At 42.6% G+C, this 72,089-nt stretch overlaps 1 long non-coding RNA gene across 1 annotated transcript; it reads right to left on the reverse strand.

Annotated features, from left to right (window-relative positions):
* Positions 1 to 16,638: 16,638 nt before the first annotated feature.
* On the reverse strand, positions 16,639 to 51,336 carry LOC138746355 (uncharacterized). Its single transcript, XR_011346896.1, has 4 exons — positions 51,037 to 51,336; positions 48,624 to 48,723; positions 25,430 to 25,570; positions 16,639 to 16,877 (listed from the first exon to the last, which is right to left on the reverse strand). It is a non-coding gene; the product is annotated as an uncharacterized lncRNA (long non-coding RNA).
* Positions 51,337 to 72,089: the final 20,753 nt, after the last annotated feature.

Raw genomic sequence — 72,089 nt, forward strand, 5'->3', positions numbered from 1 at the left:
ACTCTGCATAATTCCTGTCTGATGCTTTACAGCAACTAGACCATCCAATGATGCAGCCAGACAGGAGACTCAACTGCACTCCTGTAAAATCTCAAGATAAGAGCTGTTGGCCTTAACCTCCTCAACCTCCTTGGGAAGTGTAGGTACTTCTGACAAATAAGGAGGTGTGATTGTTTTGTGTATTAATACATGTGCGGTATGGATGGGAATTTTACGTGATTGTATTGTCTATTCTTGCTGTTTAACAATCTTTAGTGGATAGAAGTAGTCATTGTACTTTAGGATGTACAATCATGTACAGATTGTCATAAAATAGCCATTTGGCCCAGATGTCTATTCAGTCGAAGAATACTTTCGACCACAGGCAGATTTTGAACAATAACCCCATTCATTCTGCAACAACTGCCACTTAATTTTGCCAGTTGTTCAAAGTTAAGCTCTATGGGGAAAACACCACTGTCAACTCTTCTACCTTAAAGGAGTAAATATATTGAAATGGGCAGTAGATCAAGAGATGGAAACAGTGAAATCAGACAGAGGTGAGTGGCTGCTTAAATTAGAAACATTCGTGTTCATACTGTAGAGTTTAAGGCTGCCCAGGAGGAATATAATGTGTTTTCTATAAGTTTGTTTGCCCTCACCCTGGCGAAGGATGGGGCCAACAGATATGTTGCTGGAAGGGTTCGGGAATTAATATTTTAGGCCACAGGAAGCTCAAGGTTCGATCCACAGAGCACAGGTGTTTAGCAAAATGGCCACCCAGACTGTATTTGGTCTTGCGGATATCGAGGTCAACTAAGTCTACCAAATATAGTAGATTAGGTTCGATGGGATGCATGTGAAACATTGCCTCACCTCGAAGGTCTGATTGTGACTTTGGATGGAGGTGAAAGGAGATGTAGGGACAAGTTTGGTAATTTCTGCAGTTCCAATGGGGAGTGCGTCAGGTGGTGGTGGGAGGAGAGGGTAGTGCTGTCGAGGGAGTCACAGAAAGACATAACCCTGTGAAAAGAGGATATGAGTGGAGCAGGTTAGATGTAGCAGGTTATAGGATGGTGCTGAAGTTGGAAATGTCCAAGGATAACATGTCAAATGTGGCAGCTGATGGGTGGTAAGTGAGAAACCTAAGGGATTTTGTCATTGTTCTGCCAGAGCGGAGGTGGGGTAAGGGCAGAAAAAGAATTTGAGATAAGGGTGTAGGCTTTATCAAAGACAGTATGGGGGAATCAGCATTTATTGAAGAAATAACATATTTTGGGTATCCTGAAGTAGAAGTCCTCATCTTGGGATTTTTACAGGCCCAGAGGACCCCAAAACCTAGCAGCAATAGAAAATCACCAAGACAAATGGATACTTAAACAAACATCATTTTTAATTATCTTTGAACACAAAACAGGATCAAACTTTAATTTAACACTATTAACTTAATAGCCTCACATTACCCCCTTCTAATTCTAAGTGCCGGTGTATTTAATGTGTATAAAGTTCTTTGAAACAACTCCAAGTTCACCGGTGTCTATCAATTCTTAAACTGTGCACAGAATTCAACATTTATGAATTTTCACCAAGCTCTGGTACTTAAAAGTAAATGTTTACCCCTCCAGGAAGGCTCTTGTTGGTTTCAGAGAGGACTTACTTGGTCATTGGACACACAAAGACTGATTCCCTCTGATCAGCCACTTTGGAGTCTTGCCAATGAAACCCATCAGGGTTTTCCAAATGATAACCTCTTCTGCAGGTCAACATAGAGTTCCCTTTGTTTCCCTTATTTCAGGTGAAACACTCGAGCCAGCTATTTCCTCTTGTATGGATGACAAAGTTTTGCAACAGGCTGAACTGAGAACTCACAACCCGTGTTCAAAATGGGTTTCAACAAGATGCCAGCTTGCCATCTCACTCTCTCTCTCTCTCTCTCTCTCTCTCTCTCTCTCTCTCTCTCTCTCTCTCTCTCTCTCTTAGAAAAAGTCTATTTGGTGTCATCTCTCTGCTTGCAAAACCACATGAACTTCTTAGAACAGCAAACTGGAACATGCTTTTGAAATTCTTTAGCAAAACAGTCTCCTTGTTTTGTCTTTGCAAATGCTCTCAGTACCTGCATGACTCACTCTCAGCAAAGCCTTTGCAATTTAAATAAGAGCTGTTTTGTGGAGTGTTTGTGTTTGTTTGTGACCTAAATGACTCCTACAATCCATCTCTTTCAAAAACATATCTTTGTACAATGTAAAATGTATAATCTGTCACAGGACAAATGCAGTAGAGGAGTTGTGATAAAACCAATGGTGTCCTTGCAAACAAAAAGTGGGAAGAGGTATACAGTTAGTTCTGGTGAGTGGAGTTTGTAATAGTTGAAACGTGAAACTCTCTCTAGTTCAGGAGACAATTTCACATAAAATTGCTTTTTTCCTGCTGTAAGGTAGACAGATTCGCCATTGGCAGAAATTGCTGAAATGACTCTTGCAGTCTGAGAAAGAAGCAAAAGAGAGTAATGCTCTCCCCCCCCCCCCCACCCAACCATCCCAAACCCTGGGCCAAGTCACTGAGGGTCTGTGGATTCTCTTTCAATGCTCACAGACCAATCCAAGTCATTTGCAATGTGAGCTCCACTTTTTAACCTCTGACACGATTAGGAACCATTTAGCACCCACTCGTATCCCAAGTCTGATACCTGATACACTTTTAGCCAGTTTTGAACCAGTCTCTAGCAATCCATAGCCTAGTGTGAGTTCCTTGACTACTTTGTCCAGAAGCCCATAGCCTGCATGGGTTCCTCTCCTCAAGTCACCAACAGCCTGCCACCTTTGTGGGTCCTTCAGCTGCAAAACCCCTCACTGGTCTGCTTCCATAGTCACTGACTCATGGAATGAATCCTCTGCTTCTGAGATGTTGATGGGGTGTGGTCTTTCTGTTTTCTGGTGCCCTGGACTAGTCGTCCGCTTCCCCAGATTTCACAGTGGCGAAGAAATCTAACAAATCTAAATAAAAAAAATTTAACTAAGAGGAGAATCTCACATGTGTGGAGGGATGGAAAGGGCATTATTACAAATTGAAGCCTGATATTTGAATATTCAGGTGCCAAATTTGCAAAAGCATCGAGTATATATTTCTCAACCTATATGTAATTTTTCCTAAAGGAATACAATTTTGAATTTTTGCATGTCATCTTAGCATCTCTAAAAATATATCTGATTTCCAAGTAAGTGCAATACATTTCCTCATCACTGCAAATGCTAATTTAACAAATTTCAATTGATATATGAATAGTTTTAATTTGGGCCTTGTTCCTTCAATATTTCCTAATAAAAAATAAAGTTGAATTTTGCGGAGAAACAACTCCTGTAACTTGTTCCACAAAATTTGTAATTTTCCCCAAAAAGATTTCCATTTGGACAAAGCTAAGTTGAATGCAAAAAAGTTGTGACATCTTCACCACACCTCAAACATTGATCTGATCATTCTGATTTTAGTTTATTCATTTTCTCTGGTGTAAGAAGTAACTGTAGAAGAAAAACTAGTTGTGAATTCCTTCCTCACTGCTGCAGTGTGGAACGATGGTCAATAGTTCCAGACTGCTGAGTTGAAGTGAATTAATACAACTCCCCTGGATCACATGATCTCTGTTTCCAAATCAGCTTCCTGTAGAGCTTTTCAAATCCAAGTGCCTGAGTTACTTGACTCCAGTTGCAGCTTTCAGATAAAATCCTTGCTGACATCTGCTACATGACTGATGTAAAAACAATTATACTGAACTAATTTATATCTTATATTGAGATCCTTATACGGATCTACCCATATTTGCCAATCAATTACAATATTCAGATCCATTTCTCACCTTTGTCTGGACTTATGGACACATCAAAGTAATTTTTTAACAATTCCTCTTTATAAGGAATTTCTATTTCAGTACAACATGGTTGGTCCTAACTTATCCTTCAAATATGCTCTTGGGTGGAAATAACAAAAGAAATTGCTATGAGTTATACGATATTTATTTCTCAGTTGCTCAAATGACATTAATTGACCCCTTTCATAACAATCTTCAACATTTATAATCCCCTTACGAAACCAGCTATTCAGAAATTGATGATGCTTTGAAAAAGGCGAGGATTTTGAATCATAGCCATTCTGGGTGATGTACATCCACTTAAACCAATTTCATCATTTATTTTATTCCATATATTAATCAAATGTTTCAACAATTGTGTATCTTTATCACCAACCATTAATTTCTATTCCCACTTGTCTATAAATTCTTCTGCTTTTCCTCTCTTCTATTTTATTTGATACAATTTTAACCCATGGCAATTATTCCCTTTCAAACAAAGAAGCAAGAAATCTCATTTGAGCAACTGGACACTAATTTTTAAAATGAGGAAGCTGTCGTCGTGTCAATGTAGAATTTGCATTGAGAGAAACGCAGCTGTCTTTAGTTACCTTATTGAATTGGCTAAAATGGCAGAACATGAGAGCAAATGTCCTGGAGGAGTGTGGGTCACTTGTAACATGGGATTAATTCGGAAATGTGTTCACATGAAATAAACTCATGATGCAGACTGTTTTCTAAGAATGGAATACAAGAGGAAGGTTGACTAGGTCTCCAGCAGAATATAGATTACAAGATATAGGAGCAGAAGTCAGCCCACGGACCAACTTTCTCCCCTTAACCCTTGATTCTTTGATGAATCAAATACCTGTCAATCTCTGTACTAAATACACCCAATTACCTCAGTTCCTTAGATTCATGACCCACTGACACAATCAATTTTTCCACATCAGTTTTAAATTGACACCCTTATATCCTGTAATTATGCTCTCTTGTCCAAGCATCCTCCACCATGGGAAACATCTTTGCCAAATGGACTCTGTACAGGCCTTCCATTATTTTAAATGGCTCTGAGGTCCCCCTTATCCTTCTGTACTCCAACTAGTACAGTCAAAGAGTCGACAATTGTTCCTCATACACTAACCCTTTCATTCCTGATATCATTCCAGTAAATCATCTCTGGCCTTCTCCAACACCAGCACATCTTTTCTCAAATATGGCACCCAAAACTCTAAACCTGATTGAATGGAAAGGTAATTCTCTAATAACACAAACACAACAGTTAAATGATATTATGTCTTGTTGAAAATTACAAAAAATTATTAAAGAGTCAAATAAAAATTTCAAAAGATGCCGTGGCTCATTTATGGACTCTTATCATAACCTAAAGAATTCAGGTTGTTCTGCTGTGTTACGAGACCAGAAGATCCCAAAACCCACAGCAATAGATATTCACCAAGGCAAATGGTTACTTAAACAAAAGTTGATTTTAATGATCTTTTAACATGAAAACAGAATTACACTTTAACTAATTACCTAACTTATCCCCCTTCTAATTCTAAGTTCAGAAAAGTTCTTTGGTTCACAGTCCAATCTCACTTCTCATTCATCCAAGTTCACTGGTTGCAGGCCATTCTTATACTGTGCACAGAATTTAACATATATAAAGTTCACCAGGTTTGGTGCTAGAAAGGTAAATAATTACTGTTCAGAATGGTTCTTGTTGGTCTTCAAAGAGAGGTGTGTTGTTCAGGGAAGTATTAGGGTGTTTTTGACTCAACGTTACAGCATCTGAGGTCCGTTATCTCTTCAGAAAACCCCTGATAGCTTTAGCATGGAGCAGAGCTGAGCCAGGACTTTGCAGGTGTTTAAGGGAGTGTGAGGGCAGGGTTTGTTCTCACCAAATGTCTCTGCTTGAAATCAAGATTCAAACCATTTTGAGGAATATAACAGGAATTGTTCAACAAGAGCCTGGTGATCCCTGAGGAGTTTTCTTTCAATAGTGGACATTATTTTTTATTTTAAAAAGTCCATTAATCTTCCTGATGCAGATCTTTGTATTTAACTTTCAGGTTGCTATCTGTTGTTAACTTGGAGGCCTTTAATGGGGTGACGGGGTAGAATCTTAGCTTTAACCAAGCAGTTCGCTTGCAATTTTCCAGCTGTAGGATGCGGTGCAGTTGCTTGCAAGTTTAGCAAGTGGGATTATGATGTGAATCTGCAAGTCACAGTGTCATTTTTGTTTTTGAAAATGCCAAGGTGAAAATTTTAACTTTGGTCTCCTTGGTTTGCCTAAGTTTACAGAGAAGACAGAGTTGGATGCCCATTTGGCGAATCGGCTGGGCAAAGCAGAAAGCACAAAAAATAATGAAGCAGACTGAAGTGACATTGAACCCAAACCCAGGTAAAGAATTTAATTTTGTGCTGTGTACTTAAGAGATCAAATGATTTGGGCTTTTAGTGGTGACCTATTTAAATGAAAAAACTCTGATTAGAATTGAAGTTTATGGAATGTTTGGAAGTTACCAAAAAAAAATGGAGCATATAAATTAGATGTTGTAATTAAGATAAATGAACAATACAATGAGCCTGGTGTCACAGTATCTGCCTCCCTCTACCATACATCACCATTAAACCTTCTCCCCAATATGAACCTGATGTCACAGTATAGGCCAGAATTTATTGTACATCACTGTTAAACCTTCTCACTACAGTGAATCTGGTGTCAGCAGTATCTGTCAAAGTTAACTGTACATCACCTTCAGCATTCTTCCTATTCTGAACCCGGTGTCACAGTTTCTGTCCCAGTCTACTGTACATCACCATTAAACGTTCTTCGCACTGTGAACTTGTTGTCACAGAATCTGCCACAGTTTAATGTACATCTCGTTAAACATTCTCCCCACTGTGAACCTGGTGTCAAAGTATCTGCCACAGTTTATTGTACATCACATTAAACATTCTCCCCACTGTGAACCTGGTGTCACAGTATCTGATACAGTTTATCGTACATTACTGTTAAACCTTCTCACTGCTGTGAAGCCAATGTCACAGTAACTATCTCAGTCGTCCATATATCAGCATCTCTCCACTGTGAATTTGGTGTCACTTTGCCTGCCACAGTTTATTTTACATCACCGTTAAATTTAATCCCAATGTGAAAGTGGTTTTCACATTATCTGACGCAGTTTATAGAACATCACTGTTAAACTTTCTCACGACTGTGAATCCTGTCTCACAGTTTCTGCCTCAGTAAAGTGTACATCAATGTTAAACCTTCTCCCCCCTGTGAACCTGGTGTTACAGTACCTGCCTAAGTCTACTGTTCATCACCGTTAAAACCTACCCACTGTGAACCTGGTGTCACAGTATCTGACACAGTTTATCGTACATTAATGTTAAACATTTTCACTCTCGTGAACCCATTGTCCCAGTGTCTATCTCAGTCCACCGTACATCACCGATAAAAATTCTCCCCCCTGTGAAGCTGGTGTCAGAGTATCTGCGTACGTCTATCGTACGTCACCATTAAACATTCTCCCAACAGTGAAAACAGTGTCACTTTCTCTGTCACAGTTTATCATACAGAACTGTTAAACGTTCTCCCCACCGTCAATCCCGTCAGTGTCCCAGCATCTGCCACAGTTTCTCGTGCATCACCAGTAAATCTTTTCCCCACTGTGAGGCCGGTTTTACTGTACCGACCACAGTTTATTGTACATCATCATTAAACCTTCTCCTCACTGTGCACCTAGAGTCACGGTATCTACCTCAATTCACCATATATCATCATTAAATTTTCTTCCCACTGTGAACACAGTGTTACAGTATTTGCCTCAGTCTACCATACATCACTGTTAAACCTTATTCCCCACTGTGCACCTGGTATCACAATATCTATCTCAATTTACCGTACATCACCGTTAAACCTTATACACAATGTGAACCATTTGTCAAAAGTTCCTGCGAGCATTTATCATACATTAAGTTAAACCTTCTCCCCACTGTGAACACTGTGTCATAGTATCTGCCTCAGTTTCTGTACATTACCAGTAAACCTTTTCCCCACTGTGACCCCTATTTTACTCTACCTACCGTAGTTTATCGTACATCACCATCAAATCTTCTCCGCTCTGTGCACCTAGAGTCACGGTATCTTCCTCAATTCACCATACATCATCGTTAAATCTTCTCCCCACTGAGAACACAGTGTCACAGTATCTGTCTCAGTCTACCATACTTCACTGTTGATCTATCTCTCAACTGTTAATCCAGTGTCACAGTATTTGCCACATTATATCATACATCACCGTTAAACATTTTCCCCACTGTTGATCTGATGCCACAGCATCTGCTGTAGTTTATTGTACATCACTGTTAAACCAACTAACGACTGCTGTGAACCCGGTCACACAGTATTTTCCTCATTCTTCCGTATAGCAACATTAAACCTTCTCCCCTCTGTGAACCCGGTGTAACAGTATCTGGCTCAATCTGCCGTACATCACCATTAAACCTTCTCCCAACTTTGAACCTGTTGTCACAGCATTAGCCACAGTTTATCGCACATCTGTTTTAAACCTTCTCTCTTCTGTGAACTAATTTTCATGGTATCTGCCAAAGTTTACCATACATCACTGTTAAACCTTCTCACTACTGTGAATGCCGTGACACTGTATCTGCCCCAGTTTAACGTACATCACTTTTAAACCTTCTCCCCACTCTGAACCCAATCTCACAGTATCTGCCACAGTCTCCCTTGTATCAGAACTAAACCTTCTCCCCACTGTGAACCTGTGTCATGCTTTGTGCCGGAGTTCGTTGTACATTACTGTTAAAACTTCTCCCCACTCTGAACCTGGCGTCACAGTATCCACCTCAATATAACTTATATCACCCATAGACCTTCTCCCCACTGTGAACCCGGTGAAATAATATCTGCCTCAGTCTTTTGAAAATCACCATTATAATTTCTCCCCACTGTTAAATCTGTGTCTCTGTATCTGCAACATTGTTTAGCGTGTCACCTTTAAACCTCTTCCGCACTGTGAACCTGGTATCACACTACCTGCCACAGTTCATTGAACCTGAATGTTAAACCTTCTCACTAATGTGAACCCGGTTTCACAGTATCCGTCTCAGTCTCCCATCCCCTCTGTGAATTCGGTATAACAGTATATGCCAGAGTTTATTATACATCACTGATAAACCTCCCCACTGTGAACCGGGTGTCATAATATCTGTCTCCATGCACTGTACATCACCATTAAAGCTTCCCCCCACTGTGAACTGAGTGAAACATTTTCTGACACATTTTATCATACAACACTGTTAATCCTCTCATTGCTATATAACCATAAAACCATATACAGCACAAAACAGGCCAGTTTGGCCCCATTAGTTCGTGCCGGAACAAATCCCCACCCTCCAAGTTCCACTGACCAGCACCTGGTCCATACCCCTCCAATCCTCTCCCCTCCATGTAATTATCCAGTCTTCTTCTTCTTCTTTGGCTTGGCTTCGCGGACGAAGATTTATGGAGGGGGTAAAAGTTCACGTCAGCTGCAGGCTCGTTTGTGGCTGACAAGTCCGATGCGGGACAGGCAGACACGGTTGCAGCGGCTGCAAGGGAAAATTGGTTGGTTGGGGTTGGGTGTTGGGTTTTTCCTCCTTTGCCTTTTGTCAGTGAGGTGGGCTCTGCGGTCTTCTTCAAAGGAGGTTGCTGCCCGCCAAACTGTGAGGTGCCAAAATGCACGGTTTGAGGCGATATCAGCCCACTGGCGGTGGTCAATGTGGCAGTCTTACATTAAATGTAAATAACGTCCCTGCTTCAATCACCTCCGCCGGAAGCTTATTCCACATCCCAACCACCCTTTGTGTCACAAAATTTCCCCTCGTGTTCTCCTTATAATTTTCGCCCTTCAACTCAAACCATGACCTTTGAATATCCCCCACTCTTAACTGACACTGTCCCTTTTAAAATCTTGAACACCTTCATCAAATCCCCCCTTAATCTTCTACGCTCCAGAGAAAAAAGCCCCAGCCTGCTCAACTTTTCTCTGTAACTCAAACCCTGACATCCTGTCAACATTCTCGTGAACCTTCTCTGCACTCTCTCTATTTTGTTTATATCTTTCATATAATTTGGTGACCAAAACTGGACACAGTACTCCAAATTTGGCCTCACCAATGCCTTGTACAATTTCATCATAACCTCCCTGCTCTTGAATTCAATACTCCGATTTATGAAGGCCAACATTCCAAATGCCTTCTTCACCAAACCATCTACCTGAGTATCAGCCTTGAGGGTACTATTTACCATAACTCCCAAATCCCTTTGTTGCTCTGCTCTCCTCAATTGTCTACCATTCAATGTATATGACCTATTTAGATTTGCCTTTCCAAAATGCAACACTTCACACTTATCCGTATTAAATTCCATCAGCAATTTTTCAGCCCACTCCTCTAGCTTTCCTATATCTCTTTTTAAGCTATGGTAATCTTCTTCATTGTCCACAATACCACCAATCTTTGTATCATCTGCAAACTTACTTATCCACTTCACCACCCCTTCTTCCAGATCGTTAATATATAGAACAACCAATAGTGGACCCAGGACTGATCCCTGAGGAACTCCACTAGTCACTGGCCTCCAATTTGACAAACAATTTTCTACCACGACTCTCTGACACCTCCCATCCAACCATTGCTGAATCCATTTCACTACCTCCTTATTTATACCTAATGCCTCTACCTTTTTACCTAACCTCCTATGGGGAACTTTGTCAAAAGCTTGACCAAAGACTAAATAGACACATCCACAGTCTTCCTTTTATCAATCTTTTTTGTAACCCCCTAGAAAAACTCTATAAGGTTTGTTAAGCATGATCTACCCCTGACAAAACCATGCTGACTACTACCGATCAATCCCTGTTCTTCCAAATATTTGGAAATGCCATCCCTCAGAACACTTTCCATTAACTTCCCCACCACAGACATCAGACTCACATGTCTATAATTTCCAGGCTTACATTTGGACTCTTTCTTAAACAGCGGAACAACATGAGCCACCCACCCTCCAATCCTCTGGCATTACCCCCATGACCAGTGACATCCTAAATATCTCTGTTAATGGCCCCACTATCTGTACACTAGCCTCCCTGAGTGTCCTTGGGAATACTTTGTCCAGACCCAGAGATTTGTCCACCTTTATCTTTTTTAACATTGCCATCACTACCTCCTCGGTTATCCTTATATGATTCATGACCTCCCCACTATTTTTCTTTACTTCAACTGGTACAATATTTTTTTCCCTAGTGAATACCGAGGAAAAGAAATCATTTAAAATTTCCCCCTTCTCCTCTGACTTCTAACATAGCCTACCCTCCCTATCTAAAGGGGTCCAATTCTATCCCTCACTAATCTTTTACTTTTAATGTACCTATAGAAACCCTTTGGATTTATTTTTACTCTGTCTGCCAAAGCCTCTTTGTGCCTCTTTTTGGCCTTTCTAATTTCTTTCTGAAGATTTTTTCTACACTCCTTGTAGTCCTCTTTCAATTTCTCATCACCCTGCTGTTTATACCTCTTGTACACCTCCCTCTTTCTCCTAACCAAATTTCTAATATTCCTCGAAAACCAAGGGCTCCCTATGACTTCCAGCCTTTCCTTTGATCCTCACTGGGACACATCTACTCTGTACTCTCAAAATTTCTTCTTTGAATATTCTCCATTTTTCATTTACTTCCTTTCCTGAAAAAATCATGTCCCAGTCAATACTCCCCAAATCCATTCTTATTCCTTTGAAATTTGCTTTTCTCCAATCCAGAACCTCAACTTTAGGCCCTTCTTTGCTCTTCCCTAAAACTACCCTAAAATTAATAGAGTTGTGATCACTAGACTCAATTTGTTCTCTAACATTAACCTCAGACACCTGACCTATCTCGTTCCCCAACCGGAGATCCAGTATTACACCGTCCTGAGTCGGTTTCTCTACGTATTGATTAAAAAAACTATCTTGTACACATTTGACAAACTCTAGCCCTTCCAGCCTCTTACTGTATGGGTATCCCAATCAATGTGAGGGAAGTTAAAATCTCCCATGATCACTACCTTATGTTTATTACACATATATGCTATCTCCTTACAAATATGTTCCTCCAATTTTCTTGTCCCATTTGGTGGTCTATAATACACTCCTATTCGTGCCCTCATGCCTCCTCCACCCCTCAATTCCACCCAAACAGCCTCACTGGACGATCCCTCCAAACCATCCTGCCACCTCACAGCAGTAATGTCCTCCTTCACAAGTAGAGCAACTCCTCCCCCTTTTTACCCCCTGTTCTATCACATCTAAAACATTTGTATTCTGGAATATTGAGTTGCCAGTCCTGTCCCTCCCATAACCAGGTCTCACTAATTGCCACCACATCATAATTCCAAGTGCCAATCCAGGCTCTAAGCTCGTCTACCTTGTCACTCTGCTTTTTGCATTGAATGACATGCATTTCAGTATCTGTCTCAGCCCACTGTACAACAACATTAAACCTTCTCCCCACTGTGAAACTGATGTCACAGTATCTGACACAGTTTATTGGACATCAGTATTAAACATTCTCACTACTGTGAAACAGGTATCACTGTATCTGCAACATTGAATCGTGTATCACTGTTAAACCTCCATCCCACTGTGAACCTGGTGTCAAATTATCTGTCTCAGTCTACTGTACATCACCGTTGATCTATCTCTCAACTCTGAATCCATTGTCACAGTATTTGCCACATTATATCATACATCACCATGAAATCTTTTTCCCCACTGTTGACCTGATGCCACACCATCTGCTGTAGTTTATTGTACATCACTGTTAAACCTTCTAACTACTGCTGTGAACCCGGTGTAACAGTATCTTCCTCAGTCTGCCGTACAGCGCTGTTAAACATTCTCACCTCCATTAACCTTGTGTCTCAGTATTTGCCACAGTTTATCTTATATCACCGTAAAACCTTATTCCCACTGGAAACCTGTTGTCAGATTTTCTGCCCCAGTTCAACATACATCAAATATAAACCTTCTCCCCACTGAGAACCCGTTGTAACTGTGTCTGCCTCAGTCTGCCGTACATCACCATTAAACCTTCTCCCAACTGATAACCTGGTGTCACAGTATCAGCCAGAGTTAATCGTGCATCAATATTAAACCGTTTCACTTCAGTGAACTCATTTTCCTGGTATCTGCCAACATTTACCAAACATCACTGATAAACCTTCTCACTACTGTGAACCCTGTGTCATAGAATCAGTCTCAATCTACCGAAAATCACTGTTAAACCTTCTCCCTAATGTGAACCCACTGTCACAGAATCTGCCTAATTCTACCATACATTAATGTTAAACCTTCTACCTACTGTGAAACCGGTATCACTGTATCTGCAAAATTGAATCGCATATCACCATTAAACCCCCTTCCCACTGTGAACCTGGTGTCACAGTATCTGCCCCAGTTTATCTTACATCACTGATAAACCTTCTCCCGACTGTGAACCCGGTGTCACAGTATCTGCCCCAGTTTTTCTTACATCACTGATAAACCTTCTCCCCACTGTGAACCTGGTTTCACAATATCTGACACAGTTTATCGTACATTAGTGTTAAACCTTCTCACTGCTGTTAACCCAGTGTCACAGTGTTTGTGACAGTTTTTCGTACATCTCCGTGAAACATTCTCCCCACTGTGAAGCTGAGGTCAGATTACCTGCCTCAGTCTGCCAGATACAGCACCGATTGCTCTCAGCCAAAGGTGCTGTAGTTGAGTTCGGGTGGCCAGAGGTATCTGCTCAAGAAGGCCAGGGACTGCCATTGCCCTTCAATGAATTGCTCCAGTGCGCCCCCTACTGCTGTGCTGGAAGCATCTACTGTGAGAGTGGTGGGTGTCTCTGGCCTGGCGTGTACCAGAAGGGTGGTGTTGGCCAGTGAGTCCTTGGCCCTCTGGAACACCTCCTGGATGTCTCTGGATGCTCTGCTCAGTGGACCACCCCACAATATCCCATCAAGCCTAGAGTCTCTGTGTCAGCAATTCTCTGCCGACCACTGGCTGATGGCTTTGTGGTCAAATGTGTTTGTTATGAAACCATTCCCAGGAAGGTGAAGGGGCAAAGTCTTGCTGACTGGGACATTGAGTGGCACCCGGGCCAGACCAATCTTTCGCAACACCTGAGCCAGGTAGAACCTCAGCACATAGCGCCATTTGGTGCCCTTGCACTTTGGTTCCATGCACAGCCACACACAATGATGGCCATGCTGGTTACACCCTTGCCCCCATTGATTGACCATGTACATGGACCCCCACATGAATAGGAAAACTGTTTTGAGAATTGCCAGGGTGGAGGTGTGGGGATGCCCCACATGTAGCAGTACCGAGAGTTCCTTGTACCTTGCAACTGATCATCAGGTTTTATCTGATTGACAGAGTTGGGCATCTTTGTGGTTCTCCCTGTCTCCTGGAGCTGGGGGTCTCTGTACTGCTCCCCATCTCCTTGAGTTGGTGCATTGTTCTCCACCAGCCCCACAAGACAACCAAGACCCTTGGATGGAGGGCAGAGGTGCAGAGAGATCAGTGAGAACATGGGTAGTTTCAACAGTGTGGGGACCATCCAGGTGCCTGATAACAGGAGGAAACCAAGGGGAAGGCGAATGCAGGACATTTATTCGCAAGACATTGCGAGAGAGTGGATTCCTCGAACTCCTGAGGGGAGAAGGTGCTGATCGATCCATTGGTTTAGCTGGGCCAGGGTCTTGATATGGCAGCTGACTGGAATTGTCAGCGGGATACTGAGACTTGGGAGAGGAGGGGAAGGAGGGTGCAGTAGTGTTCTGACGAGAGAGTGCTGAGGGAGATGCAACATGGGTGGAAACTCAAGGCAAGGGACCCCTGATTGTTTGCAGGGATGGGATTTGTAAATAGACTCATAGATATCCAGCACAGAGCATCTTTGTCCCCCTGCCATCAGGAAGGAGATATGGAATAAAAGCAGGACAGCCAGGCAGCTTCTTACACAGGCCATGAGATTGACAAGGCAACATGAACTGGATGGGAGCAAAGAATAAAAACGGGGAGAGGAATATGGACTGAATACAACAACTCAGCCAGCAGGAGAGAGGGGCCGAAGAGCCTAATTCTGTGTTGTCTATCTGGACCAGCCTTTTGCATTCTAGCTTTAAAAAACCCAACCATTTTTAAATTTAATAATAATGGTACAGAATGAATCAAGAGACAAGATATCTGTCCAGCAGCGAACGTCTAAGGCACTTCCTGAAACGGAGGCTCTGAAACCACAGGGAGGTTCTGGCCGGAATGAGGCCCGACTTCTGCTAGAAGGAGGAGAAAAGAAGCAGGGATAATGTGGGGAAAGGGGTGGGGAGGGGAAGGGGTAGGGATGGCTTCCTCCGTTTACCTCTCCTTACCTCCACCCCGTTCCCTGTCTTGCGTAAACTTGTACTTCTCACTTTGTTCGTTTGAGATTGGTCACAGTGTTTGAGCTACCGAAATAAAATAGACACCCACACCGAGAGCAGTTCAGTTTAAACAAATGTTTATTACAAATTCAAAAGCGGATTTCAAACTACGATATGCAAGCCCTTCCCAATTATACTTATCAACGCCTGGACTGGTCCCAACTGCCGAAGCGAGGCAACGACTGCACACTTGTCGTAGGTTGTCGGTCGCCGGTAGCAGCTTCTCCACCTCCCTCGACTGGGACGTTAGCTGGACTCCAGAAATTCTTCTTCTTGCTGACGGATGTTGCCACTTCTCAGAGAGTCTCAAACTTCAGCAGCGGGACCATAGCTTATATTACCCGAAAACTGCTTACCCAAGCATCTATTCCCAGCACAGTAAGAAAGATAAGCGAGTAAGCTAGCATGTTAGGCTTCGATTGAATAACATAATTCTCAGCTTATCACTTTGAATACAATGGTTATTTTGCATCAAGGCAAGGCCTCTGACAGTCTGTGACCAAAACAAGCAGGAAGATTAAATGTTCTTGGTACACAGATGTCCTTTTGTCAGATAACTGCATCTCTGGCCCCTTGGTGGAATTTAGCTTATGTCTGCTGATTGTAAAAAACAAGCAGGTTCTCAGCCTTGCAGAAGCAAAGTCTGCAAAAGTATAAAACATGGTTTAAATCTTCCATTACATTCCCCTCCCCCTTTCCTTCCCCCGCTCGCCTCCCGGTTCCCCTCCCCCTTCCCATTCCCCTACTCCTAACCTTAACCCCTAACAAACCTTAACCTTAACACTACCGATACCCCCTATCACTACTCTTCGTCCCCTAACTCTACCCCTACTCCGTCCCCTAACTCTATCTCTACCCCTATGCCGTCCCCTAACCCCAACCCTAATCCAACCCACCTTCTCCTAACCCTCACCCTACCACTACCTCCTACTCCCTTCCCCTAAACCCAACACAAACCCACATCCCCGAACTCTAAATCTCACCCTTAACCTACACCTAATCCGAGCCCATGTCTCCTAACCCTAACCATAATGCTACCTCTATCCCAGCCCTCTCTAACTCTAACTCTACCCACCTTCCCCAACCCAAACGTAAACCCTACCCCTATCCCCTACACCTATCCCCTACACCTATCCCCTTCCCCTAACCATACCCCTCACCCATACCCACACCCCCAACACTACCCCTTACTCTTACCCTTACCCCCTTCCATTACCCCCTTTCTCCTACCCCCTTCCCCTACCCCTCCTTCCCCTAGATTAAGGTTGGAAGGGGGAAGGGGAGGTGAAGGGAGGAGGGCTGGGGTTAGGGCAGAGGTGTGAGGGAAGGGCAAGGTGAGCGGGAGGGGGTTGGGATCGAGGAGGGGTAGGGGAGAAGGGGGGGTGGGTGAAGGGACATGGAAGATGCAGGGAATGGGGTTGGCAGGGCCAGAGGGAGAAGAAGGGGGAGGAATTCAGGACATCATGATGTTATCTGACCTCTGATCAGCTGGGATATGAGGTTCTTCTGGACTTGTGTCTTGTCTCTGAGATCGCTCCTTCTCCTGGGAAGAGAAATATGGGTGATAGAGATGCTGTCTGCAAAGCCTGATCACGATGACTTTGGAGGGTCCCAACTCTTCCCCTATCACCCCCCTCCCTACCCCTGCACACTAGGGCCTTCCCCCTTCCTCTGCTTTACCTGAGGAAGTGTGTTTTGGAGAAAACCACGATCTATCTCTGCAGAGCTCAAAGCACCGTGTCTCCATCAGGCAACACCCTGGTTCACCACGACATGGCAGCAAATGCTGGACAAATCATAGATGGATTGGTTGAATCCCTTCAGCTGACCCATATGAACCTACCCCACAACGATATTACCCTTTCCTCCCTCACACCAGTACCTTCTGTTTTTCATTTATTCCTGACCCCATATTAAAATCATTTTCATGCCTTTTATGGACCAGCCTCCACTACTACCCCTGGCAATGCATTCCAGGCACCCACTATTTTCTGTGTGAATAAAATATACCCCTCACATCTTGACTAAAGTTCCCTCCCTATTTAGACGTCCTCTGGTATTCTCGCTCCAGGAATGCAAACAATATTCCAAGTGTGGTCTGCAACGTTACCTCTCAGTTCTTGAACTCAATCCCCTGACTCCTGAAGGCCAGCACACAATACACCATCTTAAACTCCCACTCAATTTTCATAGCAACATTGAGCGATTAATGGAGCAGGATCTAAATATTTCTCTGTCCTGCACACTGTTCATAATCCTGTCACTAACCAAGTGCTCTGCCCTCACGTTCTTGTAATCCGCATTCAATAAAGAAATTGGTCTATATGAAGCTACTTTTATGGGTATCCAACCTTCTTTGGAATAACTTTTATTCGTGCCCTTGAAAATGACTCTGGAAATAAACCTGGACCAGTTGCTTATTTAAGTACATCTGTATTTACAGGATTGAACTCCATCTGCCAATTATCTGAAAACTGGATGACCTATGACAACCTTCTACACTGTCTACAACATCTCTACCTCTGTGTCATCCCCTGACGTACCCACCCTTTCACTCCCATCATCATTCATAAAAATCACAAAGAGCAGGGGTCCCAGAGCAGATCCCTTTGGAGAGCCACTAGTCATTGTTCCATCTACTACTACCCTCTGTTTACTGCAGATAAGCCAATTCTGAATCCACACAGCCAAGGCTCCATGGATCCCATGCCTCCTGACATTCTAAATGAGGCCACTGTGAGGACCTTGTCAAGCACCTTACTAAAATCCACATGCAGCGCATACACACCTTTACCTTCATCTATTTCCTTTGACATCTCCTCGAAATACTCAATTTGACTCGTGATGCAGGACCTGCTCCTCAGAAAACTATCCATGAGTTTCCCCAGCATGTTTGTGCATTGCCCTCGGACCCAGCATCTGCAGACTTCCTGGCCAGTCCCTCCCTTACCCCTTCCCAGAGCTTCCGCATCCATTACAACATCAAACATTGCTGCCCAGTACAGGCCCTTTGGCCCATAAAGGCTGGACTGACCTTTGTAAACGTTCTCCACAACCAACTAACCCTTACCCGTACCACACCCATAACTATGGGTGGATAAAATATCCAATTAACTTCTTTCTGAAATAATGCATCATGAATTTTATGTTGATTCCAATTTTGAATAACTTTTCATAATTCTAGTTGAGCTCCTGTAAAGTTAGATCCATTATCAGAACATAATTATTTTACTTGACCACGTCTAGGAATAAAACGCCAAACAACATTAATAAAAAAGTCTGTATCAGACAATGACGCTACTTCAATATGAATTGCTCTCATAGTCAAACACGTGAAAATAACTCCATATCGTTTTTCAACACTTCGTCCTCACTTTACTTGCAAAGGACCAAAATAATCAACTTCCACGGATGTAAATGGGAATTCATCAGGTGAAACTCTGTCCTGTGGTAAATCTGCCATTTGTTGTTGTCTAGGTTTTCATTATCTCTGTCAGTCACAAAGAGATGAAACTTCATGATTTCATTATTAATATATTTAAGCACTGATGGGTAGACGTGTGGTTCCACCCTTCCCCAGTTAGACTATTAAATGCTTGATTTTAAAAGTTGTAAAAGTGGTTAAAAATACTGTTTATAGACTTTGGAATAGTGGAGGATCGAAATGGCTGCAAATGTGAAAAAATCGAAAACTCAGTTACAGAAGAAATTACCTTACAAAGTGTTGAAGAATCGAGGCCTAGTTCAAGTTGAAGCAACGGAGTTGTCAACTGGAGTCCCCAAGTCTCAGAGGACTCCTGCCCGGCTAAGTATCTCGTCGGTACCACTTGCGCTATCGCAGGATGGCGCCAGCTCAGTGATGTGTTCAGCGGTTTCGACTCATGCACTCGTGAGGGCGGGCCAGCAGAACACAGGCGTGAGGGCGGGCCAGCTGAGTGAGGACAGGCCCGTGAGCCTGCAGCATTGCCTGGTGGTCAGGAGAGGTACAGTGTAGCATCAGAAGACGCACCTGCGCAGTCGGTGGCCCTACCAGGCATGCACAGTGCGTCGAGGGTCCACAAACCTTTGGAGAAGGTGTGGGCTGTGGGGGAGCCTGAGCGACGGTGAACTGACGAGGTCGGCACACTGTTGTCGGGTGTCCAGACCTGCAGCAGCACCGGAAGAGGACCTATTGCTATGGAGGAAGAGGATGCTCAACTTCATTAGAACTTGAAGAACTGGGGACTGAGGCAAAAGAAGGTCGGCCTCAAATGGAGGTTATGGATCCTGGACTGGATTCTGTGTTTCCAATTCTGGAAGGGATTGCTCAGCTCATGGAAGTTATGTCAAATATGTCAATGCAGATGACTCATCAGATGACTCAAGGATTTTTGGAAATGAAAACTCAAATGAACACTGTGTGTGAAGAAATAACTTTCATGAAGCAAGATATTAATGTAGTTAAGAGTGATGTTACGAGATGGACACGATCAGTGGATACTGTGCAAGATCATTTTAAAAAGATTGTGGAGGCTTTTTTGAATGCAAGAGTCAAGTGGAGCGTAATAGAGGTAAAATGGAAATAGTGGAAGATCCTTTTGTAGATTGGGGGATTCAGAAGAAGGAATTATTGAAGTTTGACATTAGAAAACCAAAGTCGTAGAAATAATGTTAAGATAGTAGGTCTTCCGGAAGATATGGAAGGTTCGGATCCGGAGAAGATTTTGAAGAAATGGAACCCAGAAGTGTAGGGCAGGTAATTCATTCCGGATGGACTGGAATTAGATCGAGCAAACAGAGCGTTAAGGAAGAAACCGTTTCCAGGCCAATTACCACGAGCAGTTTTGATTCGCTGTTTTAAATATCAAGACAGAGAGGTGATCCTTCGATTGGTGGTGCAGAAAACACGGGAAAATCAGGATCCACTGATGGTTCAAAATAATAGGGTTTGTTTAATGCAGATCTGAGTCAAGAAATTATCAGAAGAGACCGAGAATTTAATTCAGCCTAAGAAGTATTGTGGCGAAAGGGATATAAATTTGCTTTTAGTTATGCGGCAGTATTGAAAGATTTTTATGGGAATTTTCAATCTCAGTTTTTTGAAAATGACCACGATGCTTTAATATTTGCAAATTCATTGCCAGATGTACGAGGAAATGGGCGATCTTCACCATTGTCACCGAAAGGAAGGGTCAATGGGAATGGAAATGGGAAGATTGGAAAATATGGAAAGAATGGGAAAAAAGTTGAATTGACGCAAAGTCTTCTCGATATTGATGATCCAGAACAATCATTGGGATTGGAATCACTGGGTTGAATGTTTTTGTTTCAGGACTTTGTAAAAGTCTGACTGGGGATGGGTGACACTGAGTCCTTTAGTCACCTGCCACTTGTGGACTTTACCACACCCAGATTTTTAGGGGACTGCTACTTTTGAGCAACTTGTTTTGGGATTGATTTTTCTCTATTTTTGGAATTTTTTAAATAGGTGGGATTCAATACAGTGAGACTTAGAAGGGGAGTATTATTTTATAGTGGGATTCACATTTGTGAGAAGGTTTAACAGTGATATACTATGAACTGTGTCAGATACTGTGACACCAGGTTGACAGTGGGGAGAAGGTTTAACAGTAATGTACGATAAACTGTGAGATACAGTGACACCCATTCACAGATGTGTAGAGGTTTAACGATGATGTATGGCCGACTGATAAGAGATACTGAGACAATGGGTTCACAACATTAACAAGGTTTAACAGTAATGTACGATAAACTGTGTGAGATACTGTGACACCAGGTTCACAATTTGAATAAGATTTAACGGTGAAGTAAAATAAACTGTGACAGATACTATGACACCATGTTCACAATGGGAATAAGGTTTAACGCTGATGTAAAATAAAATGTGGCAGGCAAAGTGACACCAGATTCACAGTGGAGAGAGGTTTAATGCTGATGTGTGGACGAATGAGATCGTTACTGTGACATTGGCTTCACAGCAGTGAGAAGGTTTAACAGTAATGTACAATAAACTGTGTCAGATACTGTGACACCAGGTTCACAGTGGGGAGAAAGTTTAACGAGATGTACGATAAACTGTGTCAGATACTGTGACACCCATTCACAGATGTGTAAAGGTTTAACGATGATGTATGGTCGACTGATAAGAGATACTGAGACAATGGGTTCACAACATTAACAAGTTTTAACAGTAATGTACGATAAACTGTGTGAGATACTGTGACACCAGGTTCACAATTTGAATAAGATTTAATGGTGAAGTAAAATAAACTGTGACAGATACTATGACACCATGTTCACAATGGGAATAAGGTTTAACGCTGATGTAAAATAAAATGTGGCAGGCAAAGTGACACCAGATTCACAGTGGAGAGAGGTTTAATGCTGATGTGTGGACGAATGAGATCGTTACTGTGACATTGGCTTCACAGCAGTGAGAAGGTTTAACAATAATGTACAATAAACTGTGTCAGATACTGTGACACCAGGTTCATGGTGGGGAGAAAGTTTAACGAGATGTATGATAAACTGTGTCAGATACTGTGACACCAGGTTTACAGTGGGGAGAATGTTTAACAGTAATGTACGATAAAATGTGTGAGATACTGTGACACCAGGTTCACAGTGGGGAGAATGTTTAACAGTCATGTACGATAAACTGTGTCAGATACAGTGACACCAGGTTCACAGTGGGGAGAAGGTTTAACAGTAATGTACGATAAACTGTGTCAAATACAGTGACACCAGGTTCACAGAGGGGAGAAGGTTTAACAGTCAAGTACGATAAACTGTCAGATACAGTGACACCAGGTGCACAGTGGGGAGAATGTTTAACAGTAATGTACGATAAACTGTGTCAGATACAGTGACACCTGGTTCACAGTGGGGAGAATGTTTAACAGTAATGTACGATAAACTGTGTCAGATACAGTGACACCTGGTTCACATGGGGAGAAAGTTTAACAGTAATGTACGATAAACTGTGTCAGATACAGTGACACCTGGTTCACAGTGGGGAGAATGTTTAACAGTAATGTACGATAAACTGTGTGAGATACTGTGACACCAGGTTCACAATTTGAATAAGATTTAATGGTGAAGTAAAATAAACTGTGACAGATACTATGACACCATGTTCACAATGGGAATAAGGTTTAACGCTGATGTAAAATAAAATGTGGCAGGCAAAGTGACACCAGATTCACAGTGGAGAGAGGTTTAATGCTGATGTGTGGATGAATGAGATCGTTACTGTGACATTGGCTTCACAGCAGTGAGAAGGTTTAACAATAATGTACAATAAACTGTGTCAGATACTGTGACACCAGGTTCATGGTGGGGAGAAAGTTTAACGAGATGTACGATAAACTGTGTCAGATACTGTGACACCAGGTTTACAGTGGGGAGAATGTTTAACAGTAATGTACGATAAAATGTGTGAGATACTGTGACACCAGGTTCACAGTGGGGAGAATGTTTAACAGTCATGTACGATAAACTGTGTCAGACACAGTGACACCAGGTTCACAGTGGGGAGAAGTTTAACAGTAATGTACGATAAACTGTGTCAAATACAGTGACACCAGGTTCACAGAGGGGAGAAGGTTTAACAGTCAAGTACGATAAACTGTCAGATACAGTGACACCAGGTGCACAGTGGGGAGAATGTTTAACAGTAATGTACGATAAACTGTGTCAGATACAGTGACACCTGGTTCACAGTGGGGAGAATGTTTAACAGTAATGTACGATAAACTGTGTCAGATACAGTGACACCTGGTTCACATGGGGAGAAAGTTTAACGAGATGTACGATAAACTGTGTCAGATACTGTGACACCCATTCACAGATGTGTAGAGGTTTAACGATGATGTATGGTCGACTGATAAGAAATACTGAGACAATGGGTTCACAACATTAACAAGGTTTAACAGTAATGTACGATAAACTGTGTGAGATACTGTGACACCAGGTTCACAATTTGAATAAGATTTAACGGTGAAGTAAAATAAACTGTGACAGATACTATGACACCATGTTCACAATGGGAATAAGGTTTAACGCTGATGTAAAATAAAATGTGGCAGGCAAAGTGACACCAGATTCACAGTGGAGAGAGGTTTAATGCTGATGTGTGGACGAATGAGATCGTTACTGTGACATTGGCTTCACAGCAGTGAGAAGGTTTAACAGTAATGTACAATAAACTGTGTCAGATACTGTGACACCAGGTTCACAGTGGGGAGAAAGTTTAACGAGATGTACGATAAACTGTGTCAGATACTGTGACACCCATTCACAGATGTGTAAAGGTTTAACGATGATGTATGGTCGACTGATAAGAGATACTGAGACAATGGGTTCACAACATTAACAAGTTTTAACAGTAATGTACGATAAACTGTGTGAGATACTGTGACACCAGGTTCACAATTTGAATAAGATTTAATGGTGAAGTAAAATAAACTGTGACAGATACTATGACACCATGTTCACAATGGGAATAAGGTTTAACGCTGATGTAAAATAAAATGTGGCAGGCAAAGTGACACCAGATTCACAGTGGAAAGAGGTTTAATGCTGATGTGTGGACGAATGAGATCGTTACTGTGACATTGGCTTCACAGCAGTGAGAAGGTTTAACAATAATGTACAATAAACTGTGTCAGATACTGTGACACCAGGTTCATGGTGGGGAGAAAGTTTAACGAGATGTACGATAAACTGTGTCAGATACTGTGACACCAGGTTTACAGTGGGGAGAATGTTTAACAGTAATGTACGATAAAATGTGTGAGATACTGTGACACCAGGTTCACAGTGGGGAGAATGTTTAACAGTCATGTACGATAAACTGTGTCAGATACAGTGACACCAGGTTCACAGTGGGGAGAAGGTTTAACAGTAATGTACGATAAACTGTGTCAAATACAGTGACACCAGGTTCACAGAGGGGAGAAGGTTTAACAGTCAAGTACGATAAACTGTCAGATACAGTGACACCAGGTGCACAGTGGGGAGAATGTTTAACAGTAATGTACGATAAACTGTGTCAGATACAGTGACACCTGGTTCACATGGGGAGAATGTTTAACAGTAATGTACGATAAACTGTGTCAGATACAGTGACACCAGGTTCACAGTGGGGAGAAGGTTTAACAGTCATGTACGATAAACTGTGTCAGATACAGTGACACCAGGTTCACAGTGGGGAGAATGTTTAACAGTAATGTACGATAAACTGTGTCAGATACAGTGACACCAGGTTCACAGTGGGGAGAATGTTTAACAGTAATGTACGATAAACTGTGTCAGATATTGTGACACCTGGTTCACATGGGGAGAAGGTTTAACGGTGATGTACGGTATGTTGAGGTAGATAACGTGACACCAGGTTCACAGTGGGGAGAAGGTTTAACAGTAATGTACGATAAACTGTGTCAGATACTGTGACACCAGGTTCACAGTGCGGAGAATGTTTAACAGTAATATACGATAAACTGTGTCAGATACTGTGACACCAGGTTCACATGGGGAGAAGGTTTAACGGTGATATACGGTAGACTGAGGCAGATACTGTGACACCAGGTTAACGTTGTGGAGAAGGTTTAACGGTGATATAATGTAAATTGAGATATATACCATGACACCATGTTCACAGTGGGGAGAAGGTTTAACGTTGATGGACGGTAGACTGAGGCAGATTCTATTACACCAGGTTCACAGGGGGAGAAAGTTTAACGTTGATCTACGATAGACTGAGGCAGAAACTTTGAGACAAGATTCACATTCTTGAGAAGTTTAACATTGATGTACGATTAACAGTGTCAGATACTTTGACATCAGGTTCATATTGGGGAGAAGGTTTAACGGTGATGTATGGTAGAGGGAGGCAGATACTGTGACACCAAGCTCATTGTATTGTTCATTTATCTTAATTACAACATCTAATTTATATCTCCATTTTTTTGTGACAACTTCCAAACATTCCATAAACTTCTATTCTAATCAGATTTTGTTCATTTAAATAGGTCACCACTAAAAGCCCAAATCGTTAAGTCTCTTAAGTACACAGCACAAAATTAAATTCTTTACCTGGGTTTGGTTCAACGGCACTTCAGTCTCCTTCATTAATTTTTCAGACCCTCATTTTGTGCTTTATGCTTTGCCCAGCCGATTCACCAAATGGGCATCCAACTCTATCTTCTCAGCTTGACCCAACGTCTCCTCTGTAAACTTAAGCAAACCAAGAAGACTAAAGTTAAAATTTTCACATTGGCATTTTTAAACACAAAAATGATGCTACGATTTGCAATTTCACATCAAAATCCCACTTGCTAAACTTGCAAGCAACTGAATCGCATCCTACAGCTGGAAAATTGCAAGAGAACTGCTTGGTTAAAGCAAAGATTCCACCCAGTCACCCCATTAAAGGCCTCCAAGTTAACAACAGATAGCAACCTGAAAGTTAAATTCAAAGATCTGTATCAGGAATATTAACGGGCTGTTAAAAAAAAATTATTTCTGTTATTGAAAGAAAACTCCTCAGAGAACAACAGGCTCTTGTTGAACAATTCCTATTGTATTCCTCAAAATGGTTTGAATCTTGATTTCAAGCAGAGTCATTTGGCGAAATTGTTGGTCCAGAACAAACCCTGCCCACACACTCCCTTAAATACCTGCAAAGTCGTGGCTCAGCTCTGCTCCATGCTAAATGTATCAAGCTTTTGTGAAGAGATAACGGACTTTAGATGCTGGTTCGTTGAGTCACAAAAACATTAATGATTCTCTGAACAACACACCTCTATCTGAAAATCAACAAGAACCTTCCCGAGTGGTAAATATCAACAAGACATAATATCATTTCACTGTTGTGTTTGTGTCGTTGGAGAATTCCCTTTCCATTCAATCAGAATTGGAGTTTTGGGTGCCGTATTTGAGAAAAGATGTGCTGGTGTTGGAGAAGGTCAGAGATGATTTACTGGAATGATATCAGGAATGAAAGGGTTAGTGTATGAGGAACAATTGTCGACTCTTCGACTGTACTAGTTGGAGTACAGAAGGATAAGGGGGACCTCAGAGGCATTTCAAATGCTGGAAGGCTTGCACAGAGTACATATGGCAAATATGTTTCCCATGGAAAGGGATTCTCGGACAGGAGAGCATAATTACAGGATATAAGGGTGTCAATTTAAAACAAATGTGGAAAAATTGATTTTGTCAGTGGGTCGTGAAACCGATGTGAGATCATTAAGGCAGAGATTGACAGTTATTTGATTAGTCAAGGAATCAAGGGTTATGGGGAGAAAGCTCGGGAGTGTGGGTGAGTGGAAGAATGGTGGAACAGACTCGACGGGCCTACTTCTGCTCCTATATCTTGTGATCTATATCCTGCTGGAGACCTAGACAACCCTCCTCTTGTATTGCATTCTTAGAAAAAAATTCTGCATTGTGGTTTTATGTCATGTGAACCCATTTCCGATTGAATCCCATGTTACAAATAACCCAATGGAAATTCTGCATTGAGAGGACTGCAGCTTCCTTATTTTAAAAATAGTTATGGAGCAGTTCAAATGAGATTTCTTGCTTCTTTTTTTGAAAGGGTTAAAATAGAATCAAATAAAATCGGAGAGGGAAAAGCAGAAGAATTTATATACAAGTGGGAATCAAAATTAATAGTTGGTGATAAAGATACACAATTGTTGAAACATTTGATTAATATATGGAATAAAATAAATGATGAAATTGGTGTAAGTGGATGTACATCACCCAGAATGGCTTTGATTCAAAATCCTCGTATCTTTTTCAAAGGATCATCAATTTCTGGATAGCGAATTTTGTAAGGGGATTATAAATGTTGAAGATTGTCATGAAAGGTGTCAATTAATGCCATTTGAGCAACTGAGAAATAAATATCATATAACTCATTGCATTCTTTTTTGCTATTTCCAACTAAGAGCATATTTGAAGGGTAAGTTCGGACCAACCATATTGTACTGAAATAGAACTCCTTGTAAGAGGAATTGTTAAAAAAAATTATTTGATGATGTCCTCTTTATTACAAGTAGGAACTTTCAAATGAGGAGTTCATAAGTTGAGACAAAGGTGGGAAATGGATCTGAATAATTTAATTGATAGGCAAATATGGGGAGATCCATATAAGGATCTCAATGAAAGACATAAATTAGTTCAGTGTAATTGTTTTTACATCAGTCATGTAGCAGATGTCAACAAGGATTTTATCTGAAAGCTACACCTGGAGTCAAGTGACTCAGGCAGTTGGATTTGAAAAGCTCTACAGGAAGCTGATTTGGCAATAGAGATCACGTGATCCAGGGGAGTTGTATTAATTCACTTCAACCCAGCAGTCTGGAAGTATTGACTAGAGATCCACACTGCAGCAGTGAGGAAGGAATTCACAACTAGTTTTCCTTCTGCAGTTACTTCTTACACCAGAGAAATTGAATAGAATAAAATCAGAATTATCAGATCAATGTTTTAGGTGTGGTGAAGATGTCGCAACTTTCTTGCATTCAACTTATCTTTGTCCTAATGCAAGATCTTTTTGGGGAGAATTACAATATTAATGGAACAAGTTATCGGAGATTTTTTTCCGCAGAATCTGATCTTATTTTATTAGGAAATATTGAAGGAACAAGGCCCAAATTAAATATATAAATATATCAATTGAAATTTGTTAAATTAACGTTAGTGGTGATGAGGAAATATATTGCACTTATTTGGAAATCAGATATATATATATATATTTTTACAGATGCCAAGATGACATGCAAAAATTCAAAGTTGTATTCCTATGGAAAAAATTACATATTGATTGAGAAATATATACTCTATGCTTTTGCAAATTTGGCACCTGAATATTCAAATATCAGATTTCAATTTGTAATAATGCCCTTTCCATCCCTCTGGACATGTGCGATTCTCCTGTTAGTTACAATTTTGTTAGATTTCTTCGCCACTGTGAAATCTGGGGAAGTGGACGACTAGTACAGGGCACCAGAAAACAGGAAGACCACACCCCACCAACATCTCAGAAGCAGAGGATTCAATCCATGGGTCAGTGACCAAGGAAGCAGACCAGTGAGGGGTTCTGCAGCTGAAAGACCCACATAGGTGGCAGGCTGTTGGTGTCTTGAGGAGAGGAACCCACGCAGGCTGCGGGCTTCTGAACAAAGAAGTCAAGGAACTCACACCAGGCTGTGGAATGCTAGAGACTGGGTCAAAACTGGCTAAAAGTGTTTCAGGTATCAGACTTGGGAATTGAATAAGTGCTAAATTGTTCCTAATTATGTCAGAGGTTCCAAACTGGAGCTCACATTGCCAATGACTTGGATGGTCTGTGAGCATTGAAAGAGAATCCAGAGACCATCAGTGACTTGGCCCAGCATTTAGGGTGGTGGGGGTTGGGGAGCACTCAGTCTTTCTCTGACTGCAAGAGGCATTTCAGGCAATTTCTGCCAGAGGTGAGTCTGTCTGTCTTACAGCTGGAAAAAAGCAATTTTGTGTGATATGACACTTTTTAATTACATGACAGTAAATTGTCTCCTGAAATAGAGAGAGGTTCAAGTTTCAAACTATTACAAACTCCACTCACCAGATTATACCTCTTCCCACTTTTTTTTTGCAAGGACACCATTGATTTTATCACAGCTCTTCTGCTGCATCTGTCCTGTGACAGATTATATATTTTACATTGTATATAGATATGTTTTTGAAAGAGTTGGATTGGACGAGTCGTTTAGGTCACAAACATATACATCCACTTCACAAAACAGCTCTTATTTAAAATGCAAGAGCTTTGCTGAGACTGAGCCAAGAGCCTTTGCAAAGACAAAACAAGGAGACTTTTGTGAAAGAATTTCAAAAGGAGGTGTAAATGGAATATTGTTTTTAAAGCAACAGATGAATGGACTCAGAAGTTTGGGTCTGGTGCAATCATCTGGCTGGTACCAGTTTGCTGTTCTAAGAAGGTCATGTGGTTTTGCAAGCAGAGAGGAGAGACCAAATAGGCTTTTTCTAAAATTGAGAGAGAGAGAGAGAGAGAGAGATAGAGAGAGAAATGGCAAGCTGGCATCTTGTTTTGAAGACGGTTTGTGAGTTCTCAGTTCAACCTGTTGAAAAACTTTGTTGTCCATACAAGAGGAAATGGCTGGCTAGAAATGATGTTTCACCTGAAATAAGGGAAACAAAAGGAAATCAATGGTGACCTGCAGAAGAGGTTATCATTTGGAAAACCCTGATGGGTCAAGTTTCTTTGGCAAGACACCAAAGTGGCTGATCAGAGGGAATCAGTCTTTGTGTGTCCAATGTGCATGAAATCCCTCTCTGAAACCAACAAGAGCCTTCCTGGAGGGTAAACATTTACTTCTAACCACCAGAGCTTGGTGAAAATTCATAAATGTTGAATTCTGTGCACAGTATAAGAATTGATAGATACCGGTGAACTTGGAGTCATGTCAAAGAACTTTATGCACATTAAATACACCTGCACTTAAAATTAGAAGGGGGTAATGGAAGGCTGTTAAATTAATAGAGATAAGTTAAAGTTTGATCCTGTTTGTTTTTCTGTTTAAAGAAAATTAAAACCAATGTTTGTTTAAGAACGAATGGTGTTATTGTTCAAAATCTGCCTGTGATTCTAAGTATTCTTGGACTGAATAGACATCTGGGCCAAATGGCTATTTAAAGACAATCTGTACATGATTGTACATCCTAGAGTACAATGACTACTTCTATCCACTAAAGATTGTTAAAGAGCAAGAATGGACAATACAATCACATAAAATTCCCATCCATACAGCACACGTATTAATACAAAAAACAATCACACCTCCTTATCGGTCAGGAAGTGCCTACACTTCCCAAGGAGGCTGAGGAGGTCAAGGCCAACGGCTCTCATCCTGAGATTTTACAGGAGCGCTGTTGAGTCTCCTGTCTGGCTGCACCATTTGATGATCTAGTTGCTGTAAAGCATCAGACAGGAATGATGCCGAGTTGTGAGGATCACTGGGCTCTCCCTTTTTCTGTAGATGACATTTACTAGGAGTGTTGTTCAAATTGGGCTCAAGGAATAGTGCAAAGACCATTTTGATCTAGTGAACAGCATCTTTAACCACGTCCATCATCAAAATCAGGACTTACAGGCTGGGGAATAGCTTCTTCCCACAGGCTGTTAGATGGATGAAAAGTATCCTGTAAGTGTGATAATCCTCCTAAATATTTATTTATGTAGCGGCTACTTCGATAGAGCTACTAAAGCAACACACACACACACACACACACACACACACACACACACACACACACACACACACACACACACACACACACACACACACCAGGTTAGTCAGGCTTCTTCTATTTACAGCATGTCCCGGGCTCCATGGGTCAAGGTGGGACATCATTATGAGTTTGCTGCCGATCCACGGGACCAGAGCTTTAAATTAAGCCCTGTGAGTGTCCCGCACCTTCCGGCAGGGGAAATCACAGATCAACGTGCTGTTCCTCGGGACGCAGCACCACGTGCATGCGGTAAATTAAATGGATGAGTACCCAGCTGTCTGCCTTATGATTTCATGTGCCCGCCAAAGAACCTTGCCCAGTCGGCCCGCTTCACAGCTGCTACAACCCCCAGAATCGTCACCAGAAAGAAAAACACCAGCTGCATGCACCTTAGGTGGACACCCTCATCGTCTGGGATGGGGGCACTGAATGGGTGAAGCGGGATCCACATGTGCAGTCTGTCCAAACTAAACAGCTGAGAATGTCCCCCAATGTCCAAAGTATACTAAAATCCATCCTTCTTCACCACGCGGAAAAGGCTCTCATACGGTCGTTGTAACAGCACTCCTGTGTACTGTCTGCGCACAAAAACAAAATCAGCGTCCAGGAGTTGTGGGGCACATTCTGTTAAAGGGATCCAAGCCAGTGGGTAGGAAAAGCTTTGCTGATAGCGATACCATGTCGAAGCTGCTGAAGGATATTCAGATCAGAGTTGGTTGTGAAATGAATGTCCCATGAAACTGTAAGGACCGTACAATAAACCATCTCTGCGGACAATGCAAACATATCTTACTTTGGAGCTGTGAGCACTCCCAAAAGAACGCATGGCAACTCATCAACCTAATTGGGACCAGTGAGTCGGGCCTAAAAAGTGGACTTCAGTTGCCAGTGGGAACGTGGGTGAATTGTGTTCCGCGGACTGAATTAATGTGGGAAAACCAAATCTAGCCATCCAGTTGACGATGAATGCTCTGGCCCTTGTCTCAGTGTCACTGGATGGCAACGGGACGGCCTCTGGCCAGCGCGTGAAATGTTCTACAACTGTTAGAATGTATCTCATGTTTTGAGATTCTGGCAATGGTCCAAGCAGGTCCACATGCACGTGTTCCAACTGCCTGCATACCGGCAGGAAATGTTGAAGAGGTGGCTTAGAGTGGCACTGAATCTTGGCAGTCTGGCAGGAGGTACATGTGCAAACCCATTGTATGACACCTTTTCTCAGTCCATGCTATACATATATATTTGACATGAGCTTGACATATGTTCTGATGTATGGATGAGATAAGCTGTGTCTCTGGTCAATAAGGTGTTTCTTCCAAGATGCAGGAAACATTGGTCTAATGTAGCCCAAAGACATGTCACAAAGTAAGGTTGGCCACCCAGTTGTGCTGCCCTCTGCTGTATGTCCAGGTTAGTAATGGCCATACTGTATGCCTGAACATCGGGGTCCATTGCCTGGATACTGGCTAATTCATGAATATCAATGTCACCCTGAATATGATATATAGTCGGTCTGGACAGCATATTCGTGATGAGATTGTTTTTACCAGATGTTATCCAAGTAGATGTAAGGGAACTCTAAATCTCTGTCCAAAGTGTCTATAACCCGCTGGCAGGTTTGAACACCATTCTTCAACTTAAGTCACATCCTAAAACATTCGAAAAGCCCAGAAGGGATAATAATCACCGTTTTAGGAATGTCTTCCTTATGGATGGGATCTGATGGTATCTCATGACAAGATCAACCTTGGAGAAAGCACAGAAATTGTGCAGATGGGAGGCAAAATCTTGCATATGAGGGACGTTAAGACAGTGGGTCTTATCCTGAGATATGGTCTGCTGGCCTTCGTAAATCATAGCATAGACTAGAGTATAGCTGGAAAGTGATGCTGCACTGTTTAAGGAATTGGTGAGGCCAGGTTTGGAGAATTGTTTTCAGTTCTGGTCTCCAAATATAGGAATGAAATAGATAACGTGGAGATGGTGCAGGAAAGATTTACAAAAATGTTACGTGGCTTACAACATCTAGATTACAGAGAAAGATTAAGGAGACAGCAACTTTATTCATTGGAACGTAGACGGTTGAAGGGGGTTATGATAGAGGTATTCAAAATTATGAAAGGAATAGATAGACTAGACATGAGTAGACTCTTTCCCCTGAGGGCAGGGGAGTTTGGAACAAGAGGGCATGAGTTCAGGGTAAGGGGGCAAAACTTTAGGAGGAATGTTAGAGGATGTTTCTTCACTGAGAGAGTGGTGGCAGAATGGAATGATCTTTTAGAAGAGATAATTGCGGCAGGGTCCTTTCTGTCATTTAAGAGAAGGTTGGATGTGTACATGAATATCAGGGTGTTGGAGGGATGTGGCCAGAGTGTTGGAGGGGAAAACTAGTGGAGTTGTTCATGTGAACTGGCACAGACTCAAAGGGCCGATATGGCCTGTTTCTGTGCCGTAATCTGTCATATGGTTATATGTGCTGGGCTCCACAGGACAAGGTGGGACATCATTAAGAGTTTGCTGCCGACAGGTTTGAATTAAGCTCCGTGAGTATCCCACGCGTTCTGGGAGGAAGAAACGTCCATATCCTCTGCGCATCCAGAGATGCAAGATGTCGCCAAAATCTTTGGCCTGGCGGCGGGCCAGGAGGAGCGCGAGCATGGAATCTGACCCGAGCCTGGCTTGACTAAGGAGATGGGGGGTGGGTGCCCGAATGCGAGCACGGTTTAGCAGGAAGGCGACTGACAGTATGCAGCGGCCCATCTGGAGATGCTCCCCTACGTGCTACTGAGCCTCTCAGCATGGATGAATGTTATCACATGCAGGAAATTCTGGATCAGAACCACAGTAGGGCTGCCAGGTATGAGGTGAAGGAGGACAACTCAGAAATTCGAGAAGAAGAGGAAGAATTACTACTTGCTGCAGTTGGACTCACTGAAGGAAGGCCTTAGGCTTTCAGAACATCTCCTTCTCCAATGAAAGCTGTTGTTTAACCACAGACACTTTCCCCAGTCTTCAAGGCCCCTGCAACAAGGATGGAAGTCAAGTTCATGTCTACAGAACTGATCCAACCAAATGAAAAGATGATGTCTTCTATGACCTAAAATTTTGAAACTTTAAATGATCAATTTGCTGGTATAAAGGAAATAATGGCTGGTATGTGTGAAGAAATTACATTTATTAGGGGGCGTGGCAAGATGGCGTAGGGAACAGACGCGCCTTCCAGACCTCTCCTGACTCTGATTTATTGTTTTGTCTTTAGGTGCCCGTTAAAGTTCTTTTAAAAGTTCATAAATAATAAGAGGTGTTGGATTAGTGCCTAATCGTTTATATGCAAAGAAAAAGGTAAAAGAAAACATCAACAGACTGTTAAAAAACTACATTTTCCGAAAATGTCTGAGCCTACTTGTTTACAAGAAGCCAGGACTCAGCGTAGAATGGATCCAGAGGAAGACGTACAGAGTTTGGCATTGAAACTCCATTTTATGCCGGTGAGGCACTCTGAAGGTCGCACTCAACAGCTTTCAGAACAAAGGGCTGGACGGGTGCCAGTATTTCACACAACGGCCACTGTGAGTGCTGTTACTGAGACTTTGACAGTTGAATCAGCTGCGGCGCCACCAGCTGGAGAGTTAAAGAGCTGTCATTCAACTGCTACAGTGGTGGCGCTGCAAAATACATCTTCAATTACAACGGTTTTTCCAGACATTGATTCAGTGAAGATGATTAAAGAGATTTGGCTTAAAGATAACCCTGATCTTCAGTCTCCTGGCATTGCTGGGGGGACTTTGAGAGGGATTTTTATACAAAGTCAAACTGCTAGAAAAGATACTAAATTAAGGGAAGGGACAGAAGATCCCGTGGTCTCTAAGGAACAGCAAGACCCCATTATGCCTGAATCTACTTCTGTTGAAATGTCTGTTAAGGATCTTGAAGATAAGATATATTCTGTATCGAGTCACTTAGCTAATTTTGTGAACCTGTTTATTTCCAAGATTAATGCAATGGCGGAAGTCATTAATGGACCTTTTAAGCTTGAAACCATTGAAAGATTTGAAATGCGTGATCAAGGTTTAGTCGATGCACAGGATCAACTGCAAGATGAAAATAGAATAATTGAAACATTGCAGATCCAAAATAAAAATTTAGCAAAAAAGTTTGATTATTTGGAGAATCAATCTAGACGGAACAATGTGAAAATTGTTGGTTTGCCAGAAGGCATAGAAGGACCAGATCCAAGAAAATTTTTTACTGAATGGATTCCACGAGTGTTAGGACAGGATAAATTCCCTGAAGGTTTAATACTAGAATGTGCTTATAGAGTTTTAAGAAAAAAATCTTTTTCAGGACAGAATCCAAGATCTGTTTTGATCTGTTGTTTAAACTACTGTGACAGAGAGACAATTTTACCTACGGCTATTAGAAATGCCCAGCAAAGTAGATCTCCTTTGATCGTTCAGAATAATCCTGTTTTCTTCTATCAAGATTTGAGTCAAGAAATTATGTTTCAACAATGCGAATTTAATTCTGTGAAAGAACGGTTGTGGAAAAAAAGACATAAGGCAACATTCAGGTATTCTGCGGTACTGAAGATTTTTTAGGATGGAAATTAGCCAAAGTTCTTTGACAATCCTAAAGAGGTTATGGACTTTGCTCAGTCTCTACCAATCATGCAGTTTCAGGAACGATGTAGTCCTTCAAGGTCTCCAAAGAGAGTAGAGATGTAAGGTGGGATCCAGTTTTTTAAAAGAAATGAAAGCAATGGTGATAGAAGTGGTAACGTTGATTTAAAAAAAATAAATCTTTTATCTTCTATTTTTGAGAAGAGTTTAAATAGTTTAAATAATGATGATAGTTTAATGAAATGGGAGTTGGTAGAGGGAACTGGGTGGGCACTAGTTTCCAGAAGTCATCAGCTACCTGTGAGTTATCTCACACCCAATATTTTGGGGGAGTTACCTCTTTGGACGGTTTAAACAGGAGGAGGTAGTTGTGACCTCCGACCTGTTTTTTTTTTCTTTTTAATTTTTGGGTTAAGAAGTGAAGGTTTTTTTTATTATTTTTTAAAATAAATATTTTTTTAACTCTTTTTGTTTTCTGATTGTATTTGAGAGGGAATTAGGAGGTTTTTTTTCTCTCCTTTTTTTCTCTTTTTTTTGGGGACGTTTTCTCTTTTTTCTTTCTTTTTTAAGAGGATGATGTCACAGAAGATAAAAGTCAAAAATTGAGGATGTTGAATTAGATGAAGAGGAAGATGAGGGGAAAGGTGATAAGAAGAAAAAGAAGAAAACCAAGTACAAATACATTGAGGGAGAAGAGTTTAATAAAATTAAGTTAATTTCGATAGAGAATTTTGAAGATGTTATAAATGAAGCATATGGAGAATTTTTTTAAGAGTTTGAACTTTTTTATTTTTTTATATAAGGGGAGGGGAAGGGAATAAAAAGTTTATCTGATTGTTTTTCTAAAGGATGCTTTTGTTCTCTCGATGAATTATAAAGGAAACTTGGTATTAATGGAAATTCTGTATTTATGTATTATTAATTATGATTTTTTGTATAACAGGTATGTGGTTGATATATGATTTTAATATTTGAACTTAGTTTTAAAGTGGATTTCATTTGTTAAATACATGTATTATGTTTGATTTAAATATATGTTTAAGGGTATTATTTTAGTATTGATATTTTTTTTTGTTGTTAGTAATTTTTTTGTTGTTAAGTTTTATCCTTTTTTTGTAAGTGGGGTTTTTTCTATTTTATTTACAACATTGTTAATTAATTCTTCACTCTTTTTTTGGGGGGGTTGGACTAATTTTAAATTAGATGATTAATGTTGTGTTATAATTATTGGGGGGGTTAATTTGTGTAGTTTAACGATGTAGTATTCTAATTTTTATTATCTTATCTTTTATTATTTTTTTAAATATAATTTTTATTTTATTCATGTCATAAAATTTTAAATAAAGTTAAAAAAAATGACTATGGAAAGGATATCTTTTTCTGCCTAAAAGTGGACCACCACTCGAGTCCCGACACTCCGCATCATCCCACTACTCATCCATAGACCAAAGAAGTGTTGGTGCAGACTCCCCCACAGACACACCTCCACCCTCCCAGTCGGCAACAGTGATGACCGGCACAGAGGGTACCCGGGCTCTGCACTCACCACCTCCACTGATGTCACCAAGCTGGGGAGCCCCTGGACCTTGAATGGCACCCACTGGGTAGGCGGCCACAGTGCCTACCCCTGGCTTCCTACCACCTGGTAGGGCTGCCATTTCCCCACATACGAGATGCCCTACATCCACTCTCTCGATGACCTAGGGGAGCACCCAGCCTTTGGCAACCACTGCAACAAGAGGGCCTTTACTGCAGCTGAACTGTTCTGGATGATCGCCTTCCGCAAATATGGCACCGCATGGCTCTCCAACGAAATGACCTGGTTGGCCACCCTCCTGGAGATGTTGGCCAATGAGACAGCAGTGTCCCTGCACCAAACAAAGGACACCCTGACCTGAAGAGTTGTGGAGCTGAAGGAGAGACGTATAGTGGCAATGCCAAATCGGATGGTCCTGGACTACTTGCTGGCAGCTGTGCTGTCATTGGCCAGGAGGGCCGCAGCTACATTCCCAAGGAATCCTCTAACATCACCCAGCTGACTGACCACATTCGGGACTCAGTGGCCAAAATTCAAAAATCCAAGGACCAGATCCACCAGCATCACCACCTCATGGGGACCCTGGGGGCCATTTGGCTCCACGAGGGGCATTTGGGTGACTATCGTTCATTGGGGGATTGCACTTATTTTTGTTATCATAGCTATAGTTATTCCATGATGTGATTGTCAATTTATAGGCACCTTTGCATTGCCCCGTTTGACCTTCTTATTACCTGTCGCACTTTATTGGCAAGCAGCATGTCTTCCGAAGGGGTGGATTGTCATGGAGAGGTAGTGTCCACCACCTGGTGGCGCTGCTGTACTCCTGTTCGGTGGACATACTACCTGTCAATCCAGGTCAAAGACTCACTCCAAGCCATCAAGGTGACCCTTGCGATTGGCCCACCTAAATCACCAGGAGCTGCAGTCCAGGCAGCCCGGCTAGACTCAGCCCTGACCTTCATCCAATTGCCCCACCTAAACCACCAGGAGCTGCAGTCCAGGCAGCCTGGCCAGACTCAGCCCTGACCTTCACCCAATTGGCCCAGGTGAATCACCTCGACTGACCCCTGCCGAGCCCCTGAACTTGGCTTCGAGCATTGGCCACAGCAGTCAATGGGGCCCAGCCTTTCCCGAGTGATCGGCCCTCCCAGCACAGTCCCCCAGAACTATAAAGAACCATGTCCCCCTTTGTTCTGCCTCTTTCAACTCATTGTGGCTAGGAAGTAGCACCTTCCACACTGGGTTGGGGTGAGTCTCGAGGTCAGCGAGGAAGAGCCGTGTCCATATCGGTCAAGGGGTGGGAGCTCACAGTATCACCTTGATCCTGAATGTTGAATGTGTAAGTTCATGTAATTTCCCCCAAGCTCTGTCGGTTTCTCCCTCCTAATTAGAAGTGTATATTTACTCCCTGCGTACTCTGTGTATAGAGGTTTGCCTAACATATCGACCCTGTTGTCATGTTTCCATCCCCGATATAAAAGTGTGCTTTGTACCTCCGCTTTGGTCTGATTCTTAACGTTTGGGACCCACATGAACCCGACAACAATGAAGGAGGGGAAGCAAAGTATTTTATCAGTAAATGGAGAGTCAAATTACTAGAAAAAAAGACAGATAGATCCGATCAGAATGTGGCAAGAAATTAATGTAGGTTTATGGAAAAAAGGTAGGGATCTCAAGAAAAACACCAGTGAGTAAAAATGTGTTATTGCCTATGAACAGAGGGAATAGAATATTAAATTTGTGGGAAGAAGATTTTATAGACATCAAATATAATATGGGGAAAAGGATTTATATTAATCGAAACAAAGGTGGAAAGAAGATTGAAATATACAAATTCAAGAAGAAATAGGGTCAAGATTGTTTCAAGAGTGTTATAAATATGATTTATGTCAATTATAAAAGTACAATTGTCTACATCAATTCTGCTTTACTCCATATAAATTAAATGGACTTATCTCCAATTATTCCGAGAAATGTTTTCAATGTAATCAGGTGATCGGGATTTTTTTTTCCATTCGGTTTGGATCTGTGTAAAAGTGGAAGAATTTTGGAAGGATTTCAGTATATTATTAGGACAAATTATGAAGATAAAAAATCAAAAAGACACAAGAATATTTGTGCTTGGTCAACTTTATGAAGCAGATACAAAACTGAAGTTGGATAAATATCAAACAAACTTTCTGAGTCTAGCAATAGCAGCAGTGAAGAAATGTGCAGCACTAACATGGAGAGCAGAGAGATTTGTAACGAGGGATGGGACATTGAAATGCAAAACTGTGCCACCATGTAACCACATAACCATTTACAGAGCAGAAACAGGCCATGTCAGCCTTTTGACTTCGCAACGGTTCACTAGAACAACTCCACTAGCTCAATCCTCCCATTCTCCGCCAATATCCCACCAACCCCTTCACCTCCATGTACACATCCAACCTTCTCTTAAATGACAGAAGGGACCCTGCTGCAACTATCTCATTCGGAAGAACATTCCATTCTGCCACCAGTCTCTGAGTGAAGAAGCATCCTCTAATATTTCTCCTAAAGTTTTGCCCTCTTACCCTTAACTCATGGCCTCTTGTTCCAACCTTCCCTATCCTCAGGGGAATGAGTCTGTTTATGTCTAGTCTATCTATTCCTTTCATAATTTTAAATACCTCCATCAAGTCCCCTCTCAGTCGTCGACATTCCAATGAATAAAGTCCCAGTCTCCTTAATCTCTCCCTGTAATCCAGATGCTGTAAACCAGGCAACATCCTTGTAAATCTTCTCTGCACACTCTCCACCTTATCTATATCCTTCCTATAGTTCGGAGACTAGAACTGAGCACAATACTCCAAACCTGACCTCACCAATGCCTTTAACAGCTGCAGCATCACCTCCCAGCTCCTGCACTCTTTCTTTGGCTTGGCTTCGCGGATGAAGATTTATGGAAGGGTAATGTCCACATCAGCTGCAGGCTCGTTTGCGACTGACAAGTCTGATGCGGGACAGGCTGACATGGTTGCAGCGGTTGCAAGGGAAAATTGGTTGGTTGTGGTTGGGTGTTGGGTTTTTCCTCCTTTGTCTTTTGTCAGTGAGGTGGGCTCTGCGGACTTCTTCAAAGGAGGTTGCTGCCCGCCGAACTGTGAGGCACCAAGATGCATGATTTGAGGCGATATCAGCATACTGGCGGTGGTCAATGTGGCAGGCACCAAGAGATTTCTTTAGGCAGTCCTTGTACCTCTTCTTTGGTGCACCTCTGTCTCGGTGGCCAGTGGAGAGCTCGCCATATAACACGATCTTGGGGAGGCGATGGTCCTCCTTTCTGGAGAAGTGACCTACCCAGCACAGTTGGATCTTCAACAGCGTGGATTCGATGCTGTCGGCCTCTGCCATCTCGAGTTCTTTGATGTTGGAGATGAAGTTGCTCCAATGAATGTTGAGGATGCAGCAGAGACAACGCTGGTGGAAGCGTTCTAGGAGCCATAAGTGATGTCGGTAGAGGACCCATGATTCAGAGCCGAACAGGAGTGTGGGTATGACAACAGCTCTGTATACGCTAATCTTTGTGAGGTTTTTCAGTTGGTTGTTTTTCCAGACACTTTTGTGTAGTCTTCCAAAGGCGCTATTTGCCTTGGCGAGTCAGTTTTCTATCTCGTTGTCTATCCTTGCATCCGATGAAATGGTGTAGCCGAGATAGGTAAACTAGTTGACCGTTTTGAGTTTTGTGTAGCCGATGGAAATGTGGGGGGGGGGGGCTGGTAGTCATGGTGGGGAGTTGGCTGATGGAGGACCTCAGTTTTCTTCAGGCTGACTTCCAGGCCAAACATTTTGGCAGTTTCCGCAAAACAGGACGTCATGCGCTGGAGAGCTGGCTCTGAATGGGCAACTAAAGCGGCATCGTCTGCAAAGAGTGGTTCACGGATAAGTTGCTCTTGTGTCTTGGTGTGAGCTTACAGTACTCCAAACCTGGCCTTACCAATGCCTTTAACAGCTGAAGCATCACCTCCCAGCTCCTACACCCTGCACTATGATTTATGAAGGCCAGCAGACCATATGTCTTCTTAACTACCATGTCTACCTGGGAATCCACCTTCAGTGAACTCTGTACCATAACTCCAAGATCCCTGTTCCTCTGCATTCCTCGACCCCCTCCCCTTAACTGCATAGGTCCTATTTTGGTTATTTTTTCCGGAATGCAGCACCTCTAACTTGTCAACATTAAATTCCATCTTCCATCTTTCAGTTCACTTTTCAAAACAAACCAAATCCTGTAATCCAAGAAAACCTTCCTCACCATCCACAACTCCCCCTATTTTTGTATCGTCTGCATATTTGCTTTCCCAGTTCGCCATCCCCTCATCCAAATCATGAATATAAATGATAAACAACAGGGGACGCAGCACCAATCCCTGAGGCACACTGCTCGTCACAGGCTTCCATCCTAATAGAGAGTTGTCCACCATGACTCTCTGCTGTCTTTCTCCCAGCCACCTCTGAATCCATCTCACTATCTATTAATCCATAGTGATGAACCTTCCTAACTAACCTTACATGCAGTACTTTATCAAAAGCTTTACTAAAATTTAAATAGATCTTGTCAACCGCCCTACCTTCATCCACATTTCTTATCACCTCTTCAAAAAACTCAACAAGATTCATCAAACATGATTTTCCCTTCACTAACACATGCTGGGTGCTCCCAATCAATCCCTGCCTATCCAGATATTTGTACATACTATCTCGAAGAATACCCTCCATAACCATCCCCACCACCGAACTCAAACTTACTGGCCGATAATTACTTGGCCTACACCTACTGCCTTTTTTGAACAACAGAACTACATTTGCAACCCTCCAATCCCGCGGCACCACACCCTCCTCCAGTGAAATTTGAAAAATCGCTGTCAGTGCCCCTGCTATTTGTTCCCTGACCTCGCTTAAAGTCCGGCGAAAAATCCCATCAGGACCATGAGACTTATCCACCTTAATTGACCCCAGAAGCTCCAAATCTCTCGCTTTACTAATCCCTATCCTTTCCATAACTAAACCATTTACCTCTCTGATCTTGTATAGCCCAATGTCCGTTTCCCTCGTGAATACAGATGAGAAAAATTTGTTCAATATTTCTCCATCTCATACGGTTCCTGACATAGTTCACTGGTCCCATCATCCAGTCGACCTATTCTATGTTTAACCCTCCTTTTACTGTTCACATATGTGAACAAACCCTGAGGATTCACCTTCGCCTTATTAGCTATAGACACATCCCTTTTTACCTATCTGCTTAATCCCTTGATTTTATATTTGGTGTAGGTCTACCTCTTGTCCCGTACCAACTTCTTAATTTCACCAGAAAACTATGGCTCCCTCAAACCTTTAGTCTTCCCCTTTGGCCTGATTGGAACATAAAGATCCTGTACTCTCAAAATCTCACCACTAAATGTCCCCCAAATTTTCTCTACATCCTTTCCAGGAAAAAGTTCAACCCACACAACTCTCTGCAAATCCCTTCTCATTTCTCCAAATCTGGCCTTCCCCTACTCGAAGACCATCAACCTCGGACCCGACCTATCCCTTTCCATCATTAAGCTAAAGCTAATGGACCCATGATCACTGGATCCGCAGTTCTCCCTAACGCACACCTCTGTCACCTGCCTCATTGCATTCGTAAACAACAGATCGAACACTGCTCCCCCTCTAATTGGCGTCTCAACATATTGCTGCAGAAAGCAATCCTGAACACAATGCTTAGCCATCCTGCCCTTTTACTGACTGCGTTTCCCAATTGATGTTTGGAAAATTGAAATTCCCAACCAACACCACCCTATTTCACTTGCATATCTCACCTATTTGCACATTAACTCTCCTAGCTCCCTTTCTCCATTTGGAGGCTTATAATATACCCCCATAATAGTAACCTCACCCTTCTTATTTTTCAGCTCTACCCACACTGCCTCTCTTGACGAGCCCTCCAGTCTACCTTGCCTCAGCATTGCTGTAATATCCTCCCTGACATTTAATGCCACACCTCCCCCTCTTAATCCACCAACTCTGTCACATCTCAAGCAGTGAAATCCTGGAACATTCAACTGCCAGTCACAACCTTCTTTCAACCACGTCTCGCTAATGGCCACAACATCATAATGCCGCATGTCAATCCACACCTTTAGCTCATCCAGCTTCCTTACTATGCTCCTCACATTAAAATAAATACAACTCAGGGATCTCCTACATCCTACCTTCTGAATATCCTCCTTTCTACTATTCTCACAATTTTCACTGCAACATCTGTTTACGACTTCCTGCTTTTCTTCCCTCAAATTATTTAAACTTGTCCCTTTCCTTATCCTACTAACCCTCACCCTATAACTCTTGCCCTTTTTCTTTTTTCCCTACAGAGGTTGACACCACACCTCTGCCCACCATGGTCTGACTATCCCACTCCTCAGTATTCAAGGTGGAGTACTGATTTCTGAAGATTACAGACTCGGGTGCTTGCACATGAATTTGCCCCCTTCCTTTCCTCCTCCTAACGGTAACCCACTTCCCCTCATCCCGTGAGCCCCTGGGCGACCACCTGCCTGTAGCTCTTGTCTACGATAGCCTCATTTTCCCTAACCAGAGTAAGGTCATCGAGCTACAGCTCATGTTCCTTGACCTGGTCCTTCAGGCCACACTCCTTGTCCGTGATGGCCTCACTCTCCTTAACCAGAGGGAGGTCTGGTTGTCTGTCTCTGGATTCTCTGCTCAGAGGATCACCCCGCATTATCCATCAAGTCCTGGTATCTCTGTGTCAGCAGGAATTCCGTGCTGACCACTACCTGATGGCTTTGTGGTCAAAATGTTTGTCTATGAAAACTTTTCCACAAAGGTGATGTGGCAAAGTCTAGCTGACTGGAACATTGCACCAATCTTTCAGAACATCTGAGACAGGTAGATCCTTGGTTCATAGCGGCACTCGATGCCCTTGTACTTAGTTTCCATGCTCAGTCTGATGCAACCTCACACGATGAAGGCCACATTGGTTACGCCCTTAACCCCATTGTCATGGAATATATATTTGGGAGAATCTGGTAAAATTAGAGTAGGTTAAAGACATACACACATTTTAAAACATATTTTATTTGAAATACTGAAGAATTCATATTCAGTTACATCACAGAAACTATGGAGAATGCTATGCACATTTCACAAGTAGCTGCAAATTGAAATGAGGTCATGAAATAACTAGACCATTGTTTTGGTTTGGAGACAGGCTGGCTGGTTGAATATCTACAAAGTGCTGAAAGAAAGGTCACCCCTGGGTTTTGTTTAGCTAAGACAACAGCTTGACCAAGAAGGATAACTTCTGTTGTTTTCTGAAAAAGGTGGGGGGGGGGGGTGGTTTTCAAGTGAGAGAGTCACATGCAATCTCAGTTGGAGTGAGAGAGAGAGAGAAAGGGGTGAAACAAGCTCTCTCAGCCAGAGTGGGCATGGCATTGAAAGCAGTTGAACAGTGCAAGCCAGGAGAATATTGTAGGAAACAGAAATCTCAAGAGTGGCGGATGGCTGGAAGTGCTATCTGTCTGATGTTTCTCTCGGAATAAGTGCAACAGGAAGGAACACTGTGGTAGCCTGAAAGAAAGAGGTTATCATTTGGAAAACCCTGATGGGCCAAGTTTTATCAGCGAGACATTGTGGTGACTAATGGTGGTAGCTCAGTTGTGGAAATCCTGGAACAACAAATCTCTCTCTGCAAACCCTACGGAACTTTCTTGAGTGGCAAAGCCTGATGAACTTTATACATGTTCAATTGTGTGCACAGTATTAGAATTGCCTACAACCAATGAACTTGGAAGAATGAGAAGTGAGATTGAACTGTAAACCAAATAACTTTTCTTAAATTTACACACACATCATACACGTGCACTTAGACTTAGAAGGCGATTAAGGTTAGTTAGGTTAATAGAGATAAGTTAAAGTTTGATTCTGTTTTCATATTAAAAGATAAATAAAACAACTTATTTTTAAATAACGACTTGTCTTGGTGAATGTCTATTGCTGCTGGGTTTTGGGGTCCTTTGGGCTCATAACACCATAGTCTGGTGACGTACATGGATCTCCTTCCCACTCCATCCATTTTGGATCCCCACATGAAGAGGGAAACTGCTCTGGTAATCGCCAGGGCAGAGGTATGTGGGATGGGCCACGCCTGCATCACATGCGGCAGTACCGAGAGCACCTTGCACCTGATAACCAGGTTCTTCCCCATTTCTGAGAGGGAATGTCATTCCCACACACCCAATTTCTGGTGGACCTTTACAATCGGCTCTGACCAATTCTTGTTGCATGCCTTGGCCCCTCCAAGCCAGTTCCCCGACACCTTCAGGTAGTCAGATCTGACTGTGAAGAGGACAGCGGACTAATTTACCAAAGTGCATTGCCTCGCGTTTGTTCCAGTTTACCCTGGAAAATAGCATTGTATACTTCTGGGCCCAGCCACTTCCAGACTTGTGTACAACTCAGCCGTTCTCCCAGAACTGTGGGTCTCTGTGCTAGTCCCTGTCTCCTGGAGTTGGGAGTCTCTGCAATGTTCCCCATCTCACAGAGCTGGGGGTCTCTACATTGCTCCTTGTCTCCTGATATTGGTGCTTTGTTCTCCACCAGTCCCACAATACAACGCTGACCCCTGGACGGAATGTTGAATTACAGAGGGATCAGTGAAAATATGGGTAGTTTTGCCAGGGTGGGGTCCATACAGGAGCCTGATAACAGCAGGGAACCTGTGGAAGGGGGATGGAGGGCATTCGATGGTGCACCAGCAGGACACTGCTGAGGGTGCGGATTCCCTCGGGCTCTCGAGGGTAGAAGGCGCTGGTTATTCCAATATTTTAGGTGAGGCAGTGTCCAAATTAGAGCTGGCGTGGGTCAGCAAGGGTCGACATAACAGGTGCCTGGAACTGTCATGAGGATTCTAAGGGCTGGTAGAGGTAGGTAAGGAGGGGGTAGTTGTGTACCGACGAGGGATTGCTGAGTGAGAGGCCACATGCATGGGACTTCGAGACAAGGAGCCTCTGATTGTACAGGGATGGGGCCTGTAAATAGACCCGCAGACATCCAGCACACAGCATCTTTGACCCACTACTATCAGGAAGGAGATATGGAGGAACAAAATCAGGCTGCCAGACAGGGAAATAACTTCTTCCAACAGGCCGTGAGATTGACAATGCAATGCGAGTTGAATGGGTCCGTGGAATGAAAAGGATGAGAGGGATATGGACTGTTTGCAAGCAGCTTGGCCATCAGAAAAGAAGGGCCAAAAGGATGGTTTCGGAGTTGTCTATCTTGTCCACACTTTTGAGTTGAATCCTTAAATAATTCATGACAGGCTGGACTATCATTTTAGATGGAAATTTTAGATTGACACATGCAGCCCGGGAACAGGCCCTTTCAGCCTCTGAGCCACAACCACTCAATTACACCAATGACCTACAAACCCCGGTATGTTTTAAATGGTGGAAGGACCAGGAGCAACTTGTGGAAATGCACGCAGACACAGGAAGAATGTACAACTCCCCAGAGACAGTGTCAAATTTGAACCCGGCTCGCTGGCCCCTTATCAGCGTTTTTCTAACCGCGGCACTAACCTCGCCACTCTCAATTATTCCCAGGGTTCTTCCTCCTACTTTCCATGAGCTGTGATTGCTTCCAATTCCAGTGCCCATGTTTCCCTGAGACTCTGACCCCTGCCCAGTGACTCTGTCCCTAATGCCTCACCCTGGACAGATGATCACCAGTCTCTCCTGGCTCTCACCCAAATTTTCTTGCCCAATTCCACCACCTACAACCCCCTCGTCATGGCCCACCCACTCGCCCACAGGGCCAAGGGTAGCAAGGTGGGGGAAGGTCCAGCCTGTAGTCACAAAGCTTGTCGAAGGACAAGTGAGAGCAGGAGTCCTGGGGCAAGAGGTGAAGGGCAGTGTGTACTGTAGCAGCCAGCTACATAGGGTCACAGCCTCCAGGGTGGGGGGAGAGAGAGAACTGGCTCAGATGGGACAGATGTCCCGGTGCCAAGGGTCAGGGAATTCCCGGCTCGCTGGCCCCTTATCAGCGTTTTTCTAACCGCGGCACTAACCTCGCCACTCTCAATTATTCCCAGGGTTCTTCCTCCTACTTTCCATGAGTGTCTGGGACACTGCCACCGGCAAGGAGACTGGACCACTGCCCTCCCCACATCACCACCAAATGGGGGTCTCAGGAGCAGCTCAGGTTCCAAGGCCTGTCAGTGGGGGAAGGGGGAGGTTTGGGAATTGGGGAGGGGTAGTTCTGAATGGTGATCGAGTGGATCGGTCCAGTGGGAGGACAGACATGACAGACATGAGGGCTGGGGCTTCAGGACAGATCCCGTGGGGAGGCAGGAGCTTTGGGGACCAGCCGGTGGGGGACAATGGCTTTGGAAATGGACCTGGTGGGGGTCAGGGGCTTTGGGGAGAGACCAGTGGGTTTGTCGGAGGACCTGTCGGGCAAAAGAATTAGTGACAGACCAAGTTGGGAATGGCATTGGGGATGGACTCAGCAGGAGATGGGCTGTTGATGGACCCGGCGGGGATGCGTTTGGGAATGGATCCGGTGGGGGATGTTATTGGGATGGATCAGGTAGGGGACGGTATTGGGGTTGGACCCAGTGGGGGACAAGATTGGGGATGGACTCGGAGGGAGACGGGATTTTGGATGGACCCGGCGTGCACAGAATTGGGGATGGACCCGGCGGGGGACGGTATTGGGGACAGATTCAGCGGGGGACGGTTTTGGGGTTGGACCCAGCAGGGGACGGGATTGTGGATGGACCCGGCAGGGGATGATATTGAGGATGGACCTGGCGATGTCAGTTTTGGAGATAGACATGCTGGGGGATGGACCCGGCAGGGGACTGCCCATTGACTCCGTCTTCAATGCCTCACACCGGCCGGATTATCACCGTTCTCTTTCCCAGGTCTCACCCAAACTTTCTTACCCCAATTCCACCACCTACAAACCCTTGTCATGTCCCACCCACTCACCCACAGGGCCAAGGTTAACTAGGAGGGGGAAGCTCCTGGCTGTGGGCACACAGCTCGTTGAAGGACAAGTGGGAGCAGAAGTCCTGGGGAAGAGGTGAAGGGCAGTGTGTACTGTAGCAGCTAGCTGAACTGGGCCACATTCTCCAGGATGGTGGGGGGAGAGAGAGAGAGAGAGAGAGAGAGAGGACTGGCTCAGATGGGATAGATATCTGTGTGCCAAGGGTCAGGGGATTCCCCAGCTTTGTGAAGGTATGGGACACTGTCAACGGGAAGGAGATGGAGCACTGCCCTCCCCACATCTCCACTGTCTAGGGGTCCTAGGAGCAGCTCAGATACCAAGGCCTGTGGGTGGGGGAAGGGGAAGGTTAAAGAACTTTGGTGGGGTAGTTGTGATGGGTAATCGATTGGAGAGGGTCCCAGTGAGGGAACTGGTCTGGTGGGAGGACAGACCTGATGTTGGGCCTTTGGATACAGGTGAATTGGCGTGGGGGACGGGGACAGGGACTTTTGGCTGGGCATGTTGTGGGACAGGGGCTTGTTGAAAGCCCTGGTGGGAGACAGGAGCTCTGGAGACGGTCCAAGCAATGGGTGGAGCATTGGGGATGGGCCCAGTGGGGAATAGGGGCTTTGTTGACAGGCCTGACAGTATTTTGGGGATGATCTCAGCAGGGGGAGGGGTTTGGGGACAGGCCTGGTGGGAGATGAGGGCTTTGGGGAAGGGCCAGGTGGGTGACAGGGGACAGTATTAGGGAAGGACCCAGAGGACAAACCACCCCTGGAGCTCTGGTTCACCTCGGGTCACTCACCTTGGCCCACGGACGTGCTTTCAGAGATCTGCGGGAAGCTGAATTCGTTGCAGTTTGGGTTCATCTCCCGGATCTGCTCCCTGGATGACGTCCGCCACACCTGTTGGGACAGAAATCACCTTCACTACTGGCTCGGGGTGGGGGGAGCAGGAGGGTGACAAAGGGAGGGAATGCAGTGTATGTGTACCAGGTCATGGACATGGGACGAGCCCTAGAACTGGGGTAGTGGTGAAGGCTGAAACGTTAGGGGCATTTAAGAGGCTCTGAGTCACGTGGATGAAAGAAAAATAGAGGGTTATGAGGGAGGAAGGGGTTAGTTATTTTTATTTTGGTATGAATACATCGGTCGGCACAACATCGCGGGCTGAAGTGCTTGTACTGTGCTCTCATGTTCTATGTTAAACGTGTCCTGTCAGTCTTTCAGCAAGCGGATATGTCGGGGAAGGACCGCTGCCGACTGGCATATTCCAGGCTGCAGGGGTAGATGCTGAGGGATGCACGGAGGCTTGGCATAGCCAACACGAAGGCACTATGGGGATGGATCATAATCCTTCCATAACCGTGCACTGAGAGGCTGAGACCAAGGGGAACTCCTCCAACAGCAGAGGGGGGCAGTAACCACACGGTATCAAAGTGGTGGCAATGAAGGTAAACAGAGATGTATGCAGCAATGTGCAGTGAAGGGAATATCTGGATACAACAGGAGGAGGAGAAAAGACTTGGAATGGTCTTCCTCTTTGGAAATAATTTGTAAATAAAGTCTATTTTGCGGGGTTGGGGGGAGGGGAAGAGAAAAGCCCTACTCAGTCAACTTTGCTTCATGAGATACATTCTCCGATCCAGAAAATCTATTCTGCACCCGCTCCAGAGTACAACATCAAATTTATTACCCTTGGATAGCACAAGTACGACCTGATAAAACAGAGTTCTTGGGATAAACATACGCAAACACACAACCAAGCCCTCACACAACAGACAAATGATACATGAGCAGCACGTCCAGAAAAAATTACTCGATATTGTTGAATAAATAGCAGAGTCGAGGAGTATTTGTATGAGTAGCTCATCAATCGTTCCACGTTCTCCCTGCCTGGAGGAAGAGGCTGTTCCTGGGCCTAGTGGTACTGGCTCTGAAAGTCCTGGATCTCTTTCCCGACGGGAATAGCTGGATGATGCTGTTGGCCGTGTGAATGGGTGCTCGATGATTTTGTCAATGATCATAGTGGATCACATTGATATTTGGGGTGGTGGGGGGGTGGGGCAGGAGGGTGTCCCCAGTGTTGCTCTTGCCCACTTTACGTCCTGTGGATTGACCTCTGATAATTTTTTAAAAATATTATTTATAAATAAAATCCACAAAGAATTCACAAAATTAATAATAACACAAATAATATATAAATACACTTGTCATAGTTAAAAGAAAGAATAAAAAAATCCCCCCCCCATTAAACCACCCCATCTCCCCTCCATCCCCTTTCTAAAAGAAAAAGAAGAAAAATGAGGACAAGGGACCCCCAACAGGAGAACCAATTACTTTAACGTTCCTTTTCAAAAACTGAGGCCTTAAGGAGAAAGGGAATGTTAGAGCCACCTTTGTAAATATGGGGTCCATATTCTTCCACAATATATGGTTGAGGCGGCCTGCTCACCAGGACGAAAGCCAGTACACAAGATGGATGACGAATGCGGTGACTACACAGATCCTGCGGCAACCAATCATCTTCGTCCCAGGTGACATCCCGCACAGTGGGAAGCAATGAGCAATGACGAGAACACCCACCAATCCGAGGCTGGCTTTGCCATCTCGAAAGACCTGTCATCAGTAGCGGGAGAGTATATAAGCAGAGCTGCCAGTTCAACGAACCAGTCTTCGACTTCGACTTCACGGGTGTGTATCATTCATTCCACACATCATGTGTGCTGGATATCGGTGCAAAGGAAGAGACTTTCACCATTGACCACCTCAAACCAGCACATCTGGACATTAGCAAATTCAGTCCCCACGACCCAGATATAGGCGACCGAAAGCAGCGAACAGCGCTGGTTCTAGGGAGGTGGGGCATCATGCTAACTGGGATGCCACCCTGTACACAAGATGGCCGACGAATGTGGCAACTGTTCAGAGTCCACGGGGACCAACAACTTTCATACCAGGGGACAACGCACACGGCAGGAATCAACAAAGAAGGGAACACCGAACAATTGGAGGCCGGCATGGATGTGACATCACTCCAGTCGACAGCAGCAGGGAGAGAATAGAAGCAGAGCTGCGAGTGTAATAAAGGAGTCTTTGACTTTGAATGTTTGGGCGTGTGTCCGCCTTTCCACCCATCACAGTAGCGCGCACGCTCAAATTTCACATCGAATGGTCTTGCTCATCTTACATCGGGAGTCACGTGTACAGTTTCCTTACCTGAAGCATGAGAAGTGCACAAAGATCGTCAGATTTGTTTCTGGGGTGTTTTAAGCAGGTGATAGAAGGAAAGTTTGAATGTGGATCTCTTGGTCGTTGGTAAAAAGGGAGATGACCTTACAACATTATGAGAGGACACAGCAGCACGGATCGAGAGAGGATAATGCAAAGGAGCCGAACACCAAGTGTCACAATTTCCCAATAACCGATCAGCTGCTTAGACTTTAAGATATGTCTTCAATGAAAATGTAATATCCTTGGAATTCTCTCCGCTTTTGAAGGTGCATTTGAAATTGGGATCCATGGACTTGTGATGAGTTTATTGCCGTACCCACTCGTAGAGGGATCATATGCATTGAACTTAGATGTAGATACTTTGAAAAAAGTAGCAGACATTAAATTGGAAGCGGTAATAAATATGAAGGAAAGATTGAGAATAAATAGTCTCCCTTGCAGTTGGGGTACAATGTATTGCTTGAGATCAGAGGAATCCTGGAGCCAAGACAAAGTGATCCTGTGTTTCCCAAGGATTTGATTGTTGTTAGATTAGTAAAAAGTGGAAGGGCCGAAGGGTCTTCTGATCCTTCGACTGCTTGATTTGTCTTCTGATGCTGATTGGGTTCACCTGTGTATTCGCTCGCTCGCTCGCTGATTGGTTGCTTCATTTACGCGAGGCAACGGGTTGATTCGGTGAGGCCGCTAATTGATTAGACCCTGAAGTCGGGTTGGATTGATGGGCGGGTTCGCGGGTTGATTGGCTCTTGATGTGAGGAGGCGGGACATTTGCGGCAGCGTCGTCTGCTCCGGGTCCGTCGTGTCGCCTCGGGAGCGAATGGGAGTAAGTTGGCGGATGCGCCGGAACCTTCCACAGCCGCGCGGTCCAGGGTAAGCGGGCGACCCGCAGCCCACCGGGCCCCACCCGGGAGCGGCCGGTACCGGCGGGGTGTTTGGGTGGAGCCGAGGCGTCGGTGCAAGGCCTGATGCCGCCGACAGGGCGAGGCTGGAGGCCGCGGTGTTACTTGCAGCGGGAAGGGGTGGGGTCAGGTGATTGGCAAGTCTTGTTTGCGCATGCGTGGTGAGTTCGCGCATATGTTGCAGATACGCATGTGCCGATTGAGGGCGACGAAACGAACCCTTTGCGCTAGCGGCAACTGACGACTGGCGCATGCGCACAGAAATTAAGATGGCTGCCCCCAGCTAATGGACCTTGAGTCACAAAGTCAATCCTGTGACTGTTCTCGTTTGTCAAATCATTTGATTTTAAAAATAGGCTCTAAGACTTCAGGTCTCCTCGCTCGGGGGCAATACCCCGACTTGCGACCATCGTGGACCCACCCTCCCCCCCGACTCGACCTTTGTGGGACCTTTGGACTAAACTCCTTCAATTAAAATAATAACTATTTATAAACTCCTACAAGACTTCAGGGCTCCTCGCACGGGGGCAAAACGCCGACTTGCGACCATTGTGGGGTCTGATTGATCCTTTGGACTACACTATGGTCGCAGGTCGGGGAGGACCTGTCGGGGTCATTGGGTCGCTGAGGAAGGGATGGAAAACCAATCCATTTTTTGCTTCCCAATGCTCATAGAATGTGTCTGATTCCATCCGTTTTTCCTGTTGTAGCATCACATTCTTCATAAAGCTAGATGTTATTTTTTAAAGTTGTGTCACCTGAACAATAATGCTCCAATCCTTCTGATCCTGACGTACCATGTGTTTAAAATGTAATGTTTCTCAGTTACTTGATCGAATGCCTTAAAAATATCGGGACTTTGGTGTTAAAAATACAGAGTAAAGATTTCACCAATCCTTTTGAATTTATGATCTCTGAGATTTCTGGTCATGTTTTCTATTTAGGTTGGTGTATCTTGCAGACCTGTTTGGTTGCAGCAAGTAAGAAGTTATCCATTTGTAGCATCCGCTGCGGCAGTGCGACCAAATAAAGAGACATCCTCCCAAGGTGAGTGTAAAACAAAGACTGGCTTTACTGGTTTAAATTCCCCACGTGTGCTCACTGGCCCACCCACTTCTGGTGACGTACCCCTGACTTCCAGCATCACTCTCCAGCTGGCTGGCCGCTACGCGGAAGTGAAGGGCATCTCAGCCCGCACATGGTGCAAGGCCCAGGCTCCTGCTCAGTGGTAAAGGGGACTCTGTGCCATCTTGGACTGTCCAAGTGTTGCAGTGATTTGGCCTTTTTTGCTTGCCCAGTTGCCTGGTGCGCTACAATCTCAGCGTTGATAAGGGGGAAATTCTTTCAATGTTTCATTCACTTTTATTACAGAATTCTTCCTAGTTTATCTGTGTAACATTGAAAATTATGGGTTTTCATGAACAGGGATCATGATTTTACTCATAATTTGGTGAGCCAATGGATAGGACAGTTTTTGCTAATGCCCCATGGGAAGCAAAATAAAAATGAAGTGACAAAATTAGGAAGGTTTGTTGACCCTTTTTTTTAAGCAGTATGTCAGGATGATTTTCATCTTGCTTGCTGAATTAAAATGTGATTTGTCAGTTCTTAATGGCAGCTGCCATTATTGGCATTGCAAGGAGAGATGGGAAATGGGTCAGGTCTTTGGTGGTCCCAGTAATGCAACGGAGAAAGATGTCACGGGGCTGAATGTGGTTTAGGGAGGGAGAGGGTATTAATTTTTAGGAAAAGTATGTGGCCAGCCACCGATCAATACTTTTTTATCAAATAGAAATTCCTGCTGGTAGAAGCCATTTCCTACTTTGAACAGGCCCAATGTCATTATCCAAGCAGATATTGTTAAGAGCCCAAAGGATCCCAAAACCCAGCACCAAGAGACATTCACCAAGACAAGTGGTTTTTAAAAGAGAAGTTATTTTTAATCAAATTTAATCATGAAAATAGAATTAAACTTTATCCTAACTCTATACTTAACAAACCCAAATTAACCTCTTTTTAATTCTAAGTGCACATATTTGTAATGTGTTTAAATTTAAGAAAAGTGATTTGGTTCACAGTTCAATCTTACTTCTTTCTTCCAAGTTCTCTGGATGCAGGCAATTCCGCTGTGCACAGAATGGAATGTGTATAAATTTCACCAGGATTTGGTGCTCGAAAGGTAAATGTTTACCGCTCAGGATAGTTCTTGTAGGGTTTTTAGAGAGAGATGTGTTGTTCCAGAATTTCCACAACTGAGGTACCACCATTAGTCACCTCAATGTCTCACTGATGAACTTTGCCCCGTTAGGGTTTTCCAGATGGTAACTTATTTCTGCAAGCTACTACAGAGTTCCATTCGTCTTATTCCAAACAACAGGAGTTCTTTCTTCTGCTTAACCTAGTGTTAGATAAACAAAACCTAGGAGTGACTTTCCTGTAAGCAGCCTGCAGAAAGGTACTTGTAGCCATCCTGGCTCCATTTCCAAACAATGGTCATTCATTTTATGACATCAGTTCGCTTAACACCTACTTGTGAATGTGCAGAACATTCTCCAGAGATCTTCAATATTTCTTCAGTCTTTCAAATAAGATGTTTTAAAATGTATGTGTGTGTATGTATGTAACCTACTCTAAATCTTACCAAAATATCAAATATTACCAAATTCTCCAAATATATTTATCCATTACAATATCACGTAAGGAGCATTTTGAGAGACTCTTAGACAGTCATATATGGGTGAAAGAAAAACAGGGTTGTAGCGGATGCACAGCGCAGTATTACAAACCACCACCATCAGTTCACAGACTTACCTGACACGTCGCGGGCTAACAGTGCTGGGTACCAAAGTACAGTGAGTGGATCAGATGAAGCCCCTGCCTAAAGGCATGGGGCACTAATGGCTCGTAGCTTTAACCTGCTGGTCCTGTGGACCGGAAGGTGTTCACTAATATTTTCATTGACAGGCAGGGAATAAAAGGTCTGTGTATGTCTGCAATAAACCGGTCTTGAGTTGACTACCTTTGTATGTGTTTGCCTTTATTTAGTAGCATCTACCGCAGTAGCCGCTACAGGGTATTATTTTTTTGTTAGAAATATCAAGATCAACACATCGTGGGTCAAAGGGCTTGTACCGTGCCGTAATATTCTGTTATTTCTGTTATTGCTTGACTTTGAATATCTGTTGTAAGTACTGTGAGACTTCAATAATGTAGCAAATGTGCACAGCAACATTGCAGTCAGGAGTTTGTATCTCCTGGTTGACGAGCTTTTCTCTTTTTTACACAATGCTTTCTAGTTCTCGTCAGTAAGAAAAGAAATATTGTGCATGTTGAATATGTCATTATGTCTAAAATTAACACTGGAAAAGAGTCAGTAACACCAAGGTAAATAGCACCCTTTTGTGGCTGGTGCAGTTTCCTGACGGGCACAAGTTATCACTCAGTGGCGACAGTGATGTGAAAATGAGGGTAAATTATTTTGTATATGATGTATACATGTTAAAATTAGCTGTTGTTTGTTCCAATTTCAGGTAGGTGTGGTTGCAGAGTGGGTAATGATAGAAAATACTTGGGGATCAAAAACTGGGGCTTGCATTTGATGGTGTGAAAGTCAAAATGGAAACTCAGAATAAGGCTCATCTGATTTAGCAAGCCACTGGCTCTTATACTTCCACCAGAAGTGAGTCTAGAATTGAATTTTGAGTCATTTACGGTGGGTAACGTCAAAGTCTGTTGATTGTAAGACTACATTAAGAGCCCTTTTGCCCCTGGCTGTGCTGAAAGATTGTTTTGTTTATTAACTAAATCTTTTTCAGAGGGAGAATAGACTGAAGCTACTTTCCTACTCGTTGGTGATGAATCTTGCAGTAGGATCTTTCAACTAATTACAGACTCCTAATTCCTCCCTGTCCTCGGGCATTTTCCCCTGCAATCTACAACAGTTACCACCATCCAGGGATTCTCATGCAGGGGAAAGTTTCACATTCTCCTCCTCCAACCATGTCCGAGCCCTCTGTGGAAGGAAACCCAATGGAGAGTAAATGACAGATTGGCTGAACACCTGCACTTTGATCACAATGGCCATCTGGATCATGGTCACAAGGTATTTTAAATTCTCCCCACTAACCTTTGTCTTCTGCCTCCTCTTATTGCACTTGTGTATTCTATGACTCGATGGTATGAATATGGAATTTTCCAAGTTCATGGAACCTGCCGACCACCCACCGCCCCCTCCAAGTTTCACTCTCTCTCCTGCTGATTCACCCAGTTGCCCTCATATTCTCCCTTCCAAACCAGATGACATAAATTGGGCAGAGAAATGGCAGATGGAGTTTAATCTGGACAAGTGTCTTGCACTTTGAGAAGAGTTGTAGTAGAGTTGCAATGAGGGATCTTGGGGTGCAAGCGCGAGCTCCTTGAAAGTGGCAACAAAAGTGTAGGGTGTTAAAGAAAGTATTCTTCATTGAGCAGGGCATGAAGTATAAATGTGGTTAGACCACATTTCAAGTGTTTTCTGCATTTCTAGTTGCTGCATGACAAAAAGAATTTATCAGGGGGTTGCTTGGGATAGAGCATTGGTTCTGGGGAGAGGTTGGACAAATTTGGATAGTTTTCTCTGGAACATTGGAAGCTGAGTGATGACCTAGTTGAAATTTATCCAATTATTGTAGTCCTGGAGAAGGTAGATTTCTTCTTCCCCCTCCCCTGTGGGAGATGTAAAAATACTATGATGCCTATATTGAACATGAGAGGGGAAAAGGAGAGAAGTGAGGCAGGTTTTTGCACAGTGCGGTGGGGGTCTGGCCCACGTTGCCAGGATAGTGGTGAAATCACCACAATTTAAGAGGCATTTGGTTGGGCACATGAACAAGAGGGAATAATGGGTGATGTGTATGGACCATGTGCTGATAGATGGGATTAATTTAAATGAGCATCATGGTCACCACAGACATTGTTCACCAAATGGCCTATTCCTGGGCTGCTCTGTTGGGTGATGATTCATCTCTTTTCAAGGATTGTTGCCGAAGGGCAATAAACTTTTCACAGAGGTCTATCTCCAATGAATGTATTTAGAACATTTCCATGAGTTAATTCCCTGTAGAAACACCAGTTTATCATTCAAGCTGTGTAGCCACAGCAATAATGCAAAGTTAAAGGCCATCATTACTGAATCCATTTTAATCAGCCTTCACCTTGTACAATGTTCAGTTGAGACAAGAAAATCAAAATGCAACTTTTAACCTCTAAGAAAGATGAGTAATCCTCTGTACCACAGAATTATTGCTGAAAAAATATTTGGAAAATTTTGTGAATTCAGCTTCCAAAGAGGTGATGAAGAGGAACCACAACAACATTTTAAAACATTAAACCCAGAACATTTATTAGAAGATGTTTATCACAATAAACATGTTCAGGTTCAGTCATGATCGATTCTGGATTGGCATGTTGCAGTAATAAATGGAATGCAGGATAGATATATTCCAAGGAAAAATAAATTAATGATTTGAATTGTGGTTTAAATGGTTTTGTGGCCAAATTTGCGGAGGTCACCAAGATAGGGGACAGAGTAGGAAATGTAGAAACCGTAAAGTTGCAGAAGGGTGTCCTTGTGCAAGGAAAACTAAAAGTTAATGACCAGGTGAAATTGGTCATGAAGAAAGCGAATGCTATGTTGGCATTCATTTCAAGATGAATAGTGTACAAGGGAAAAGTGATGTTAATGAGGCTCTATGGGGCACTGGTGAGACCTCCTTTTGAGTACTGGGTGCAGTGTTGGGCCCCCTATCTGAGAAAAGATGTGATGTTGTTGGAGAGGGTGCAGAGGAGAATGATGAGGATGATTTCCAGAATACAAAATATAATGTAAGAGGAGTGTTTGACAGCTCTTGGATTGTATTCATTGGGGTATCGGAAATTAAAAAAGAAAGCTCATGGAGATATTTTGTATTTTGAAAGGTTTAGATAGGGTGGATGCGGGTAAGATGTTTCCCTTGGTGGGTGAGTCGAGGACAAGAAAATTAGAGGTTATCCATCCAAAACAGAGATTGGGAAGAACTTCTTTCGCCAGAGTGTCATGGAGCTGTGGAACTTAATGCCTCATACAGCAGTGGATGCCAGATCACTGGGAGTATTTAAACAAGAAATAGACAAGTATCTCGTTAGTGAGGGCATGAAGGGATATGCGGAAAAGGCTGGAAATTGGAAGGAGTGCAGAGTAGCTCAGTGTGTATTTACGGAGCAGATTCGATGGGCCTGGTGGCCTGGTTCTGTTCTTTTGTCTTGGGATCTTGTTCTCATTTGAGAGAGATTATCGAAGGCAACTGAGAAAAATGGAAACAATTTGAGGCAATTGTTGGAGTAGGTTATTTGTTTGCCATCTCTATGTAAAACTCCAAAATTATCTGTCACTTTGGATCAGTGCTGGTCCCTCCAATCCCTGAGGAACATAGTCTTTCTAATATGTCATGTGTTCTTTCAGCTACAAATGATTCTCTTTTTCAAACATGGCCACAGGTTACTCGTGCTTCATTTCTGTCTTGCAATCTTTTTGGGTGGTTTTTCAGTTGTAAATGTGGAAAATTCCATTTTGGGAGTGGATTTCTTGTCACATTTTTCCGTTATGTATTTGAAAAAACGTTGTTGTGTGGACTGCAGCTCTTGAATGCAACTGAGCTGCATTTGTTGTCCTTCCAATGCCATCTGCTGCCTGACAAGCCTTCAACCTGATTCCTGCCCTTTCCAAGCCTTGCTCAAGTGTTTTCCTCGCCTCGTGACCCCATCGTAATGGTGTACAGACATGCAATAAGCCACCATATAAAGGCAGGGTCTGAGACGCAGGTCGTAATACCCCCAGATTATCTTAAAATCGCAAGATTGGATTGACAAGAGTTGGGTGTCGTCCACAGATCTGACAGCTGCTGGGCTTCACGGTTGCATATGGTTCTGAAAAATACTAGGGATTGGCGGCCTTGCAGAGATGATCGTCCCCTGAACAATTCCACTGTGCCTGACTGATACAATATTCCAAATTTACAAGACTTCTCAGCCAACCTCCACGGCAAATATGCATTTGCTAAAATAGATCTAGTACATGCTTACTATTAGATTCCATTTGACTCTCCGGATGTCACGAAGACAGCAGTGATGCTCCCGTTCGGCATGTTTGAGTTTCTGAGAATACCATTCGGTCTATGGAATGCAGCTCAGACATTCCAGTGGTTCATGGACCACGAACTCACTGGCCTTGGATTTTTTTTGGTGCTTGTGTTGATCGAGGAGATTCTGGTTGTTAGTGTGGATGAAGAGAAGCACAAGAGCCACCTTATCTCATTGGTTCCGAGGCTTGAGGAATGTGGCATCGTGATCAATCCCAGGAAAGTGTTTCGGGAGCTGCTGATCTTGTATTTTTGGGACGTAGAGTTATGCAACATGGTATTTTGCCTGATGAATGGGAAATGCGTAAATTTTGAGAATTTCCTCCCGCTGTTAAAGTTGGCCAGTTGTGATGTTTTTTTAAGTTGGAGGAATTTTTATTGCTGTTCCCTGGTGAATGCCACAGCATCTCTATTACCTCTTTCTGAATGACTCAAAGGATCTGATGCCTGTTTCAAAAAGACCTTAACTTTGAAAGACAATGCCGTGTATGCTTTCCATGATGTGAACACTGTTCTTACAAAGGCCACTAAGCTTGTACATCAAATGCCCAAGGCCTTGCTCTCTTACTACAGATGCATCTGTCAGTGCTGTGGGACCAGTGTTCGAACAACGAGTCTGTGGGCAATTGGAAACTTTGACATTTTTTTTCCAGCCAAGTGGTCACCAGCTCAGGAAAATATAGTACATTTGGGCAAGAACTCTTAGCTATCTATCTCGCAGTGAAATATTTCAGTTTTTAAAAAAAATATATGTATAGTTTTGTATACAGTTCAATATAATTATAGAATCGTATCCAAATGAAACTTACAATTATGAAAATAGAATAAAAAATAAATGGTTGAACTGTACAGAAAAGTGAGAAGAGAAAAAAGTATAAAAGATAAAAAATACAGATCTAGGTGCTAAGCTACTGTGATAACTATTCCCTCCCAAAAAGAAAGGCAGGATATTTATAAAATAGTAGAATTAAACCAACATGATAAGGTTCAACCATTAAGATTAAAGAAAAGTGGTGGTGGGGTGGAGAAGTGAATACATTAGATATCCAAACCCATATCTAAATATGGTTTCCATATTTTGAAGTATGTATCATACCCAGTTCGAATATTATAAGTCACCTTTGCTAAGGGAATACAATTTTACATTTCCCCACAATCAATTTTAAGATGGGATTCAGATTTCCATGGAATTGTTATACATCTCCTGGTAACTGCCAATGCGACTTATTAAAATAATTAATTGTTCTTTGAGAAATTGAATTAGGCTTCCAAATCATAAACATTTCCCAAAAGTAAAAGCTCAGGTGTTAATGGTAAACATTATGATAATTTGTTCCAAAAACTTGCCCACATTTTTCCAAAATGATGTCACCTTGAGAGATCTCCAGATACAATGTATAAATGTACCAGTTTATGTGCCACATCTAAAATATGAATTTGAAAAATTAGGAATAAATTAATTGTTGTAGCTTTAAATATAATTGATGAATAAAGTTATTATTAACTAATCTATCAAAAACAATAATTATTGTCCCAACAAACGTCAGACCAGCAAAAAGGGTCAATTTCAGTTCCCAAATCCAATTCCCATCCTTCTTTTGATTTATTCAAGTTTGGATTTGGAGATTACTCTTGAAATAGTAGATACAATTTTGAAATAAGTTTCTTTGTAATTCTCTCATGAATCCCATTTTCCAATTTGATATTTCAGCTTTTTATTGGAAGGTCATTCTTTGACCATTTGTACAGACCACCAGCCTCGTCTGCATACTGCAAGCAGAAGCACACATCTCTATTTTCCCAGAGAGATTCGGCACTTGGACTTCATCCTACAATTTTCATCGGACACACAGCACATCTGAGGAAAAGTGAATGCTGTGGCTGGTGCCCTATTCAGGCTCGACATTACATAAAACTACATCCATCAATTTCAGTGCCATGGCTCATGCACGGCACACTGATGCCGATTTCATCCGGTGAAACCAGATCAACTCTGGTCTCCATTTTCAAGATGTGATGCTGGATGAATCAGGTGAAAAGTTGGTTTGTGATTTTTTTTCCCCAACAGAAAGGACGAGGCTGTTTGTGTGGGTGGCTATGAGGCAGGAGATTTTCTCTTCACAATCTATCTCTTCCTGGTAGAAGAGCATCAATCAAACTGGTTAAGGAACATCTTACCTGGGTTCGTGTTAAACAGAATGTTGGATTATGGGCAAGGACTTGCTTGCTGAGTCAATGCCCTAAAGTCTCCAGGCACATGAAATTCAAGCTGGGGGATTTTGTTGTTTTGGATTCCCATTTCCAGCACATGCACCTTGTGGCTTGGAAGGTCCACTTCCGCCATCTTGGCAATGTACTTCTCTGCTCACGGGTGAGGACAGGACTACCAGGTGGAAGGACGAAATTCCTATCATCGGCATCTCTTCAGAGACAATTGCTTGGGCTTTTGTGGATCATTGGATTCCATCTTTTGGTGTTCTGGGCACTATTACAACAGATCGAGGGTCTCAGTTCGAGTCAGCATTGGTCTGAGCTCTCACTGATCCTCTGGTCACTACCTGAATTATGGCTAAGCATTTCAGGGCCAACAGCTTCTTTGAGCATTTCCATTGACGATCGAAAGCACCATTGACAGCAGGGAGAAAATCATCTACATGGAGCGAACGTTTGCCCATGGTTCTCCTTTGCGTGACTGCAGCTCTGAGGGCAGATCATGGATGTTTAGTGGTAGAGATAGTCTATGACTGTATGCTGACCTTGCCAGGTGAGTTTGTGAATCTGAGTCCAAACACAGTGCTCCATGAACAGGTCAGTTATCTTGACCGTCTTTGAGAAAATGAGATTACTCTGATGTTCTCATATGTGGCAGCATCTTCTGCAGTGGATGTGCCAAATGATTGTCAACACTGTACTCGTGTGTTTCTTTGACATGATGTTGTTCGTAAACCACTTAAGCCCATTTACGATGGTTCTTTCCAGGTCTTATGACACCATCCATAGTGTTTTGTTATTGACAGGAATGGAAAAGGTAACACTGTTTCCATCAACAGGTTGAAGCCAGTGTATTTCGAATGTCCACATTCTGCATCAGGGCCAGAGCAAAAGGACCAGTCGTATCCCTGCATCGCCTGTCTTCCAGTATCAGGTGAACTGTCAACCCTCCAGACCGTTACACTGGGGACAGTTCCATTCAGTCGCCTCCTTGCATGGCTCGGAGGCTGGAGGTGAGGGTGGGGAGGGGGCTGTCACGGTGATGCATCTGCCTGCTTTGGGAACAGTGCCATTTGCCGCTGATAATGTATTTGAAGCATCGCGCTGGAGGAATAGCCCATGTGTCCGAGAGTGTTAAACATCAGTGTATGGGTGATGGATCTCCGATGCAGGAGGAGTAGAGAGAGAGGGTCAGGATTACAATGTGGCAATGAGCCAATGCGAAGGTCAAAGGGGTTTGGCTGGGTGGTCTTTGGGGAGTTGAAGAATGCAATGTTGTGTCTGAGGAGGATAAAGAAGGTCGACTCCATTGTCTTCTGGAAGAAACGAGTGAGGGTATTCTTTAATTGTTTGTAAACGATGGTATATCAGTGCCATTACAAATCTAACCCTTCCCTACCTCACACTCATTACCCTCTATTATTTTTCCATCCATGTATCTTAGAGTGTTTTGAATGTCCTTATTGCACCAGCCCCCACCTCCACCCCAGCAATGCATCCCAGACCCTCACTGCTCTGTAATTTTTTTTAAACTTGTTTAGACGATCAAATCAAAAGATGAATGAAGTTCTACTGCTTCATCTCGTGATCTCATCATCATTTCTTTGCAGATTATGGGCAAATTGAGAGAAAAAATGTTTGTCTTAAATAGACACTATGAAGGAGAGGGGGAAGGGTGGATCCCTTATTGTATCTGCTGTGCAAATACTGCGAGCTGCATTGTTACACCTAATAGCAACACATGTAACACCTCATCATCAGATTTTTAAGAATACCGGGGAATATTAATGATCTAAAATGCCCAAACTGGAGAAATAAGTCGAGATGAATGCCTCGTATTCCCAAATCGGAATGCACTTTGGAAGGCATCATTGGGTTTTAGTGACTTGCTCGTGAACCAGAACTTCTCTCCCATGGGTTCTTGCTCCTAAGACCATTCTCTTGCCTCCATTTTAATAAAGTGGCTACTTTCCCTTCCTGGCTCCCATGAAAGCTTGCTGTGCCTTCTTTTGTACTGTCTGTCATTATGTTGTTGCAAAGTACTGTCCATCCATCTTTTCTCAAAATCTGAACTAATCCATACCAATTCACGAAATATTGATGCTCGCCATTTATTGACTTTCTTGATTTGAGTTTCTTCCTGTCCAACATGGTTCGACAGTGGATGGCACAATCGGAACTCTGTTGCGCTGCCAGTGATAGGGGTGGGGTTCAAATCCTGCTCTCTCTATGAGGAGTTTCTATGTTCTCCCTGTGTGTGCTTAGGTTTTCCCCAGGGTGGGGGAGGGGCCTCCAAATTTTTCCCACTGTTCAAAAAGTATGGGGGTGTTGAAGGTCAACTGGGAAGCACAGGCTTGTGGGCCTAAACGGTCTGTTACTGTGTTGTAACTAATCTTAAAGTATCGCATTGACTCTGATATGTCACTAATGTAAATCTTGGTAGTAATGGTGTGCATGATTCTGCTTTGTCTTGATCTCTGCAGCTATTGGCCTCGTCTCTCATATGGAACCCCATAACTTGGATGATTTGGAATTACCTAGTTGTAAGCAGTATATTTGAATGAATAGCTTTGCTAATTCCTCACCATGTTCATGTTTAAAATCTATCTATCCTTGTCTGCCCAGGCTGGACTGGAAAATTGTAAATGTTACTCCACTCTTTAAGAAGGAAGAGAGGCAAAAGACTGTAAATTTTAGACCACATCTTCACATTAAAAAAATAATTATCACGTAAATTATGTTATCTTTTCCAAACAAATACAAGTTTTCATTTTGCCAACGATTCATATTTAAATCCACATCATTTTTCCACGTAATAACAATAGATTCCCCAACCAATGCTAATGCGAACCGAATAAACTAAATTTGAGATTTATCCATTCTTAAACCCATTGTTAAAGTTGTAATGTACCCCATTTAAAAAAAAAGCAGTGGATCTAACATTAAAGTAGTCTCTAATAAATCTGCCTTAAACTCTTTAATTTTTATCCAAAAAGACTTACTTTATCACACAACCAGACAGAATTGAAAAAAAAAGTACCAATTTGAGTCCCACAATGAATACATAAATCTGAATGATGAAATCCATATCTTTTAACTTTTCTGGTTTTTAATTCAACTGATGGAGAAAATTGTAGTTCACCAAATGTAGTCACACTATCTTCACACAGAGTAGTCCATCCTTCTTGGGATAATTCTAAGGATAAATCTTTCTCCCATTTAAGCTTTGATTTATCTCAATCCAGTTTAGCCATTTTCTCTTGCAACAAAGAATACATTTCTGAAATAAATCAATTTCTGCCCCATTTACAATTAAATTTTTAAATTTAGTTAACTTTGGCATGTTCGATTCCCGCCCAAAACTCTTCACTACTGGAGCATGTACTTGAAAATATGCAAGCAAAGAATTTAACGGTACCTCAATTTTTTCCTGAAGCCTAACATAAGAAAAAAATATCCCATCTTCAAAACAATCTGCTAACACTTGAACACCTTTCATCTGGCAAATCTTTAAACACTGAGATTATTCATCGAGAAGGAGATGTATTTATCCTGATATGATGGAATTTGTAATGAAACCTTATCTCCAGTTCCTATTGACAGATTTCTTTTATACCAAGTATCACATACATGTCATAATACTGGCAAATTATAATAAAGCAAAAGACGAGGAGTCCATCTAAATATACACTAATGTATAATAAAATGTGAAATCTATGATAATAACACTTTAGCCCAGTGTGGAGGTTGATTAACATTGAACATCCTATTAATAAATTTTAACTGATAATTAACTATTAATTTAATAAATAATTCTGAAGATGAGGCCATTGTTGTCCCTAATGCATATTACCATGTTAAGTTTTGCAACAATACTCTAGACAATGAACCTTTCTATAAAAATATTCTGATTGCTGCATAACTCTTTAAAAAATATGTTTGGACACGAACATGGAATTGATTGAAAAAGATATTGAATTCAAGGAAAAATATTCATTTTTAATACAATTCACATGTGCCATTCATGTCAAAGGAAGATCTTTCCATTTAATTAAATCAGCTTGAATTTTATCAATAGAGAAACATAGTTAAACTTACACATAATCCACATCAACCATTACCTTTAAATATTTAATTTTCTTACTCCATCTAAGCTGTGTAATCTGCTTACAAGCAGGATAATCTTCCTGTGTTTTTAGTAATATGTTCCTCTTATCCCGATTAACCTTATAACCAGACATTTTTCCATATTGAACCAAATAGGTTTGTCGATGTCATAATGATTACTGAGGATTTGTTAAATATATTGGTACAAAGGAACCTTATATTCTCTTCATTTATTTTAATCCCACTAATTTTATCATTTTGTCTTATAGCTTGGGCTAGCGGTTCTATCACCAATGGTGACAAAGGACAACCTTGCCTTGTGGAGTGTGTTAAATTAAACGTATCTGAAATTTGTCCATTTGTCACCATACTCACCAAAGGCTTTTTATACAAGGCTTTAAACCAACCAGGTAAAAAAGTTCCAAACTTAAATCTTTCAAGTATTTTAAATAAAAAGTACCTTTCAACTCGATCAAAGGCTCGATTAAACGTGTTAAATACTTCGCAAGTCTATTGCCCAATACCTTAGCTACTATCTTATAATCTACATTTAATAAAGATATTGTTCGATATGAGGCAACTTTCATTGGGGCTCTTTCTTTTTTGCAATAACTAATTCTAGCTCTAGAAAAGGATTCTGGAAATGCTTTTGCTCTTCTGTAGATTGTTTAAGAACATCCATCAAAACAGGAGACAAGACTTCATAAAATTATTTATAAAATCCTCCTGTAAACCCATCTTCTCCAGGTGATATTCAATATCGCTTCTTCAATTTCTAAATAATTGAAAGGAACTTCCAATTCTGTCCTATCTTTATCGTCCAAAACCAATAACTCCAAGCTACCTAAAAAAGACTCAACACGTTCCTCATCCTGACTTACTTCAAAAGAATATCAATTCTGGTAAAATGAGTGAAATTCATTATTCATTTCCTGAGGTTTAAAAGTGATTCCTGAATTATTTCTTATCGCATTTATTGTCCTTGATGCCTGTTCAGTCTTTAATTGCCGAGCGAAAAACTTATACGCTCTTTCTCCTTACTCATAGTAATGCTATTTGGATCATTGTATTAATTTTTCATATTTATATGTTTGCATTATATTGTAACACTTTCAACTGAATCAAAAAAGTCTTTTTATCCACAATCGAATTTCGTTGGAATTCCTTCTCTCAAATTGTTATTTCCTTCTCCAAATTTTGGCTCTCTGCCAAATGCTGTGTCTTAATTCTTGCAGTATAATTGATTATCAGACCTCTTAAATAAGCTTTTAAAACATCCCACAAAACAAATTTACTTTGTACTGAATATGTATTAATTTGCAAATAAGACTGAATATGGTCTTTGATATAACTTAGAAACTTTGGTTGCTTCAATAACATCCCATTAAACATTCACCGATAAGGGGTGTCTACATTATGCAAACCAGAACATGTGCAGGTAAACAATCCTTTATCCAGAACCCTTGGGGGGGGGGGGGGTCACTGTGTTCTGAATTTCAGATTTTTCTAGATTTCAGAAACCCAGATTTAAGCCCACCCAAATTGTGCTGCTGTATCCACCCCCACTCCCTTCCAGTCATGCTGCCATTTCCCCACCACCCCTCTCCCGCCTGCCTCGCGCTGCCGTCTCTCTCCCCACTTGCTGGTGTTTGGAGCTTTCCGGATTTTAGATGTCGGGATAAAGGATTGTGTACTTCTACTTAACAATGAGGAATGATCAGACAAATCCCACTCTTATACTCTGCATGTATAAATCGACCCTGTAATTGTGCTAACATTAAGCAAAAGTCAATTCTCAAAAAAGAATCATGTCTGGGTGAAGAAAGAGAAAAGTTATTCTGTCAGATTTAATTTCCTCCAGATTTCTACCAAATTCAAATCTTTCATTGAGTCTAACATCCATTTTGCCATTTTGGTTCTTTGTGCAGTTTTTGGAAATTTATCCAACATACAATTAAAATCCCCACCAACGAAAATATTTTCATTAGCTTGACCCAGATTCAAAAAATTTCACAAATAGCGTCTTCATTATTTTCATTGGGTGGATAAACATTCATCAAAGTCCATGCTTCAGCAAAAATTTTACAATTCACCAACAGCTCTCGACCCAATGTGGCAGAGAATGATTCCAACTGAAACGGTATCTTCTTATGAACCAAAGTATCAACACCTCGAGCTTTCGAATTAAATGGAGATGAAAAACATGTCCAACCCAATCTCTTTTCAATTTCATATGTTCTTTCTCAGACAAATGAGTTTGTTGCAAAAAAGCAAGATCAACCTTCATTTTCTTTAATATTTCCTTCCTTTCAATCGGATTATTAAGTCGTATAACATTAAAGATCACAAAATTTAAATGAGCCATAACTTAATTTCCTCCTGAGTTTGACACTTCACACAGCAATTACAATTAGATATAATTTTTTTTCAAACCCAAACCCCCCTTTCAAACAATAAGAAACCCCTGTAAAAAATGTAAAAACCTAAGAGCCCAAGAGTTGGACCCCCCCTCTGTGGACCAGGTGCAGTCAATACCGCAAGTGGCAGATGACTTTAGAAGTAGTAGAGTCAACCACCACCCCCCAACCGACCATTAAAACCCATCAGTCATCCCAGTGATAACAGCCACATTGAGCTTGAGCTTCATCTTCAACATCATTCACCGATTCCCATTCCCTTCCCAATCTTATCCTCGGGCATTTTCCCCATCAATTCCTTCAAATCTGGGAAGGAATTTGCAAAAGATAATGCACCATAAGGACTCTCAAAACATTGAGACTGATCTTGCCCATAAATCACCTTAAATATAATCGGATACCAAAAAGTAAACTTATACCCTTTCTTCCACAGCACTGCTTTGACCAGATTAAACTCTTTCCATCACTTAATAATCTCCTGACTTAAATCAGTATAAATAAAACCCTATTGCCTTGATACATCGTAGGGCTTTGATCAAGGCGACTTTCTGATCCGCAAGCCACAATATAATTTCTCTATCCTGATATCACAAACATCTTAAAAGAAGCGCTCTTGACATGTGACCCAGAAAAGGTTTTCTCCTTCACGCCCTATGAGCCCGATCTCAAAAGACTCGACTCCCAGCATCTCTGGAATCCATTTCCAAAAATAATTTTACAGGATCTGAACCTTCAATATCTTCCGGCAGACCTCGCACTCCTCCTGGCCCGCCCCCAGGCCAAACAAATTGACGACATCTTGCGTCACTGGATGCGCAGAGGATGTGGATGTTTCTTCCAGCTTCTCCCAAGTTCCACGTTGAGGATTCGGATCTATCTCTAACTGCTCCCGAGGTTCCTTCTGGAAGGTCGGCCTTGCTTCTTCTGCACTTTTCACAGGTTGAAAACCTAGGTTTTTTCTAAGTTGCTGGTAATGAAATGGTATTGTATGTACTTACCAGTACAGGCATGGGATGGCCCACCCTCCTGATGACATCCTCTCCTAGAATCCTCCCTGAACTCCTCCACTGTGACCCGGCCATAAAGGTCGAGCCACCTCTTCCATCCCTTCACTTCCCTCACTTGGACCCGGGCCTGCAGTCTTGTGTGTAATAAAGCCTATCATTCCCCTAATTCTTTGTCTCTGTGATTATTGGGGCAACTGGCAGTGCCCAACACTGCTTTTTTCCTTTCTTCATTTCCAGAATCCTACTGTAGTAAATTACTGTTCAAAACATTGATAAAAATCAAAAAAGTCACTACAGTTCGAGTATTGAACAGTTCAGTCAGGGAGAGGTGTCTTCTCACGTCATTTTCCGATGCCATTCTTCCACGACAATCCCCCCTCCCCTCAGCTGACTCCTTGAACACCATCAAATCCGTGGACTCTAGGCAGCCCTGCAGCTGTCTTCCCTCCCGTGACCACCTTCTTGTTGTCCTGATCTAATAAATGTTGTGAGCAATTTTAGGCCCCATTTCGAAGAGAGGATGTGATGGCCCAGAGGTGATTTACAAAAATGATCCTGGGGATGAGAGGAATAATGTTGGAGGAGCATTTGATGGTTCTGGGTCTGGACTCGCCTGAGTTTAGAAGGATGAGGCAGGACTTTATTGCAATCTGATGAATAGTGAAAGGGCTGGATAGAGAGGATTTTGCCAGTAGTGGGAGAGTTTAGGACCAGTGGGCACAACCTCAGAATAAAAGGATGTCTGCTTAAAACGGAGATGGAGAAACCTTTTCATCAAGAGCAGGGATTTTCAAACTCCTCCTCCACCCCCCACCCCACCCCCCGGATCATATTCCACTTAATCCCTTTTACAGAAGTGCTCTGTTAGTAAGGGATTACTTAATGTGGTATGTGATTGGAAAGAAAAAGTTTGAAAACCACTGTTTTAATTGTACGTCATTGACCTGTTCTGTGCGTGGTTTCATAACTCCAGAGGAAATGGGCCAATGACAATTTTTCTCAGGCAAAATATTTCCTTCACAATTGGGTCCACTGCAGTCTTTCTCAGCCTTTTTTCCCATTCATATGCCACTTTAAGCAATCTTTTACTCATTCTTCGACACTCCAAGGAATAAAGTCCCAACCTGTTCAACCTTTCTCTGCAGCTCAACTCCTGAAGATCTGGCAGCGTCTTAGTAAATCTTCTCTGCACTCTTTCAATCTTACTAATACCCTTCCTGTAGCTAGGTGACCAGAACTGCACACAATACTCCATATTTGGCCTCACCATCATCTTATCCAACCTCATCATAACTTCCCAACTCTTATTTTCAATATGTTAATTAATGAAGGCCAAGATGACAAAAGCTGTCTTTAGAACCCTGTCGTCCTGTGACACCACTTTCATGGAATTATGTAACTGTGTTTTATCTCTTGCTGCCGATTTCTATAACTTTGCTGTTCAATTTCATAATGTTGGCTTCTGGACTATTTTATTGTGCCCCTTGATCTAGAGAGTTCTGGCAGAGCAAAACAATTTTGTTTTCTTTTGTCAGGTCAAATTTTGTCACATTGATCCAAAAACAAGTATTTTCACCATTCCTTCATTTCAGATTCTCTGCAGCTGTCGTATTGAACCTCACAGTGACGGCATCATGTTCGTCTTGTTTATCCTTTACCCCTCCATCCAGACAGATGTGCTGATCAGCGAGTCGACTCCACTCATCCAGCACCACTGCCATTTCTGCTGCTCGGGCTTTTAATCCCACATATTCAATTTGTTATTTCCCCTCTTCTTTTTCTCAGCAAAGAGAATCAGATTTATTTGATCATCTTTCTGAATCCCAGTCAAAGATTATCGACCTGAAGGTTTTAACTCCGATTATTTTTTCCAGTAGATGATCTGCTGAGTATACCCAGCATTGAGTCTTTATTTTACTGCCTTGGTGTATTACTGAGTGCTTTGAATGGGAGAAGAAATATGGGTTGGGTTAAGTGAATATTTCAAGATCATGGAGTGGGTTTAGAAAAATAGACATAAAAGGGGAGGGCTCATGGAAATAGTTAATTCATCTTTTCGATTTTTGGAGTCTCCTGCCGGAAAGCGCGGGATACTCACGGGGCTTAAATCAAACCCGCTGGCAGCAAACTCTTAATGATGTCCCACCTTGTCCCGTGGAGCCCAGCACATATAACCATATGACAGTTTACAGCACGGAAACAGGCCATATCGGCCCTTCGAGTCTGTGCCAGTTCACATGAACAACTCCACTAGTTTTCCCCACCAATACTCTGGCCATATCCCTCCAACCCCCTCATATCCATGTACACATCCAAACTTCTCTAAAATGACAGAAAGGACCCTGCCGCAATTATCTCTTCTGGAAGATCATTCCATTCTGCCACCACTCTCTGAGTGAAGAAGCATCCTCTCACATTCCTCCTAAAATTTGCCCCTTACCTTGAAGTCATGCCCTCTTGTTCCAACCTACCCTGCCCTCAGGGGAAAGAGTCTATTCACGTCCAGTCTATCTATTCCTTTCATAATTTTGAATACCTCTATCATAACCCCCTTCATCCACCTACGTTCCAATGAATAAAGTCGCTGTCTCCTTAATCTTTCTCTGTACTCGAGATGTTGTAAGCCACGTAACATTTTAGTAAATCTTTTCTGCACCCTCTCCACGTTATCTATTTCATTCCTATATTTGAGACCAGAACTGAAAACAATTCTCCAAACCTGTCCTTACCAATGCCTTAAACAGTTGCAGCATCACTTTCCAGCTATACTCTAGTCTATGCTATGATTTATGAAGGCCAGCAGACCATATCTCAGGATAAGACCCACTGTCTTAACGTCCCTCATATGCAAGATTTTGCCTCCCATCTGCACAATTTCTGTGCTTTCATCAAGGTTGACCTTGTCATGAGATACCATCAGATCCCATCCATGAGGAAGATATTCCTAAAATGGTGATTATTATCCCTTCTGGGCTTTTTGAATGTCTTTGGATGCCTCTTGAGTTGCAGAATGGTGTTCAAACCTGCCAGCGGGTTATAGACACTTTGGGCAGAGATTTAGAGTTCCCTTACATCTACTTGGATAACATCTGGTAAAAACAATGGCATCACGAATATTCTGTCCAGACCGACTGTATATCATATTCAGGGTGACATTGATATTCCTGAATTAACCAGTGTCCAGGCAATGGACCCCGATGTTCAGGCATACAGTACGGCCATTACTAACCTGGACATACAGCA

The sequence above is a fragment of the Narcine bancroftii genome, chromosome 11 (assembly GCF_036971445.1).
Source record: "Narcine bancroftii isolate sNarBan1 chromosome 11, sNarBan1.hap1, whole genome shotgun sequence".
Lineage (NCBI taxonomy): Eukaryota > Metazoa > Chordata > Chondrichthyes > Torpediniformes > Narcinidae > Narcine > Narcine bancroftii.